This window comes from Brassica napus, chromosome A8 (assembly GCF_020379485.1).
Source record: "Brassica napus cultivar Da-Ae chromosome A8, Da-Ae, whole genome shotgun sequence".
NCBI classification, from domain to species: domain Eukaryota; kingdom Viridiplantae; phylum Streptophyta; class Magnoliopsida; order Brassicales; family Brassicaceae; genus Brassica; species Brassica napus.
The window spans coordinates 1548528-1617821 of NC_063441.1; the positions used below are offsets into that span (position 1 = coordinate 1548528).

The window sequence follows — 69294 nt, forward strand, 5'->3', positions numbered from 1 at the left end:
ATTTTCTAAAGCCCCATTTTTTTTAGCTGTAGAAAATTTTAAAACTACATCCCTTAAAATTAAATCAAAAAATCTTATAGACTAAATTCCAAAGTTAATTTTCTACAGTTGCAGCCTAACCAATCACCCCCAATATTTAACAAAATAAAAAAGAAAATAATTTATTTATTTAAAAATTATGTAAATATGTGGTATTATGATTTTTTGAATATATATAAATATAATAAATATTTCACTGTTGAATTTAATATCTAATTTTTGGTATTTTTTAAAATGTTATTATTTATCCATTTACATTAAAATACATTTATGTATTATAAAATGTAGATTACACTAAAACACACAAGAAAATAATACAAACACCAAATCTATAAAATTTGATTAATATAAAATTATAAAAGTAATACTCTTTAAAAAACCAAATTTAAAAATATAAAAATTTAAAAGTATTACTAAAATAATAAATTTAAATGGTATATAATAAGCTTAATATTATTAGTTTATTAAAAACTTAATCTATTAGATTATCCTTTCTTCCAAATTTATTGATTATACACATTAGATATGCACTAGGACAAATTTCTGACCTCATGGTTTTTGTACAATCTCAAGACGTCCATCAAAACCATTAGCCACGTGTAACCTTTAAAAATTATGGTTTGGCAAGACGTATCATCTACACAATACTAAAGGATAAATATGCAATTACAATATTTTAAAATCCAAAAGAGGTTACCAGTATATATGCTCGGACTTCTCTTCTTTTGGTAAACCACGCACACATTAAGAATCTTTAATCATAATTCGAGTGAACAAAATGTGCTACAAAAAGATTATCCCTCTTGTTATTCCACCGGAGAGCTTCCACGAAAACGTGCCGGCAGCAGGAGTGACGGTGGCAACAGAGGTGGTAGCCACCGTCGGTCGTCACCGTGACGGTGGTGGTGAAAAGAAGAAGTGTGTGTGTTCACCATCGACGCATCCAAGATCGTTCAAGTGTAGGTATCATCATCATGAATATCAATGGGTTCCTTCTTCTTCCCTCCACAAATAACACATCATCATGTAATCAACAACTATAGTCTTACTTTCATGGTTGTTTATTAATTTAATCAAAGTAGAATCGTGAATGTTCTGTTTCTTTATAAAGTATATCCTCCGTATATCATTATAAAACGATGTTTTCTATCACAAAGGTTTACAAGTCGACAGCAATCGATGTTAAAGAAATAAGTGGTTACCATGGTTCCGGTATAATTTGTTTTCTCTTAATTACAAAATAAATAAATAAATAATTGATGTTACGTGACGGATCAAACTATATCAAATCACATGAATTATCTGAATTTAATTTTAGTGTACGTCAGTTCAGTTTAAATTGAAATAATCTAATACACATGTTCGGTTATGAGACTTGAGGAGCTATAAACAATTTAGAATGATTTCTATAAAATTTTATTTTTGTTTTTTTCTAAAGTTTTGGGAGCTGTAAACTAATATTTCAATAATATATGCTCAAAACCGATGAAAATATTACGCGGAGATGAATTGGTAGAAAATTATCACATCTTGAGGCTTATTAGCTCCAAACACAGAGAAACATCAATTGCCACCTTTACTTTTTTTTGTTTTGTTGACAAAGGGCTTAATTGCCACATTTACTTGCAAGAATAGAAATACATAACTTGATATATGAAAAAAAAGCAGAACAATAACCAACATCTCCAATGGGACTCAGCAAATAAACTGAATAAAAAAATTCTAACTGACTCTGATCCGGTAAAAAAGAATTTGAACTGATTAGAATCTGACATAATTATACTGAATTTCAATACTGATGAATTTTGTTTTATGGATTATTGGTTTTACCCTAACCAAATTCGAACTCCAATGAATATCCAAAAAGATCCAAAAATTTATAACTCCAAACAAATTTTTTTAGAAATCCCAGTCTATAATATGGATCGAAAATAGATTAAAATATTATCTATTCTATTAAAATAAAACTCACAACTTCATTTCATGTGTGATGTTTATACTATTATTTAGAAAATTTATCGAATGTTCATAACTTTATTATAAAATCTTTTAATATTTTTATTTTTATTTAAATACAAATATTATATAAAAAAATTCTAACAAAATCTTTTAAAAATCATTTCAGTTCCAATTTAAATTTTATTTTCTGAAAAATCATTAATTTTAATTTTAGTTATCATAAACTATAATTAGAATTTAAATTTAATTTAGTTTTGATTTATAAATGAAAATTCAAAATTATATAAAATATTTTAATGATAATAACAACACAAAATTATTACGTTTAAAATAAATTTTCAAATATTTTAACTAATTTTGTAATTAGAAATGAACAATTAATATATATTCAGTTATCTTTTATAAAATGAAAAAATTCTATCTTATTTTTATCTATTTATAATCATAATTAATCATATTAAAATAAAATATTATATTGAACTAAAAGAGATAAAGTTATAATAAAGTGATCAATTTATAAATTTTACTTTTCATAAATATAAAATATTGATATTAAAAATATAATATGATGACATAACGACTTAACATTAACAAACTATATAATACATGTATAAAATTAAAAACAATTATATGTACAATAAAGTATAATCTAAAATGAATAAAAGTAAAAAATATTGCTAAAATGAAATCCAGCTTTCAAAGACGGGTTAGAATTTATGATAAATTAAATACAAAATAATTTTTAAATATGTTGTTTCATGAATATATTAATTTTTTAATATCTAAATGCAAATATAATAAGATAAATATATAATAAGAAGCAACAAATACATATGACAGATTAAAAAAATTAATTAACTATAACATATAAAATAATTAAATTATTGCATCTATAAATAGTTATATATACATTTAAATTTATGATTAAATTTTTAAAAATATATGCCATTAAGGATCTAAAATAAATATCTACCTATATAAAACTAAAAACAAACATCTGCGCGGTTGTACGGGTCGAGATCTAATTGAGTACTTAAACTAATTATCTATTTACATGAAAAATTACCTAAAATAATTAGTTTGATATATATTTTGGTATTTGGTCAGTTTCGATGTTTTATGTTTTGAAGAGTGCATTTGAAGTTTAATTCTAAATATAATTTCTCCTGAAGTTTAAATAATTTTGTTTTATTTTAGTGTTTCAATAATATTATTTACATTTATAGAGTTGCTATTTGTTAATTTTAATATGTTTACCTATTATTATATATGATTCTCGTTTGTACAATGCTTTGGTATGCCATGATATGTTTGATATTGTCACATAAATTAATTGAAAAGATAGAAAATATATTAAATTTAGTCAAATACAAATCAATATTTTTGGAATCAATAATCCTAGTAATATCCGAAAAGAAACTATTTTGGGTTCAACCAGATCTTGGACATGTTCTCAAATCCAACGTAACTAAACTTAAACTGAATCCGATCCGAATGTTTTAAAATATCTGGATGGAATCGAAATTTTGAACCGAAAAATAAAAATGAATAAACCTGAATCGAAACCGATTGGGATCAGATTGTTTAGTCCTCCTAATCCCCGAAGCAATTTTCTCAATGGACTTAAACTGAAGGCCCATTATCTGAACATGGTTGGTTCAGCCATTTTCGTCACATGAATTGGTTTATTCTGATATAAAAGGGGAAGTTTATTTTGTTGCGGATAAAACGGGAAAGTTGCTGGAAAGGAAAGCAACGCGTCCCCGAGTCAGAGAAGCACCAGAAGTAGAAGAAGAGTGGAATCATTGGAATTAACGAAGAACTAAAGGAAAGATAGCTATGAAGAGCTCGTAGCTTTGACTGGGCCTACGGATGGGCTTCCTTTAGATTCTTTGTTTGGTTTTACGTACTAGAGTTGGCACTGTAAAAGCTCTTTGCTTACATCTACAATAAAGAGAAAAAAAGAGTCCTGAAGCATTTGATTAGGGTTTCCTGCGAGTGAAAACCGGCCCGGATTGAGAAGAAGAGAGGAGATCTAGAGCAAACATGTCAACGCAAAACACTGCATCTTCTTCACTTCCTACTCAAAGGTCAGTTATTTTGTCATTCTCTGCTTTTAGTCTCTGAATAATATTCTTTATCATTTCTTTAGTGTGTTTTGGTCGGCTGAACTACAGATTTGAGATCTGTTCATAGTGGTTTTCTATGAATTCTGATGGTTTGATTTCTATGTTTGTCTCATGCTGAGTCTTGATATTTATTACATTCTCTCAACTTCAGATTTGTAATCTTCATAGACCATGTGTCTCATCTTACCTCCTTTGCACGTTACATTTTTAACTAATCTTGTGGTCCTCTCTCTTTCTCATACCATCCCAATATATATAAAACAAAAATAAGGTATTTCTGGAGTATAACCAGTCATATTATTTTGATATTTTTATTTATAATTATTTTGACTACAAGGCGATGCCATAACCAATTATATTATTTTAATATTTTTGCTTATTGTTATTGTGGATTGTGGCGTGAGATCAATTTATGTAATTATTATTACTTTTTCTTCCCCTGGTTTAAGTTTGTTGTAGCATCAAACCTTAAATACATTGCTTTCAACATCTTCTACATAGCTATGCTCGATTACTATGTTGTGATAATTTGTTTCAATCTCTTGCGTTTCTTGCATTTTGAATCAGGCTTTTGGGTAAAGTGGCTCTGATAAGTGGAGGGGCCACAGGGATAGGTGAGAGCATTGTTCATCTCTTCCACAAGCACGGCGCTAAAGTCTGCATCGTCGATCTACAAGATGAACTCGGAGATAAACTATGTAATCGTCTGGCCGTGGATTCGGCCTGTTTCATCCACGGTGATGTTACAGTAGAAGACGACATTAGCAAAGCCGTTAACTTTACAGTCAACCGTTTCGGGACAGTTGACATACTCATCAACAACGCGGGTCTAAGCGGAGCACCGTGTCCGGACATCCGTAACAACAGTTTAAGTGAGTTCAACACGGTCTTTGACGTGAACGTGAAAGGAGCTTTCCTAGGGATGAAACACGCAGCTCGTGTAATGGTCCCGGCCAAGAGCTTGGACAGCATGGGATACGTGTGAACTGCGTTTCGCCTTATGCGGTTGTGACCAAACTCGCGTTGGCTCATTTGCCTGAGGAAGAGAGAACGGATGATGCGTTGGTTGGTTTCAGGAACTTCGCGGCTGCAAACGCGAATCTAAAAGGGGTTGAGTTAACTGTTGATGATGTGGCAAACGTGGTTTTGTTTCTGGCGAGCGATGAGTCGCGGTATGTAAGTGGAGATAATCTGATGATTGATGGAGGGTTTACTTGTACTAGTCACTCCTTTAAAGTTTTCAGGTGATTAATTTTTTTTTAATGTGCTAATGAATGTTGTAATTGTTGTGGATTCTTTATCATTGTCATTTCTACCATTAGTAGAGAGATTTTTGGTAACTCATGGAAGCAACATATTTGATTAATGTGTTACATTTGCTTTTTGATATAAAATGCTCTTTAGTCATTACAAAACATTGATTTGGTGAAACAATTTTTTTTAGCGGATAAGATTACAGCAACAATTTTGAATTTTGGTGATTAAAATACTAGTATAATCTTATAAAAACATAAGAAAAAAATAAATTATTATAAAAAAACTTAGTGACCTTCTGGTGAAGAAACCTCATGTTCCAGTTCTTGCTCCTACCACCTTTAGGCACATGGTGCATCCATCAATCGAGCTGTCCACTGGCTATGAACTCTTTAACAACAAACCTGTGTTCATGATCATAGCAAAAGCCTTTGATAGCGACTACGTTCAGGTGATAAAGTTTAGCGGCTCTTCTAATCTCGAAGTGGTGCCGGAATAGATGGCAGTGAAGAGTCTGAAGATGATGATGAGATTGGAATCGGTAGATAATCTCCATCACAGCGTGCCTGTCTCGATGGTATCTCAACGAAAGATCATGATATGTTTCTATCCAGTTCTATCTATTTCTAAAAGAAGGAACAAACCAGCCTATCCTAATTATCCTTACAATAAATTTTTGACTCGAAAAACATTTGAAACAAGTCACATTCTAGCATTGTATAACAATGCTCTGATACCACCTTTGTGACACCCCCGATCGTAGATGACCAGAAATGACATGGTCAATGTCTCCTGATGGTTGACCCGAGGTTCTCCGAATACTTCCGATCACCTTAGACCAACAACCAAAGAAAACCGACGCTCCTACTGGATATCACTCTAGGATTCCAACCCGACAAGCAATACCTAATAGTAGCTCGTCCCGAACAAGGATTAATACCATATGAAATCTCGTGATTTTATAAACATTATTTATATATTATTTATTTATTTTAAACATCTTACAAAATATTATAGTTTTATTCTATCGCCTATCGCCCAACAACATTTTAAGTAAATAGACAACAAAAGTTACGTTGCAAAGACAACAAAATACTACCGCTGGTTAGCCGTTTCTTTCGTTCAAAAGTAGTGATTTCCCGACTAATGGTTACTTGCACACACAAAGAGTCCTGAACAACTAGTTTACTCAGTGAATCTAGAGTCACAACACAATTAATAACAAACCAAACAATCATCAAATACATGTACTATACTTAGCATAAGTTATCATTGTGAATTCTTATTTCAAACTTCACTTCCACATCACCCGCCAATCACCTTCCATATAATACAATATATATACTAGACCCAACCATGAAGGCTAACCAAGCTTAGTGAGTTAGCATCACCATCATCCTCGAACGTCATTACGAACATTCGGGACTGCATCGTCATGCAGTACACGGTATCCAGAGTGTTACCCTGACCTTGCTCCATTCGCAAGACCAAATCACGGTAATGCGGAGAGTTTAGGAATAATGAATAATAATATGACTTCACATGATTTTACTTCCATAATTATTTAATATTGAATCCTTAATTAATCCATGAGTAATCCATGATTAATCCTTAATTAATACTTAATTAATTCATAATTAAACCAAGATTAATCCTTAACCAAACCAAGATTAATCCTTAACTAAATCAAAATTAATCCTTAATTAAACCAATGTTAATTTTTGATTAAAACCATAATTATTTCATAATTAAGATTATTACTTGAGAACAAGTACTAAGATTAAGATTAACCTCACTTTAACATTTTTTATTTTATCTTCAAGTGTAAGTGTTTACAATAAGTAAACACAACACATTTTCTAAAAATTCAGAGACATTACTAACTAGCCGAAATCATTTACTTTAATTTAATCATGCACTTTTCATGATCTAACTCAACATCCATCTAGACTCACCCCTAGAGATTAGTCTTGAAACTGGTTGGATACTTAAAGCTTTACTCCACCCCTGACCTGAAACAGAAGTGTTTGATCATAAGATCAGTTCGGCTCAGGACAGACAAGCTCAGCTCTATTCAGACAGGTTGATTTAGGACAAGATCAGTTCAGACAAGATCAGACTAATCTCAGTTTGATTTAACTCCAATCAATATCCATAACAGCTTAGCTAGCGGTTGTATGAGTTAATTCAAACCGAAACTAAACAAAAACTAAAACATATAACATGCTAGAGAACTGATATGACCAAGACCAAAGCTAACATCAACCAGTTCTGATAAGATACTGACTAAGGCAAGGATATGAAGCTTACCCAAAATCTAAACCGACAGATGGCCTCAGATGGTTATCTTCTCCAAGGTAAGTTTGCGGCTGGACTGATTAGAAAGAAAGATCAAGGTTTGATCATGCTCTGAACTGAACTAGGTCTACAATTTTATTTAGAAATCTCACCTTCTGATCTTTCTCACAGCAACATAGTGATCAAGGTTTGAAGATCATATCACCAGCAATTTTTCTTGATTTATTTTTCTGAAATTTTTCAGTTTTCTCTTCTTTCTTTCTCTCTTAATTTTCTCTGAAAATTCTCTGGTTTTTCTGCTGTCTACAGAACGTGGGAAGCAGGTGAAAGAGAGACTTAAGTAATTTTGATGGTCTTAAGATGAGTGTCCAACTGAAGGACCAAAGAAGGGGCAGTGTGGACAGCTGGAGAGATGCTTCACCACTTTCCAGCAACCAAGAAGCTCACACTTTCCTTCCTTTGAAGAAAATTTCTCAGCCACTTGCTTTTTTTTTTATTTCACTAACCAAGCAGGCAGGATAGTAGGTGCATGTCACATGATTTAATAGTCAGGGAGCAAGTAGACTAAGCTGATGAAGGTATTAGACGGGTCAGAAACCAATTAAAAGGCTTGTCGATATTTTCAGATAGATTTCAACTAATTATTTCTCGTGCTTTGAATCTCATCCTACTTTGGACTAAACTCATCCAGCTTAATTAAAAATCAACCAATATAATTAATAATCGATCAGAACTATCAAGCAAAGGCCTGTCAACCACAAGACAGTCCTGTCGAGCCATTAATTCATTGGTTCGATTTTTATTTTAATTCTGGCCGAACCAACTCTAAATTGGTCAAGCGGAATTTTTCTCGACCAAAAATTTATTGGTTAGTAAGAGTTATTACAGTCTCTACAGTTTCAGAGAATGAGGGTCATTGATCTGGTTCTTGTCTCTAGCAGCTCTGAATAAGCTCCTTCAGCTTTTCTGGACATACTGCATTGTTCATGTATATACCCTCGCTTAATGTGTTTGGAATTGGACGCTCCCCCTAAAAGAAAGATATAATAATAATTCATGATAAGTCTTTAAGTATGCATGGATGAAGAAGAAAATGGAATGTTCTAAGAAGGTATACAAAATTGTTTGACAATCCAAAGAACAACACTAGTGGAGTACTAAGATCGTATAGGGTCTGAATACAATAAGAGTTAAACATCTTAAAATATGCAAACTTAAGTTTCAGGTAAGAAATAAACTACAAGTGCAAGCATCTTACTTTGCCAGAAATTAATTCCCATAGCGCACTACCATAACTGAAAACGTCAGATCTCTTAGAATCTACAATCAAGCGTCTTACTTCTCTTACTTTACCACAGAGAAGATTTTCAGTCTTTAGGTTCTCGTGAACAACACCATTTGCATGCAAATATTTATTTCCTTCTGCAGCATCAAGAGCAGCTCTAATGAAATATTTATATTTTATTAGCCACAAGAACTTGTAACTAGGAGTTTCAAAAGTCCTTCCAAAAACATGCTCTGAATTGAAAAGAAATAAACAAGTTAGAGAATTCTTCTCTACATGTGTTAACTAATTTTTTCTTTATTTCAGAATCTATTAGGCAGAGGAGTCTTCAAACTCTTAATCACAAATTCAAAGTCAATATGCATGTTTTCAGTAATTGTACAAATATGGCTCTGATTGTAAAAACTTGGTTTATAGCTCATTCTAATCATGACATATTTTCAGATATAGAATCTAATGTCTTTACTCTTGAGATTCAAATCTATACAATTAAAACTAAAATATGAATTTACCCTTAAATCAACATTTTAATTACAGTTTATTGCAATTGAAAAACTATCATATCCTAACCTAATTAGTATTTATTATCTTTTAATTAGAAGAGCCAAAATTAATATATATCATATCCTAACCTTTAAACTGTTAGAAGAGCCACAATTATTCAATTAGAAGAGCCACAATTAGTCGCATATGTACATATTTAAGAATACATATATACATTACACATAATGGAGAATGTATTCCAACGTAACCAAACTGTTAATACAATGAATAGTACAATCGCAATGAAATTTGTATTCTCAAAATAATCATGAATTGTAAATACCATAATACATGTATTAATTAATAGCAGAAGATGTTGTGTAAGGTACTTTAGAACCAATAAAAGAAGTAAAATTTCAAGATAAAAATTTGGTTAATTATATTTCAAAACTGTTGTTCTTTTATGTTAGTGTTGAAAAAAATACATGTCAAGCAAAACAGTAGTATTTCTTTTACCTAATGTCTAGAATGTTTAGTCGAGATTAGACTGATTTTAGATGGTGTAGACTAATTTTAAGAAAGTTATATATATGAATTCTGATTTTAGTAGAAGTTATATAGTCTTTAGCATCCAAATACATTCTAATTTCTTTTTAATCAAGTGTTATTGATAATTGATAAAGAGCTGGTCCTAAGATTTTGAAGGATAGAAGTTAGAACCAAGCAAAAAAAATAGGCCAGAGAAAATTAGACTTTCTCGATGAAATGATTAAGAACAATATTATTTTAGTCTGATAATCCATTTTGGTTTTCTGTGATCCATTTCTTTGAATCTGCTTTTATGTCTCGTTACATCATCAAAGAGACTTATGTTTGAAGAGATCTAACAAGAGTTTGAAGGTACATCTAAGAAAGTTTTGGCCAAAAAGCAAAAATATTTTAGCTGATTTATCTTTGAAAATCAGATAACTGACTAAAAATGTAGTTTTTTAATTGAACCCAACACCTCAAATACAGAACTTGACATCTTTACCAATAGAACTATATATAATTTATATTATTATTGGCCATATATATATATATCAGGTTTGGAGCTTGTATTGAGACACGGGACAAGACTAACCTGGTTCAGAGACACTGATAGTAACAAGACAAAAGTTCATGGATACAGGCGCATTGCAGAGTTATCAGTTGAGCAAGATATATGCTTCAAAAAATCCTATCGATCTGAAAGAACCGGTATCTACTAAGAGTGCTAAGGTCGATGTCTTGAAGAATAGAGGAAAGTTCAGCATCATGGCTCATGTGTTTCATTCCCTTTCCTTAGTGAGTTCAATTGTTTTCCTCTGTTTGTCTTTTATCTATTAGAGAAGAAACCAAGGTAATGAGAGACAGTTAAGGAGATCGAATCAGAATAGCAAAAGCTATGAAGGCATAGTAACCATTTAATAATAAAAAGAAAGAAATGGTTTGGAGATGATAAGGACTACTAGAATTTTTTTTTTTAAATGCTTTGGATATTATCTGTGATATTTTTGGGCTGTAGCCAATTTATAGATAAAATAAACTGTTATCCTTAGTGAATAAGTTATGCATATCGACGTGGTACACAAGTTATTAGTTTAAGCAGTAAGGCTACAACTTTTAGAAAGCTTCTTTTAACACGACATCGTTCTCCCCTTTGTTCACATACTCTAGGGCTTAAACTAACTTAACTGCTTACTATCTCTGATGGTGGAACCAATAGCTGAAGCTGGTGAACAACATGAGACATCCTAGGCCTCATAGATGGCACATTCTGAGTACAAGCATAAACCAAGTCCACAACTTTCTGAACCACACTCGCTTCCGGCAAACCAGACGTTATAACCGGATCAAGAAGCTCTAACCACCGGTTTGCCTGAACCAACGGTGTAGCCCATTCGAATATACTCTGCCACCCAACAGAAGAGTTAACCGCTTGTGTCGGTCTACGACCGCTCACAATCTCAAGCAACAGAACACCGAAGCTGTAAACGTCACTCTTCGTGGTGAGCTCGTTTCTGTAAACGTACTCAGGTGCGAGGTAACCATAAGTCCCACCAGCCATGACCGTTCTCTCTTGCATTACTTCCCATGGGACAAACTTCGAGAGACCAACACCCATTAGATGAGCTCCAAACTCCTCGTCAAGCAGCACGTTGCTCGCTCTTATGTCGCGGTGCACCACTTGTGGCTTCACCTTGTCGTGAAGGAACCTGTTCAAACCAAACCCGAACCAAAAGCTTTATCACAAGACTTATACTTATACTTACAATTATATTTCTATTTTTAAACGTTTTTAATTTTTATAATTTATAACTATTTATATATGTTAAACTATATTTTATACATAAAAATTATATTTTATTTTCAGTTATCAGAAACTATGTGTATATATATTAATATTAAGAGCACCTCCAATGGAGGTATCTAACATGTGGTTCTTGTGAATATAAAAAAAAACAATCAAAAAGGAAGTGAGATTGAAGAAAGTATCTAAATGTAGAACTTTTAAGAACCTTGTGAGAACTCCATGGTGACACTTGTCTCATTGTAAGTGGTGTAATTTTAATTTTATAAAACAAATTAGATATATAGCTAAATTGTATTAAGATATTAGTATTATTTTTGCTTGAGAACCCCTATAAGGTTCTACGGAATAAGGTTGCTCTAATATCTATACTTTATGTAAAAATATATGTTTGTATACGACTGACTTACGCAATTCCTTGAGCAAGAGTTGTGGCAATGTTCAACCTCATGTTCCAGTCCAAGCTCCTACCACCTCTAGGCACATGATGCAGCCACCTATCAAGCGGGCCATTGGCTATAAACTCATAAACAATGAACCTCTCTCCATGATCATAGCAACAACCTTTAATAGCAACCACATTCGTGTGATGAAGCTTAGCAGCTCTTTTAATCTCAGAGTAGAACTCTTTCTTCCTCTGAAAACTCGACCTCTTCAGTCTCTTAACCGCCACTTTGGTCCCGTCTGCTAAGCCTCCGGTATAGGTTCCTCCGGTTTTCGCATCCCCGGCGAGACGGTTTGCTTCGCTGAAGTTCTTGGTCATTGATCTGAGCTCCTCGCTTGTGAATATCTTCCATGACGGAGGAGGAACTAAAGCTGGACTTGATACTTTTCGAGATTTTCGACGTTTCTTGCTGCGTTTGTAGATGAGGAACCATAGTATGATGGCGAATGTGGTGAATAGAATCAATCCGCTTACGACTAAGAGGATGATTTGATATTCACCGTGACATTTGATGTCTGAAAAAAAGACAGAAACATAAACTTTAGCGTTTGCTGTCTGAATTTACTAGTTATATTGAGAGAAGGGAGTGTATTACCAGAATCAACCGCGCAAATGAAAGCATGAGACGTGTTACATCTTTCACCAAAGACTTGTAATGAACCGTTTGTCAAAACCATACAGATGTCGGCACGACAAGATGAGTTCACGCATCGTGTGCGAACTGGCACTTTAGGAAACATGGTTTGGTTCCATTGAGGAGTCTTGGGGTCGGACCAGGTCCAGTTACAGCCCGAGTTAGAAGAGTTCAGGGTTCTTCCGCCGATCCAGCAACTAGTAGCGTTTGCATTGCATAGTTTTTGAAGAAAGAAGAGTTCTTTGTTCGATGAAGGCGATGCTAAGTGACCGCCAGAGGCTATGCAGAACGTCTCTGCCTTCTCCCATGAAGTGGAGTTTCTGAAGGAGGCGTAGCATTTGGTTTGGTTCGGTCCAAGGACCCAATTGGTCGGGCAAGAAACTGTATAGATTAGACAATAACTCGTCTCAGATATGTTCAGACAAGAATAATTAAAGTTTGTAAACTTTATACCTTTGTGAGATCTGTTCTTGAAAGCAGTTGCATTCTGAGCTGGCGATTCGCTAGTTATCTAAAAGCAAATTCAAGATTTGGTATTTAAAGATTTAAGAATCGATTGAAGAACATAAATTACAGAATGCTTTCACTTACAGTATCAAAGGAGGCGAGATAGAACAGAGACAGACAAGAAATCAAAACCAGAGCTTGTTTCCGACAGAAACCCCAAGTCAGCTCCATAGCTGCAGCAGCAGCTTCACAGAAAACCCTAGAGAGAATCAACGAAGTTCAGACTCGATTTCACAAATCATAAACCCGTGGACACGCGAAGGAGAAGATTCATCGGAGAATTAGAGAATACAGCTAAGTCATAGCATCAGAAAGGAAAACGAAGACTTTGTGTTGAATGAAGGGTCTGGGAAATTGGGGTTTCGTGTAATCGCAGAGACTAGAGAGAGAGAGAGAGATTGAGAAAAAGCTTTAATGGCGAATTTAATGGAGCAGACAGTAGACGGACTTCGGACAAGTCAGTGGGTAGTTCGGACATAAAAAATCTAATTTTCTTGTTTCCACCCTTAATTTATATGAAAATACATTTGGCCCCTAATTTACTCAATTTTTTTTTTAACTTCTCACCCTACAATCTACATTATCAATTTATCACACACTTTCAACTTTATCATAATGTGCTGCTACAATTTTTTTTATTTAGTTATTTGAATGCAAATTCGTGACAAGTGAAACATATAGTAGTGACAAAAAAGGGAGTAAAAGATACAGTTTATCTTGTAAAAGAATCTTTGGTGATTTTGGGCATAGATCAAAGAAATATTTATCTATAGTCCAAAATTTGAAAAGTTAATATACATAAGTTGTATGCTTTCAAACTACACAAAGTTAATATACATAAGTTGTATGCTTTCAAATTACATTTAAAAAAATTAAAATGTTTCTAATTTCATATATTTTCAAAACCTTTCTTCTGATGACCAACAATATACATGGATAATGTTTGTATGAAAATGAGAAAACCCAAACTAAATATTCTTAATGAATTTCAACCATTAATCATAATGTTGCAAACACAATTCATTTGATTCTCTTAATTATCGAATGCATAGATTAACAGTTTTACAGAAAGCTAAATGAAAATGGACTTACCATATATTTGATATTGATGATGATGATGATGTTGATGATGATGATGATGATGATGATGATTTATCCACAAGCATGTGGTTTCTTTTTTTTCTTTCTATATTATATATGTTAGTTTTCCATCTATAATATTCCTATTAAATAAAATAAGTCTTCTCTGCATAAATAGATGATCCTGTATGATATAGGCTAACATAGTTGTACAATTTGGTGAGATTGGCTTGACTTCTTTTTTCTTCGTTTGTAATAATACATTATTATTGATTAAAAAAATGAAAATGGACTTACCATATATTTGATATTGTATTAAAAAACTAACATAACATATACAATCTAGAAAAAAATACGATAAACCGAATAAGATAGTCATTGCCACTAATTGGTTATTCTCAACTGATTAATCTTTCTAACCAAAGCTTTTAAGAAAAAATATATATTTGTTCTGTTTTTAGTTGTCAGTCAATTTTTTTACTACTGATTTGATCAAAAATAAATAAATTTTCGTTGAAACAAAATGTCTTTTCTTTTAAAAAAATAAAAGATGCTATTGTATTAATTGATTGGAAAACAGTATTTTCTAAAACTAGTGAGAGATCTAGTAACTATTAATTAAATATTTTCTAGATTATATAATTACATATAACAAAATTTAAAAACTTGAGAATAAACTAATCTTTCATTATGTTATTACGATTGTACATACATTTTGATTCGTATAAGATTAATTGTTTTGAAATCGCTAAAAATTTGATATGAAACAATAGTTTTTCTTTAAAACAAAACTACCAATGAACAAAAACTGAACATGAAACAAAAAATTTAGCAAAAAAAAAACTATAAATATTGAATTATACCAATCGTAAGATTCGAAGACTATCAACATCTTATTTGCAATTGACCTGAGATGTTTAATAATCAACAACAAAAGCCTCGGCCGTATTTGATAGTTAGTTTGATACTTGAAAGAAAAACTATATTTATTGAATTAGAATGTTCTCAAAGTATTCAATCAATATTTCATTCTTAAAATTTGAGATTCAAACCAAAGGTTTATTCACTGGTTAATGGATCTGATACTGCAATTACCAAATGGGTATTTGAACCAAATGCAGTATATTTTTCCAAACCGGAGTAAAGGAAGTTCAATTCGACCATTGTTTTCGATACCACGTCTAAAATATATATATATATAATATGCTTTTACAATTTCGAGAGAAAAAACTAACTAGTCTTTCTAAATCAACTAGGTGTCTTGCCCGCATATGCGGGTTTAATCGTTTACAAATATTTATTAGTTTATGTTTTATTAATTCAAAAACTAGCATAATAACTTATTATTTATGTTTTCAAAAAAATTAAATCAAATATATATATATATATGTGACAAAAATCTAATTAAATATGTATGTTTAATTAAAATTTATTAAAGATAACATTAACTTTAACCATTGAATTTATTATAATTGTTTTATATTTTATTTTTAAATTTTATAATTGAAAAAATGTTTTAAGATAACAACACAATATATAAGAATTATCTTATTTTTAAAAAAAATAATATTATTAATAAAAATTCGTTTTTGATTATATAATTAATTATATATAAAATTTATTAAGGGTATAAACGATATTAATTGCTCTAACTTTTAACGTGAGAACTTGATTCCAAAAATTTATTTTGCAAATAATAGTATAGATAGATAGATTGGTTTTGAATTTTTTTAATCCGAAAATTTTGTTTGAAAAAAAAAAGATTCGTTTCCGGAAAAAGCCCAGCAAAAAAACATATGAGCCTTTAAGATCCGACAAAACCTTAATGGGCCTGCACGAAACAAATCATGTGTGTTTTTGTGATCCGAGTAAAACCTTAATGGGCTTCTAAATCTATTTTCAAAACCCTAAGATGGAAAACCCTAGGTTTATATACAGTTTTTGGTGACCTAGTTCCGTCACTTCTCAAGTGATTTTGTAACTCGCATCCGCTGCAATGGTGATCTTCGACTCTCTCTCTCTCTCTCTGTATCGTTGATATCAATGGCTGATTTTGGTTTGTGTTTGAGGATTGCAGACGAAGGGAACGGGGAGTTTCGGAAAGAGGAGGAACAAGAGTCACACTCTCTGCGTGAGATGTGGCCGTCGCAGTTTCCACATCCAGAAGAGCCGTTGCTCCGCCTGTGCTTACCCCGCCGCTCGCAAGAGGACCTGTATGCTTCTCTCTCAGCTATTCTTTATCCATTTCGATTGTGAAATGGATCATTCTTCATTTCATTGTTTAGTATTGCAAATCCATTGAAATGGTTTCTTGAATTAGGTTTTTGTTAGGCACGCGAGCCTGTCTTGAGGTGTTGTGTTTTGCAAGTTTCATATATTCGACGATTAGGCTTTTATTCATTAGTGCTAATTAGATATAAGTTCAAGAACTTGATGAGAGTTATATATATTGAGAAATGGATCATTCTTTATTGAGAAATGGATCATTCTTTCTATTCTGTTTAGTATATGAGTCTGTCTTCATTTCTGTTCGTGTAAGTATTGCAGAACCTTTGATTTCAAGTGTAATCTGTTGAGTCTTGAGTGTGTGTTGTGTGTTGCAAGTTTTATCTATTCTTCGTTTAGGGTTTCGTTCCTTTGTACCAGTTAGGTATAAATACAAGAGCTTTATGCTTTATTCTACATTATGTTGACATCATTTCTTCGTTACATGTTATGTATTATTGCTGCAAAGAGATGACGTTTTGAATTTTGATTAATCTGATTGGTGTGTATTTCATTTTGTTAGATAACTGGAGTGTGAAGGCAATCCGTAGGAAGACCACCGGAACTGGAAGGATGAGGTATCTTCGCAATGTGCCTCGCAGGTTCAAGACTGGCTTCAGAGAAGGTAACGTATCCTCTCTTGACACTCCACTGAGTATTTTTATAGATTGAATCTGTAAGAAATGATGTTTGTTATTGAATCTTTTCATGTTTTGTCTTGCTTAGGTACCGAAGCCAAGCCAAGGAACAAGGCAGCAGCTTCATCATCTTAAACACTAGATTTATGGCGTCTGAGTTTGTTGGCATGAATACTCTGTTTTATTATTCAGCATCTGATTACTATTTATCTTTTTGGTGTGTTTTGTACTCTTTTTATAAAGTTTTGGACTTGAATGAGATTTCTGTTAACTTTGCAATTTGGAATTTGCAAGTCCTGTATTCTGTTATTTATTTCGCGTTTAGTCTATACGCATCTAGGTCCTTTGCTAAGTGTGTTTATGTTTTTCATTCCCTCGTTTTGTTTTGCTTAGTGTGTTTATGTTTTTCATTCACTCGTTTAGTTTTGCTTAGCATTTAGGTTTCTAAACTTTATTCAGCTTTTTGTTTAAATTTTTTGAGGACTAAAAAAATTGTTTTCTTGAATGCTGATTTTTTTTTTATTTTTAATCAGAGATTTCATTCTATTAAATAATCGTGTAAAACAATTTTAAGGATGATGAACAAGTAGTATGCATTGATGTTATCAGTACTACTTTTAGAAGAATTTTTTGCTCTGAAAAATCTTTAATAATTAAATTCAAAAGTGAACAATTGGTCAGTTTACCCTAGTATTAAGTTATAAATTTGGTTCGATTTAACCTAAGAAGAAAAATGGCAGTGGTGAATATCGATTTAAACACTTCGTTATATAAGAGAATAATTCTGTGTAAAGCTGTGAAAAGTATAAGAAGATATGGTCTTAGTCCCACGCGGACTGCTTTTGCTTGTTTAATTTCAGTATCCTTCCTTTTTATGATGATGAAAGGTATTTATTTTCCTTTTTTTTGTCAATAGGTATTTATTTTCCTTGAATTTAAAATACTACTACTACAAGATAATAGCTTACCTTGACTATTGCATTCTCCATTCTCCACCACATAATATGATTCAATTATAAATCACAAGTAAAAATTTCGAATCATCATTGTTAGTTAATAAGATACACTTAACAACTGTGTTAGCGCGTAGAAATGTTTACCAAACTTAGAGTGAGCAAATCGGTGAGATAATAATTGTTCTCTTCAAGACTAAAGTGGTTGATTCAGAACAACAACACTTTCTAAGATTGTTTTCTATGAAGATTTTTCTAACTTGTGTCCATGCTGATTAAAAATATACATAAAAACTATAACATCTTCAGTTACCTCTATTTTATTGTTTATTTTGAAAAGCCCTCTATTTTATTGTTTGATAGATTTTTTTAAAAAATATTCAAAAATAATTCTTTTTTTACAATCCAAAAATTTCTCCATGCCCATTGAGTAGTTAAATACTTAATAATATAGCTTTTAATTAAGTTCACTGCCTTGTTAATAAGTTCGTTGCATTGCATTTCGCATTATAGTAGATATAAATAATATTGTATTCGTACTTCAAAAACAATTCTAAATAAGTTTTTTTTCATGTACATATAATAGATTAATATTATACTTTTGCGTTTATAAAAATGATATATTTTCCTTCTATTTATATTTTCTGTAAATATATAAATAAAACAAATATATCATTAATTTGTATTTAGAAAATAACATTACTCTGTTATAGATGACACATAAAAGAAAAAACTCACCAGTATTTGTTATTTTAGAAAATTATAATAGTTTAGCTTTAACAATTTAAAAGATTTTATAACTTATATACATTTTTGTGCAACTTATAACTTATATACATTTAAAGTTTTAATTTTAGGGATTAAAAGGTAATATATATATATATATATATATATTTGAAAAGATCTACACATTTTGCTAGGGAGAAAAAAAACAACAGAAAGAATTAGAGACACTGCCAGAAGAATTAACTCTCAAGTGGGGGACCTACCACATGACTCTTCTTTCTTCTTCCTCCTCCTCATTTCTCACTTCCGCCAATGTAACAAAACCAATCATCATAATCTGATCTAATGTCGTCGAACAACACTATCCCCTCCGCCGCTAATCCACCGGACCCTGTGTTTCCCTTCACCCAACCAGCAAACACTACAACTTCATCTCCCTCTCCGCCTTCCCCCATCGAACCCTCTTCAACCCCTCCCTTTCCCGCGGCGCGTGCAAGTGACAGAGGCTTAGCGCCAGGAGTATTAGCTGGACTGATCACCGGAGCAGTTCTCGGAGCAACGTTTGTTCTGATCGGAGTTTGCGTCTTCGTCTGTTTCTACAAAAGGAAAAAGAGGAAGTTGCAGAGAAGAAGAGATGCTGAAGCTGCCATTGATGGAGACTCTCCATTACCTTCCTTGTCTGATCAAAAACTAGGTAACTCTTTCTACATAACTCCCGGAAATCTAGGGTTTCTCTCTTTATTTTGAAATAAAATTTAATAATTAGTAGTATTTAATATTCAACTCCTTTGTATTTATTTGCTATGACTGATTCTGAAAATCAGACAGTAACTAGTTGTGTTCTGTTTTCTTGATTCTTGATTCTGGAATGTTGATTCTTGTTTCTTGATTCTTGAATGTTGATTCTTGTTTCTTGAATGTTGATTCTTGATTCTTGAATGTTGATTCTTGTTTCTTGATTCTTGATTCTTGTTTCTTGATTCTTGATTCTTGATTCTTGATTCTTGATTCTTGATTCTTGATTCTTGATTCTTGATTCTTGATTCTTGATTCTTGATTCTTGATTGGTTTATGTGAAATTTGATTACTTCAAACATTTTTTTGTAGATAATAGTAACAATCTTCAGCAATGGAATCAAAGTACCACTAGCTCAGACAACGTGTTCACGTATCAAGATTTGGCTAAGGCAACAGATAACTTCTCCAGCACCACCCTCATTGGACAAGGCGGGTTTGGTTATGTTCATAAAGGAGTTCTTACGGACGGAAAAGAGGTTGCCATCAAGCAGCTTAAAGCTGGAAGTGGACAAGGAGAGCGCGAGTTTCAAGCGGAGATACAGACCATTAGTAGAGTTCATCACAGGCATCTTGTTTCACTTCTTGGTTATTGCATAACGGGATCTCAAAGGTTGCTTGTTTATGAGTTTGTTCCTAACAAAACTCTCGAGTTCCATTTACACGGTGAGTAAGACTTCCTTGGGTTTGATAAATGGTTTGTGTGGTCGTTTAAATGTGGTTCGTGGTTAGAGCCGTCATAAGATTTTAGAGACTAGACAATTTAGTAAAACTATTGATAAAAATTTGTATTGGAAGTTTTATGTTTATATATATATATATTAACTCTTAAAATTATGGAGGCTTTAGGCTAATGTTTCATTTGGCTATGTCGATGATAGGCTCTGATTGTGGTAAAAGTATTTGCAGAGAAAGGGAGACCAGTAATGGAATGGGGGAAGAGGATGAAGATTGCTTTGGGTGCAGCTAAAGGATTGTCATACTTACATGAAGATTGTAAGTTATGTTCTTGTGTTTGTGTTTGTGTAAGAAACATTTGTTTTCATAGATCGTTTTTGGTCTTGTTTGATTTAGGTAATCCTAAAACAATACACCGAGATGTCAAGGCTGCTAATATTCTTATTGACGATAGCTATGAGGCAAAGGTATTTGTATAACTTGTAAAAGACTACAAACATTTTATTTCTGCTTCACTACTAATGATGTTGTGATATGATTGATTCATCAGTTAGCAGATTTTGGACTAGCCAGGTCTTCCTTAGACACTGATACTCATGTGTCAACTCGGATTATGGGAACATTTGGGTATGTAACGTTCTAACCATATATGCAACCACTCCGACCATAAACAGCTAACAATCTACTGTCTTGTGATATTGTCTGGATGCAGTTACTTGGCTCCTGAGTATGCTTCTTCTGGTAAACTCACTGATAAATCAGATGTGTTCTCATTCGGAGTGGTGCTTCTTGAACTCATAACCGGACGCAGACCTGTTGATAAGTCACAGCCCTTTGTTGATGATGATAGCATCGTTGATTGGGTTAGTTATCTCTTGTGTCCCTAAGCATCAACTTTTGAATAAGCTTTCTAAACTCAACTAATGTTGTAGGCCAAACCTCTGATGATACAAGCTCTAAACGATAGCAATTTCGACGGTCTTGTTGACCCGCGGCTAGAGGGTAACTTTGATATCAGTGAAATGACGAGAGTGGTTGCTTGCGCTGCTGCTAGTGTCCGTCATTCAGCAAAACGCCGCCCAAAGATGAGCCAGGTACTATTAAGTTGAAATCTCTTTGTAACACTAGTCCTCTGAAACTTGGGATCATTGCAGATAGTTAGAGCATTTGAAGGAAACATATCTCTAGATGACTTGACGGAAGGAGTCACCCCAGGTCACAGCACTATTTACAGCTTAGATGGGAGCTCGGATTATAGCTCAACGCAATATAAAGAAGACTTGAAGAAATTCAAGAAAATGGCACTTGAAAGCCAGACATTTGGTAGCAGTGAATGTAGCGGTTTGACCACTAGTGACAACGGTCAGAACCCATCAGGCTCCTCTAGCATCACTGAAGGTTTACGTACAACGCAAGAGATCGAACCAGAGAAGAAAACGGATGAGACTACAAGTTAAAAACAGAGGATTCTTGATTCTTGGGTAGCTAAAGTCCAGCATTTTGGGGTAGGTTAGGTGTAAACACATTTTTCATTTCTTCGTATTAACGTGTGGCTTCTATGAAAACTCGCATGAGCCTGATTTGGACGTGAGTATTTGTTGGAGACTAGCCAACAATTATTTTATTTCTTTTTAAGTTTGGTGTGAAGTTTATTTTGAAGAGGTGCAAAGCTAGATGCTTTATGATTCTTTATATATTTTTTTGGCTTTAAGGAAAAGTAATAGGTTTTGTAAGTTTGTAGTGAAGTGAAGGTATTTGTTGGAGACGAGTCAGAATTATCATAGCCTCATATGTTTTTCGTTTACTACTTAAAAAAAAAAATGTTATTATTTTAAAAAAAAAATATATTTTTATGATATCATGTTTCTTGTCTAATTTATATAACATGTTATTTTCCAGTACTTAATGGAGTTTCTACATAATCTACACTAGGTAAAACAAGTCATGAAAAAATATTCTTAACTATAGTTTTGACATCAGTATTTTGTTTTGGTTTGTAAATATTTACACATTGACTATTACAGAGTGGAGCTATTCGTTACAAATCAGGCTTTTAAAAATAATTAGGATTAGGATTTTTATTTGTATTTTTTGTTGTTCACCTATTAGGATTTGTATAGATTTAACAAAAACAATGAGATCTCGTTTAAAACAACAGTCTCATTAAGATTGTTTTTTGTTTTTAATATCTACATTTTGTTGTGGTTGAAAGTATGGTTTGAAAGAACAGGAGTGAATGGTAGTTAAAGGTATTAAACATCTAAAAACTAAAAAGTAATCGGAGCCATTAGACCGTTTGATGGTTTATCTCTTTTGTATAGTTACTTTAATTAAGTTTTTTTTTTTGTTTATTAAAGTAATAGAGATGACTAATCGAGATAGGGGTATTTTCGGAAATTGAGAGATTTTAAAATAGTGGACCCCTTTCTTTCCTTGCTGTTATTTAGCGAAGATACTTTCTTATTTTTAGCTTCGCACTTGTCTGAATCACACCAGAGACACTTTCTTCCGTCAAATGTCTTCTCGCCGGAGAGTTCTTCTGAAGGTTATCATCCTCGGTGATAGCGGGTGATCTCCTATCCTCTTCCGATTCGATGTGATTTTGATTTTTGTACATTGATGAAATAGATTATGATGTTTTTCTTTTGTTTCAGGGTTGGCAAAACATCGTTGATGAATCAGTACGTTTCTAAAAACCAAGCACAGATCTATAATTGTAGTTTTATCCTTTTGTTTTTAATATGAAATTCGATTTTTTGGTGTCTGTTTAGGTTTGTGAATCGCAAGTTTAGTAATCAGTATAAAGCTACCATTGGAGCTGATTTCTTGACCAAAGAGGTTCAAATCGATGACAGGATCTTCACTTTACAGGTAATTCAACACCATTATTGCTTATTGCTTATTAGTATATACTATTTTTTTTTTCGAACTTTAGTATATACTATTATACATTTATAATTCTTATTGGAATATTCTTATTGGATCTTGCTTTTTGTATAAAGTAGAATAAGATGTTTAAATCTTGCTTTTTGAGTAACGATTTGAGTTCTCCTATTGTATTGTTTCTTAGGAAACTACAATGTTTTCTTGTCTATAATGATATTACTAGTACTACACACATGACCGGTTCTAAGATTTTAGAGATTACAAACAATTTAGTAAGAATTTGAATATTTATTTTAAAGAAAATTTGTTTTTGTAACTATTTAGTGAAAGTTTAATAGCGTTTCACTCTTAAAAATTTGGAGATCTTGGCTAGTTCTGAGTACAAATAGGAATGTTCTTTTAAATCCCTCGAGTCCATACTACAGATTTGGGATACTGCTGGGCAAGAAAGGTTCCAAAGTCTGGGAGTAGCTTTCTACAGAGGAGCTGATTGTTGTGTTCTTGTTAACGATGTCAATGTTATGAAGTCTTTCGAGAATCTTAATAACTGGAGGGAAGAGTTCTTGATTCAGGTATAACACAACTCCATTTGGATACCATTTTATTGCTATTATTTATAAATCGAAATGTTACATTGTCTTCATTGTTTAGGCTAGTCCATCAGATCCTGAGAACTTCCCGTTTGTCGTGTTGGGGAACAAGACCGATGTTGACGGTGGCAAGAGCCGAGTGGTGAGTCCGTTTACTTCTTCTTTATTATCCCTTGTCAAGTATCTATATGCTAAAGTCATCCTACATCTATTAGGTTTCTGAGAAGAAAGCAAAGGCATGGTGTGCATCTAAAGGAAACATTCCTTACTTTGAGACATCCGCCAAAGAAGGATTCAATGTAGACGCGGCTTTCGAATGCATCACCAAGAATGCCTTCAAGAATGAACCTGAGGAAGAACCGTAAGTAACACAGCTCTGTCAAAGTCACATAACTTTTCATGCTGTTTTTGTAGTCTTTATCTCCATCTCGTCCTGTGAATGACTGCGCAGGTACATGCCTGACACCATTGATGTTGCTAGAGGCCAGCAACAAAGATCAACAGGGTGCGAATGCTAAATCAAGTTTGTTGATATACTCTTCTATAAAGTTAATCTCAGTTCATTGATTCACAGATTTTAAAGGATTTGGTTTCCTTTCTTATCCAATTCCATACAATATTAAAATCATGTAATGTCACAAAACTCTCTTCTATAAGCTTTCTATCTCTCTTTTTGTGTCTACATTTCCTCCAACTTTATTACAATTCATCTCTAGCAGAACCCTCCTTTGGTTTCAACTCTTCGTTGATGAAAACAGCCATGTCCTTGGCACTAAGTTTAGTTGATAGCTTTAACTGTTAAGATAAAAACTTGGTAAGAAAACTACATAGAAGGCTTATAACTCTGCTCTATCAAAAAGGTTATTACCGGTTTCTCCTTTTCACCAGATTTGTAGAGCAAGATGGTCGGAAAATCATCAACCTGTCACCAACACATCAATAAGATTAGCAATTTGTCAGTCTTGGGTTGCAGGTAATAAGATTTGATTCACCTGAAGCTTGCCATGCTCATTCACCGATGCATCGATTCTTGCAAAAACAAGATTCTCATAGCCTTTGAAATGCTTAGCCAACTTCAAGACTTGTTTGCTCATCGCCTCGCAGTTCACACACCATGGTGTATGTACCTCAAGAAGAACGTTCTCGGGGCTGTGTAATACCAACTCATTAAAAGTCTTTCCTACCACAGTCACTATGCTTGCGTTTTCCTGCAGGTCTCAACAGGTTATTTCGATCTTGGCTCGTACATGGTTTCTCAGCTAATATCAAAGAGGATAATATATCTTTCAACACTCACATTATCCGGAACTGGCTCTGACCTATAGTAACGCGAAACGGTTCCATCAGCAAGTCCTGAACAAAAATCCTAATTTGCAAATCCAAGACAGATCACTTGAATCAGTTACTATATATGAATACTTGAAAGGGCATGAAAAAAAGAAGAACATACTTCTATGCTGCTTGGTGATGGATCTGATTCGAGCAAATACTTGGAGTTCAGGTTGTTATCAAAAGCAGCAACCTGTTGAACAAAACTATAGATTAATCCACATTGGCATGTAGCCTTATTATCATTATACCACAAAGTGTCAATCAGAAACTTACAACAGTTTTATTTGCATGATCTATTCCGAATAAGGTGAGGAATGGCATCGCAAGGTTCTCATTTGTTATATCAACATATATAAACATAAGCTGCAAGAAAAAAAAGGGTATAGGTTAAGAGAGAATCTAAAGAACTAAATCAAATTGGCCTTTAAGATTTAACCATACCTTGGATTTAAACTTTCTTGCCAAATCTTCAAGAGACTGAGCCAGGTTCTGGAAGACATCAGCTTTGGAGAAAAGCATAACCTAATCAACGAAGAAACAGAAACAAAGTTAGATTAAAAAAATGGTAAAATAAATAACAAACTGAAATGACAAAAAAAACTTTCTAACCTGAAGCTTAACAGGACTGGAGTAAACCCAAACGGTATTGCTTTCAGTCAATCTTGTAATCAATGGAAACTTGTTGTTTCCTAGGAACTCCAGTAACTTCTCCATCTTGTAAGGTCCATCTGTGTCCGAACCACATAAGACTCATTATCAACATTCCAATGAACCTTCACAAAGAGATATTCACACAATGAGAAATCTTACCATATGCAGTGTACTTTTCAGCCTCAGGTTTAACCAAGCCAATAAACACAGTATTGGTTTTGAGGTGAGGAAACAGAAGCTTCGCAACATCGTTATCACTTGTTTCTACAAACTGGATTTCGTTGTCTGATTTTGCAGCTTTGACGAACTCGTTATATTCAGACCCCTGAGGCAAACAACCAAACAAACAACAAGATATCAACAACTACATTCCAAAACAAGTCTATATACTTTTTACAGTGTTTCGATATCAAGTTACCTCAAACTTATGGAACAGACCAACAACAAAAGTGTGATACTTGTTCAGAAATATCTGAGCTTCATCGAGTGTATTGACTGTGATGATGGCTGAACCAGTCTTTTTCTGCACCCAGATGACTATATCCTCTCTGAACACAAGAACACATTGACCCACAAATCTCTCAGAGATACCATAAACTAGCCGTGGACATTTAAAACCGAGAAAGCAAAGTGCAAAGCCAAACCAAAATATCCAGACGATCATTGTTTCTCTATATAAAAAAAACAAAACCAAACGAAACCGAAAACAAACTAAAATACGGTCAATATCTTTAAAAAATTAAATTATTTAGTTTTGTAATAATCAAATGTATTAATTTAGTTTTGTATTAATTAAATATCTTAAAATATTATTTATAAACTAATTCAAATATCTTGTATCCAAAATATTTTAAATTATCTGAAATAGCTCCATATTTTAGTCGGACCAACCTTAATTACCTATATCTAATCGAAATACTAATTATTCAACATTTTTATCCAAATTTTCTAAAAAACTGGAATCAAATTGGACTTTATATTAGTCAGTTTTAATTTTGTTACCCGAATCAAAAACCTAAATAACCGATTCAGACAGAACCAAACACTGAGGACTACCATAAACGAACAGATCAGAAGCCTTATTTGAACTTCAGACATTGAAACTGAGAAACTTACGCTGAGAATCCACCGCTATAAGGCTGAGAAGTCCCGTTAACAAAGAGTAGAAGCGTAGGGAAACCCTTGATCTCAAGCTCCGACGCGACCTTACCATACCTGTCGCCGTCGATCTTCGCCATCAGAACCGAACTCCCAATCTCTTTCAAACCCGTCGCAGCCTCCGAGAACCTCGGCATCAGATCCGCGCTTCTCGCGCACCAAGGCGCGTAGCCTAGAACCAACACGAACTCGTTCCCGTCGACCACTCGCTTCGCGTTGTCGCCGGTTAGCTCCAGCACGATCCTCTGCGCCTTGCTCACTGTTTCGGCTTCCGACTGTTGATGCTGGGGACGGTCTTCTTGTGATTGCTCGTCTACTGCTAGGAGCTGTTCAAGATCGTCGTCGGATTCTTCGTCGGAGGATGATGAATGAGAGGGGATGAGTAGGAAGGTGAGGAGTAAGAGGAGGATGAAGGTGGAGACTGAGAGTTTTGGATTCATCGACATTGTGATTTTAGTTTTTTTTCGGTCGGAGGAGTGATTGGTCGGAGAAGCGATCGTCGTTAAATGAGGAAGAAGGCTAAAATGTTACCAGGATTTACGGCGGGAGTTGAGAGTCGATGGACATGTCACAAGTCACATGTGTGATGTGTAAAAGAAAAGCGAAAATAAAATTATTGTGTTATTGTAACCAGCACTGCCCCCTCATGGGAAATCGGCTAATTCCTACATCAACAAGGATCAACGGTTCCGATCAGTACATAAACATGTTACCTGTGCGAAAACATACATCAACTAGTACAAAATTTAATTTTCATACATGAACTTTCAAAATTTGGTTTTATCATACATTGACCTAATTTCCGTTAGTCAAACGTTGAGTTGTCGTTAACCGGTAATAGAAAACCGGCTAATTCCTACAACAACAGGGACCAATGATACATATCAATACATAAACACTTTACTTGTGCAAAAACATACATCAATTAATACAAAATTCAAATTCAATACATGAACTTTTGAAATCTAGTTTTAACATACGCTAAAGCTTGATATTTACCTAACTTCAACTAGTCAAATAATATCGAAGATAAATTGTCTGTCACGTATTGATTAAGTAAGGTTTTTTATGTATTATGTGGTAATTAAACTGTATTACGCGGTAATTGAATGAGAAAAATAAATCATGTATGTCAAACGATTTTTTTTGTGTGTAATTTATTAGTTAGTTTTTCTCTTTAATTTTTTCTTCAACTTTTACGACAACAGAAAACACTAACACCAAAAAAATGAAAGAAGACAAAATTGAACAAAGAGAAAAGAGAATTTCTTCGATAAGCTAAACATTTTCATTTCTCTCTGTCAATTACTACGTACTATGGTTTAATTATCACATAATACAATAAAAAACTTTACTTAATCAATACATGACATACCATTTATTTTCGGTATTATTTGACTAGTGGAAATTAGGTAAATCTATTTTATTAAATTTAATTACAAAATAAAACTAGCATTATTTTCAACAGATTTATTACATCTTTTCTTTCCTTATTTTCACTCAACTTAACTACTTTATTAATTGCATTTTTTTCAAATAATTTGACAGCATGTCTTATAAAAATATAAAACAGAACATACCTATTTTTAAGTGTTTTATTATATCTTTTACATTTTTTTATACTTCTTAACTACTTCATTAAGATATGGATATCAAGTATACGGTTCGGTATGGATTGGTTCTTTCGGATATCGAATTTTTTTAGGTTTTGAAATTATGCTTTGTTCGGGTATTATAAAATTTTGGGTGAGATTCGAATAGGGTCTTTCAGATCCGGATGGCTTTGGTTTTTATGTATAGGAACATAATAATTAACAAAAATTTATATATTTAGGAATGTCACTAAACAATTTATAAAAAAATTAACAACAAATATCCGCACGGACGCGCATGTCAAGCTTTAGTGTATGTTAAAAACAGATTTTGAAAGTTCATGTATTGAATTTGAATTTTGTATTAGTTGATGTATGTTTTTGTACAGGTGAAGTGTTTATGTATTGATCTGGACCATTGATCACTGTTGATGTAGGAATTAGCCGATTTTCTGTTACTGGTTAACGACATCTCAACGTTTGACTAACGGAAATTAAGTCAATGTATGATAAAACTAAATTTTGAAAGTTTGCGTATGAAAATTAAACTTTCTAGTAGTTGATGTATGTTTTCGCACAGGTAACATGTTTATGTACTGATCGGGACCGTTGGTCCTTGTTGATGTAGGAATTGGCCGATTTCCCGCCCCCGGATACTTTGACTTAAAAATACCATGATTAGGAAGATTCTAAACATTTCTCATTTTAACCTTCTACATTGAGAATTAACGAAACCTGAAATTTAAATTCAACTCCCTGATCCTTGTCTGGTATTTTTTCTAGAAAAATAAAAGAATGGAATTTTTAAAATTAAATATAATAGGATTAAGTAATAGTTCATCCAAAATAAAATGTAAGCTAGTATTAGAAAAAAAAAAGTTTAACTCAACCATTATTTTTAATTTAATTCAAGTAATTTTAATATTTTTAAAAAGTTTATGTAGTATTTATCAAAATTATATAACTTAGATTAATATGTTTTGAATATAAAAATAATTATTGTCTCCTCTCTCTCTCTAATATTTTTGTGAGAAAGATTTGTTTTTCTTGAAAGATTTGTTTTTCTTGTCGTTGGACTGTTGGAGTTTTCTTTTCGATTTCTCCCGTCTTCCTCTGACTAATCTAATCTATTTTCTGGTTTCTAATATCTCGAATATTTGATTTTGGATTGTGATTGTATTTTTTTGTCATGAATTTATACAAACTCATACTGACTCTGTGAACCAAATCAGAAAATCTTGATCCATGTAAATGATGATAGACGATTGCTTTCTGACACTGTGTTCTAGGCCATCCGCTTTTGTATTCTGAACACATAGATAATCTATGAATGGAGGAAACTTCTTTTCAGGGCTTAATATTTTCTAAATAATTTGCAAAAACTGGTCATTCTTATGGTTCCAAAACCATCTTCACCAATTGAGAGCAATCGGACATAAATTTCTCATACATTCTATTGTCCAGAGTAGTGCGTCCATCTCCACATGAAAAAAAGAGAAAGACTAGTCCGAACATTCCTCCCCTAACAACCAGAGTAGTGATTGTATTTCTCAATGATGTATTTGTGGGTTTCAGTTCTCTTAACATATTACATTTTTATAATTTAGTGAAGAAATTAATTAAAAATATCTTGATTTTTCTGAATTTTTGGTAATGGATATAAAGACCTGAAAAATACTTTTAGAAACTAATTAAGCACAAGATAAATATATCATTTTATATATTTTAAATAAAAAAATTATCTAAAATTTTGTTACATAAAAAAATGGAAAACAATAAACCTTATTTAAAAAAAGAATTTTAGTTTGAAAAAAATGAAGAAAAATAATAAACAAAGTATTTAACTAGTTACAGAAAATAAGAATCTAAGACGTCACTCTCTCTTCTCTCTAAAATATTTTTGAAAAAAATGAATCAGTTTCATGAAAAGCTGTGTAAATAATTATAATTTAAATTGATTTTATAATTAGATAAACTGCTCCAAATGTATATTTCTAATAATATTTTTAGAAAAAATTATTTTTTAATCTTTGATTTTAATTAAGACATTTAAATTTTCTAATCCTTATCAGAGTAATGGGCCATGAACTTCTTTGATGGGCCTATTAATACCAACGGCCGCACCGACAATTTTTACGAAATTTGTGGAAGCTTAGGTAATCACAGATTTTTTTCACATTTACTTATGTTATCTACGTAATTAATTATGCACCGCTCCATCGTTATCCATTAATGGTCAAAGACAAAAGCCATAGAGGAAACTCGTAAGAGAGAGACAGATATTTACCCAAAATGAGTCATTACACCTTCATAATAAAGTATTTCTTACCGTCTTTTCTTTCTTTTATCTCGAAATCGTCAGCTTCGTTGCCTTCTAGCTTCGTCATACCAACTTTTTGACTAAATTAGGAAAAAAGATCTGAGTTCGCCATTAAAGTACATCAGAGACAAAGACAAAAGGTTAGGCACATTTTATCTTTTGTATGGGATTTTCTTGAAAAATATTAGATATTTGAAGGGAATCTTTTTTAATGTGTGTCTTTTGGTGTCTATAAAGATCTAAACGCTTCCTTGTCTGTTTTATCTGCAGATTATCTGAAAACGTTTTTTTTTAGTTTCTGAGAGAGAAAGACAGACAGATTGAGAAGATGTTGGAAGGAAAAGCAATGGTTGAAGATTCAGATATGCCAGTGAAGATGCTGAAAGTTACACAGAGACTGACGAAGAAGATAGCTTTTATTTTATTAATGCTTTTCAACTTAGGAAAACAAATACAGAACTGATGTTCTTTTATACACAAAATCCGATCTTATCCTCAAGGTGTCATCAGCCAATGATTGCGCATGACTCCAAACACCCAAATCTGTTGGAGGTAAAGATTCCCTTAGCTGTCATCTTCGTACTCTCTTGGTGGCAAGGTAGTTTGTTGCTCCTTTGACTGTGAGTAGCGACAAGAGCCTTAACGGCTAGAACTGGCACATCATCATCCAAACCTTCTGAAAGAGCATGAGTCTTTGTCTTGCCAAAACCTTCCGAGAGAGTCGGAGTCTTTGCCTTTCCAAGACCCTCTGCTTGAGTCACAACGTTTGGTACACTTGAGTTAATACCCTCCCTCAAACTTGGGGTCGGAGGCAAGGAGACACCGAGTTTGTTGCGCAACCTGAAGAATGGTTCTTGAGCTAGTGACTTCGTAAACACATCAGCTAGCTGAAGACGTGCAGGAACATGTTTAACTTCCAAAGCCTTCAACGCCACTCTTTCTCTCACATAATGATAGTCTATGTCAAAATGCTTCGTTCTTTTGTGAAACATAGGATTTGCTGTAAGACAAACAGCTGAAAGGTTATCACACAGCATCAATGGAGTCACAGATTGTTGCAAGCCCATTGTCTTCAACATGTTCTGCAACCAGACTACCTCAGACGCTGCTTGGGACATGGTTCTGTACTCTGCTTCAGTGGAAGACTTGGAAACAGTTTCATGTCGCTTTGCACACCTCGATATCAAATTAGAACCAAGAAAAGTGCAGAATCCTCCGGTCGATCTTCTTGTTTCATTGCAACCAGCCCAATCACTGTCACTATAACAAATCAGAGTTGAACTTGTACCAGTAGTGATGCCTATTCCCATCTCATATGTCCCTTTAACATACCGTAGAATTCTCTTGAGAAGACTGAAATCAGAAACACTTGGAACATGCATCTTTTGACAGATATAATTAACCGCAAACTGTATATCTGGTCTTGTAAGAGTCAGATACTGAAGCTTTCCAACCAAGCTTCTGAAGTAACTTGGATCCTCAAAAACAATATCTTGATCCTTGAGATTGTGTAGTTGAAGCGGCAGAGGAGTAGGCATAGGAGCACAGTCTCTCATTCCAGCACTGATAAGTAGATCCTGAGCGTACTTTTCTTGACTCAAAAACAATCCACCATCATGATGTCTTATCTGTATTCCCAAGAAGGTAATGAACTTCACCCATATCCTTCATACGGAAGTCAGAACTGAGTTCACGCAACAACCTTTTCAAAAGTTCTTCATTGTTGCCTGTGATTAGCATGTCATCTACGTAGAGGAGAAGATAGATGACATCTGATCCAACATGATACACGAACAGAGACGGATCAGGGAAACTACACTGAAACCCAAAGCTGAGCAGGAACTGACTGAATTTGTCGAACCACGCTCTAGGAGCTTGCTTCAAACCGTAAATAGCCTTATTAAGCTTGCAGACATACTCTGATTTCTCTGGATCTTCAAATCCTGGTGGTTGTTTCATATACACAGTCTCTTGGAGATCACCATGCAGGAAAGCATTCTGAACATCAAGCTGTTTTATCTTCCATCTCTTTGTAACAGCAACATGTAAGATAGTTCTGATAGTTGCCGTGCGAACCACTGGACTATATGTCTCCAAGTAATCGATACCCTCTTCTTGTTCATTACCTCTTGCAACTATACGAGACCTCAACTTCAGTACAGACCCATCAGCATTCAGCTTGGTCTTGAAAATCCAACCGCAACTTACAGGATTTTGATCATCCGCAGGTGGCACCAGAGACCAAGTATTTGTCTCATACATGTTTCCTATTTCTTCTTTACATGACTTAGTCCATCCCGGGTGCTTCAAAGCTTGCTTTATTGTCTTTGGTTCAGCAAACTCATCTTTCACAGTGATCATAGCATAGCGAGGGTTTGGCTTCACAATACCAGACCGTGCTCTAGTTGTCATAGTGTGCTGAGGTTGTTGAACAGGTGCTACCTCTTGATGCTGAACAACTTCAGGAGATCCATTTGACTGATTACTTTCATTATCTGAAGAGCTAGATGACTCATCAGCATTGTTGATCTCGTTCAGGTTCTGTGGCAAAAGCTGATTCACCTGATCAACCTGTGTGACACTTCTGCTGGGAAACTCTTCAGGCACTGAGCTTCTTAAGTCACTTGACTTCGTTTCAGACACTTGTTGCACATTAGATAAACGCCATGCATTGAGAAGAGGAGAGTCTGTTTCTTTATGATACTGACTGTACGTATCAGCAAACGGGAAGCTTGATTCTTCAAATAGGACATGCCGACTTATAAACACACGACCAGTAGGTGGATGTAGACACCTATACCCCTTATACTTCTCATTGTAACCAAGAAACACACACATCAACGACTTGGGATCCATCTTGTTCTTCATATAAGGTCTCAAATATGGAAAACATCGACATCCAAACACACGGAGAGCTGTGTAGATTGGTGTTGTTCCATGTAGAACTTCAAAAGCGCTCTTCTGGTCTGGAAGAACAGAAGAAGGCAGCAAGTTTCCTAAAAATGCGGTAGTGAAGAATGCCTCAACCCACATCTGAAGTGGAACTTTGCTGTTGTACAGCATGGTCAAGCCTAGCTCAGTTATATGACGATGCTTTCTTTCCGAAATCCCATTCTGTTGAGGTGTGTGCGGACAGGAAACTAGCTGTTTGATACCACACTGAGACAGATGATTTAGAAAGGCTCTGCTGATAAATTCTCCACCACCATCACACTGAAACTGCAAGATCTTCTGTTGACACTGGTTCTCAACCATAGTTTGAAAGCGAAGAAACACCGAGAAGAAATCAGACTTTTGCTTTAAAGGATAGAACCATGTAAACCTTGATTTATTGTCAACGAAGATTACATGATACTTAAACCCTTGTGAAGAAACAACAGGACTGGGACCCCATAGATCACAGTGTATCCTCTCCAATGGTCTAGATGAAACAGTTTCAGAAACTAAAAACGGAAGTTTACTACTCTTTCCTACTTGACAAGCATCGCAGAAAGTCTTTGAGCTCGCCTTATTGATGATAATAGCCTTCATTCTGGACAGTTGTTGAAGGATTTCCTTGTGAGGATGACCCAACCTTTGATGCCACACCTCATCACTTGTAGCTTGCTGCCGGTTAGAGTAATAAGCTTGAAACCTCGCATCCTTGAACATATACAGATCCTTAAGTCTGCTGCCTTGTGTTATCACTGCCTTTGTTACCTTGTCCTTTACAAACACATGATCAGAATCAAAGGTGAACTCACAAGGATAGTCTTTTGTTAACTTAGAAACAGACAGAAGATTCCTTGTGATTTCAGGACAAACCAAAACATCATCTAAAGGAAGCATTGTACCTTGAGTAGTATGAAGAGCAACAGAGCCTTTGTGTGTGATAGGGAGGAAATCACCATTACCCACTATCACCTGATCATTACCGATGTATGGCTCTGAGGAGTGAAGCTGAGAGGCGTTGTTGGTGATGTGTGCTGATGCCGCTGAATCTGGATACCATTCCTGACCAGATAACTGATGCTGATCCGAGATCTTCATAGTTGTTAAAGCATTGTGGACAGTATCGGAGACTTGATAGTCTTGGTCAAACCGGTTGTAACATTTTGCTGCAGAGTGACCATACCGCCCACAAATCTGACATGTAGGTCTTGTGTTGGAGCCAGTTGCACCCGAAAACTGCTGCTGAAATCCCCTTCCACGAGTTGAGTACGAACCGGAACTCCTTCCTCTGTAACCACCTCTGTTACCACGGCCACGTGAAGAGTAGCCACGACCAGTGTGGAAAGCAAGGTGAGGGCTCACTTCAGGAGGTTGATTCTGGATCTTCAGTTTATCATCAAATGTAGTAAGCTTGAAAACCGCATCTTCGAAGCTCAGCTGTGTGACTGAGTCCATTGAGTGCTCAATAACAGTGCATATGGACTCATACTCTTTTCCCAAGCCACTGAGAGCCCCATATATCATTTCTTGCTCTGAAATAGGACAGCCGATAGAGTGAAGCTGGTCACACACCGCCTTGACTTCCCCGAGATACTCAGTCATACTCTTTTGCTGCTTTGACATCGCTTGGAGCTTACGTTGTAGATCCAGCTTTCTTGTCGCAGACACACGATTATACTTCTGAGCAAGGGAGATCCAAACTTCTTGAGCAGAGTGGAGACCGTAAACAGACCTCAGGGCATCTTCAGTGAGAGAACCAAACAGCCATGACATGACCAGCTGATCACGACGCATCCATTTGGCAAACTCAGGATTTGCTGCTTCAGTGACGAGTTCACCGTCTTGAGTTGTCACAGTGGGTAGGGGACGAGGGGTTGAGCCGTCGATGTATCCAAGCAAAGACTGGCTAGAAAGAAACGACTCGAACTGTGTCTTCCACAAAAGGTAGTTTGTGGAGGACAGCTTCAGAGTAACGCATTGAGAAATGCTTAGAGACGGAACGGAGAGCGTGTTTGTGGTTTCTTCCATGGCTCTGATACCATGAAAGTTACACAGAGACTGACGAAGAAGATAGCTTTTATTTTATTAATGCTTTTCAACTTAGGAAAACAAATACAGAGCTGATGTTCTTTTATACACAAAATCCGATCTTATCCTCAAGCTGTCATCAGCCAATGATTGCGCATGACTCCAAACACCCAAATCTGTTGGAGGTAAAGATTCCCTTAGCTGTCATCTTCGTACTCTCTTGGTGGCAAGGTAGTTTGTTGCTCCTTTGACTGTGAGTAGCGACAAGAGCCTTAACGGCTAGAACTGGCACATCATCATCCAAACCTTCTGAAAGAGCATGAGTCTTTGTCTTGCCAAAACCTTCCGAGTGAGTCGGAGTCTTTGCCTTTCCAAGACCCTCTGCTTGAGTCACAGCGTTTGGTACACTTGAGTTAATAGATGCAGGTTCAAGCCATGTCTTTGGCTTCTCAAGCTCTTGATATTTTTGATGTCGTTGACTGTAAATCCATTGCTGGCCACATCAAGAAGGTTAAATACATTGTTACCACAAGCCTCATGGTTAAAATCTTCATACTCAAATGACTTCAATCCTAGTTTGACAATTTGTAGCCGTCTCATTGTTAATATCTTGATGGACATGTAGAAATATTTTATAGGACCCAAATGAATATTTTGGTTGTATTAGCTTCACATCATCCATCATCTATAGTTAATTAGACGGTTTTATGTTTTGTAATGAATTCAGGAGTTTGATGAAAGATATGGGAGTGGATGGCAATGTGTGGTGGGATCAAACTTTGGGTGTTTCTTCACACATTCTAAAGGGACATTCATCTATTTTCAGTTGGAGACACTTAAGTTCCTAATCTTCAAAGGCGCTTCTGCTCCTTAATTAAAAAAAACCTTATCCAATGTTTTATCCTTCTATGAAAATATGTCTGTGAAAGAGCAAGCTTGAAGAGCCTATCCTGATTTTTCTTCTTCTCTTTTTGCTCTTTATAGCTTTGTTTGAATCTAGGTCTGTATATAGACTCAAGATGGGACACTGATTTCAATGAAGACGTGCTGACTTTTCTGTGATCAATAAAAGTGTAATGTACAAGATCTTTATATATCTCTTTTACTGAATTGCGGACAAAATCCCCCACCAGCAGTAGAGTCATTAATAAACTAATCACCATTAGACGATTTTGACGATGATGATAATGACATGATGATGTTCAGAAGTCAACCACCATGCACTTAAGAAACTCGATTGAATGCTCCTTGTAAGAACAAGAACAAATTGCTAAAATATAATCTCTCATTTTATGTCCATTTTCTTGATATTTGACAATTTTTGTTGTGCTTGTTTGCAGGATTGTCTTGATCAATTCAAGGATCAGAACGAGTTTTATTAAGTCAAAAAGGATTCTCCTGATTCTTGCGAGACAAGAAACGATAAGAAATGGTGGTTACCGGCGGTTTAAGTCCCACCTAATGGTTTCTCCTACGTATCACGAAGGTTGCTACAGAGCCGAAAGGAATGTGTTAATAAAATTAGATTTGCTTGTTGCATTTTCTTGTAGCAGACCTTGAAAGACAATCTTCATTGATTCATCATAACTGATTCTCATAATTAACTGTCTTACAAAGCAATTAACACAGCACAATATACATAGAGCACTAAAAAGGGTTCACAGAATTGGGTAGAAATTTTTGTGACATTTTGAATGGATTTTAGAAAGCTAATTTAAAGTTTTCCCCGAGGACCGAGCTTAGGCTTCTCTTGAGGACCTCGTTTAATAGGAAGAACATCGCCCGTCGAGGAAGCACTGACATAAGTAAGCAAAGAGCCACCTCCAAGAATCAAGAACTTGAGAAGCAAACCTCTCTTTGTGAAAGGAGCAGCAAATGTCTCAAAGAACTTGCTCTGCAAGAAATGTTTAACAGTCACAATCATTGCTCAGAATTTGAAGAAGCATATAAGAAAATTAGGGTTTTCTAGAAAAACCTGAAGTGGGTTGTAAGGAGAAGGAGCATCAGATCCATACAAATCCCATTGCCCTGTTGTGTTACCCAAATCTTCTAAATCAAAGTATACACTTTTGTCTCCATATTTAGCCACCACGGCACCAGCTCTAGTACAAACCCCCCAAAAGGAACATTCGCATCAATATCAATCCAAGATTCTAAATGTTAGGGTTTTAGTTTACCTTGTGGATTTGGGTTTGCAGCTTTGGCGAGAAGGCTTAATGAAAAGCTTAGATCCGGCGAGAGAGCTTCCTCCGAGTCCTTTGATGGTGGCAGAGGGTTGAACGGCGGCGATGGTTGCTAAAGACGCCATGTTTCTCAGACGAACAAACAATAAAGACTTCTCTCCTTCAGTCCTTGATGTTGCCAAAGTAAGTGAGTGGAGTGTTTGTAATATGCATAGGTAGAGAATCTACTTCACTCATGGATGAATCTTGTTCTGACACGTGGCGAATGGTTTTCATGTCTGAGATTTCGTATGCCAATTATGAGATGCCACGTGGATTAGGTGAAGATAAGGCTATCCAATTCTTTGAACAAAATGGCGTCAATCACTGCAACTTTTCCTCCACCGTTGCTGCTCACTATAATCTTTGAACAAGTATCCCACCAATTATTTATTCTCCTCGTAGACATGTCAAATTGTTTTTTTTTTTTGACATATCTACAAACACTTTTGAAGATATATATGTCTACAGACAAAGAAAATAATTTTATTAACAAAAAAAAAAGTGTACATTTTCATTCAAGAAAAGAAAAAGTGTATATTTTCAAATGCCATAAAAGACCTGACCTTTAGAAGGAGCACTATTTCGCAGCGAGATCACTAGCTATCTACTGTAGCTAATTATAGTAATAGATTCAAATATGTTAACACTAAGTATATGCCCTAAGTCTAACGTTTACTAGTCGGTCCTAGATATGGGAAACGTTAGACTTAGGATTTCTATTCAGACAATCATGATTATAGAGATATAGACTAAGTATATATGAATATTTTAGAACTCAAACAATAAGAATAGTCGATCAATTTCCATATCGTCGGATCAAGGACCTCACTGTCGCTTGTTGGTCATGAGAAAGTGTCGATCAATTCCAACAACAGAGTGTCGATCGATACACCTTTCAACCCGTCGATCGATGCAACTAGTGAGTTGTCGAACGACGTTCCTTCCAGGGAGCATTATGAATGGGTTTGAACGTATTCACTATGTTAATTAAATCAGCTTCCGCTTGTTTCTAGTAATCCTATCACAACCTAAACTATTTCAGACAAAGAACCAAACTTCCGAATGTGCCATAATATCTATAGGCAAGGTCCTAGTTAGCTACTTTAGAACACATGCAGTAAGAACAATTTAGTTGATTAATATCCTGACACTTAGCAATTCTATATTTTGGGCTAATCCCTCATGAATATATGAACCTTAAATCTAACAAGATAAACTACTCAAACATGGCTAAGCAATTCATAACAACAAGATAACTAAATTGCATAAATATAATATAGTAAAGAAACTGGAGTTCCAATCACAAATCTCTGAAGGAGTTCTTGGATCTTCTCTCCAAACCTAAGACTCTAAGTATTTTGTTGTATGAAAAGTAGAAAGTATGAAAGCGTGTCTTGCCTAGAACAATGGCAGAGCACATAAATATTAGGTTCAAACTCGTCATGAGTAATCTGGTAATTCTTGTGGGACTTGGGCTTTAAGTCGGTTGGAAACCAATTTGGCTTTCGCGCGCTTCGCCATCGATCGACACCACAAGGTGTGTGTCAATCGATTGTTGCCTTCGTCCATCGATCGATAGTCATGGTCGATGGTCAACTTTGGGCATTTGTCATTTTCTCTTCAAAATGCACATAAATCACCACTTTCCTCCAAATCACTCATAAACCTTAAAACATACTAAAAAGACTCCAAAACAAATATAATGTATTTAAAACACATATATACCATGTCTAATAATAGGTAAAATTCATGTTATATCAGCTTCACGCGCCATCGCCGAAAAGGATAAACCCTAGATCTGAAAAGGGAAAATTAGATCTGATATACCCTTCAATCCTAAAAGCCGACCATCCTTTTCTCAGCCTAGCCCTAGACTCGCCGCCACTCCAAACGAAGAGCATTGTATCCGACCACAACACGAGCTCCAGAGGAAACGACCACGTCAAAATAGCATGCATATCGTCTCGGTTTTGAACTGGGGAAAGGAAATCAAAGAACAAATGAGGAAGGGGAAGGAGAATCGCCTCCAGCACAGCCAAACCGGCCGGCCGGAGCTAGGGATTGAAATCGCTCCAATCTCTCTCTCTCTCTCTCTCTCTCTCTCTCTCTCTCTCTCTCTCTCTCTCTCTCTCTCTCTCTCTCTCTCTCTCTCTCTCTCTCTGCTCTCTCTCAACTTGTTTTGTTTTTGAATCCGCTAGCTCCTCGTCTTAAACATAGCTGAAACCAAATTGTAAAGGGTATATATACTATGCTCATAAATTAAAATTTTTAATAGCTTGAACTCTTCAACTGCTGCAACAAGGCGCATAGTGGTAAGGATCAACGGCTACCTTGCCCCTGGATCTCATGAATCAATCTTCCAAGGACATGTTATAAAACATGGAATGAAAATAATATTGTTTAATACAGAAACTAAGTAAAAGATCACAAAACCGTAGGAAAGTTGAGATATTTACGAGTATTACCTGGTTCTACCCGGCTCCAATCCGACCTAATTCGAACCACGACACAAACCAAATCAAAACCCTAAATCATTCTTAAACCGAAGGAAACCCAGAGGAACAACATCTTGTCTGCCCCTTCTCATTAAAGAATCTCATATGCCCCTCTGAAATCGCATATGCTCCTCTCCTTTTAATGAAATGCGCAATGACAAAACTGGCCTTCTGAAAAAAAAAATTAGAAAAAACAGAAATTCAGGTGGAATTGATTTCAATTGGGTTTAGGAATCGGAATTGCGGTATGGTTAAATCCACATCGGTTTGGTTGGGTATCGAATATTAAAAAAAAAATTAAAAGGAGAAGAAAAGGAAATTCCAATTCCAAAACCCGCAGCTCCTCCTCCATCAATCCATCCCGCAGCTCAGCGTGGAATGATCTCTCCTGAAGCTTCTCGTCGGTGTAGAACAATCGTTTCCCGATGTCTAGCATTCCGTCGGGGCCGGTGGAGTAATTGGTAAGTTTTGATCTCTGGTTGGAATCAAGCTCTTTCTCCAGTATGTTGTAGTGGATTATAAATGAATTTGAATTAGGACTAATGTTCAACTTCATTGATTCATTTCTGGGTCAATTGGTATAAAATGTATCCACAGCTGAAACCTAATTCAATTTGTTAGACAATTATAGTAAAATTGTATTACTCGGAACAACTGGTAAAGCTTTGGATATCTGAGAATAATGGGAACAACTGGTAGAACGTTGGATAACTATAGTCCATTTGTTGAGTGTGTTCCAATTTTTTGGCAGGATACAATGAGCAATCACGTCAGCATTCATTTTCAATTCAAATAACGCATGTTTAGTATTACTGTGAAGAATTCAATGGAGGATATGACTTTATCAATAATAGAAGAGAGAATGTATAAGAAGCTTCGGTTGGATGAACGTACGGAAAAACTGAAACTGAGCTACATTTTTTTGGTGGTAGGATGTGAGCGACCATTAAATATTGATGATGATGAGGATCTTTTTGTTTACCTAATGTCGACAAATAAAGAGAACCGAAGATGTCTTTTGGTTGTGGAGAGTAGTGTAAGATTAGAACTGGTTGATAAATTGTCAATAGTTGGTAAAAGTTCTGTTGGTATGAACTACAAACCTTTGGAGCCATTGGAGAATTAAATTGGACCTAATGCCATAACTTTGTACGTAGAAGAGAAAGAGGGAAATAACGAGGGGAAGAATGATGATGATAAAAGAGGAGATGATTATATGGAGACGGGTAGTGGTATGGCGACTGATACCAGTATGGAAACTGATACTGGTATGGAGACTGATACTAGTTTGGAGACTGATTCTTGTATGGAGACGGGTATCAGTTTCCGCTACGTTCATCCAACCCACGCTTCTTATACATCCTCTCTTCTATCATTGATAAAGTCATATCCTCCACTAGAGTCTTCACAGTAATACTAAACATGCGTTCTTTTAATTGAAAATGAATGCTGACATAATTGCTCATTGTATCCTGCCAAAAAATGGAACACACTCAACAAATAGACTATAGTTATTCAACGTTCTACCAATTGTTCCCAGTATTCTCAGATATCCAAAGCTTTACCAGTTGTTCCGAGTAATACAGTTTTACTACAATTGTCTACAGCAAATTGAATTAGGTTTCTGCTGCGGATCGATCTACCTCTCATTCTACTGCCAATACAACCCTATTCACCCACTGAAATGCATTTTATACCAATTGACCTAGAAACAAATTAATGACATTGAACATTACTCCTAATTCGAATCCATTTATAATCCACTACAACGTACTGGAGAAAGAGCTCGATTCCAACCAGAGATCAAAACTTACCAATTACTCCTCCGTCCTCGACGGAATGCTAGACGTTGAGAAACGATTGTTCTACGCCAATGATAAGCTTCGGGAGAGATCAGTCCACGCTGAGCTGTTGGATGGATTGATGGAGGATGAGCTTCGGGTTTTGGAATCGGAATTTCTTTTTCTTCCCCTTTTAATTTTTTTTATATTCGATACCCAACCCAACCGATGTGGATTTAACTATACCGCAATTCCAATTCCTAAACCAAATGAAATCAATTCCACCTAAATTTTTTTTTTTTCAGAAGGCCAGTTTCGTCATTGCGCATTTCATTAAAGGGAGATGGGCATAGGCGATTTCAGAGGAGCATAGGAGATTCTTTAATAAGAAGAGGAGGGGCAGACAAAATTATGTTCATAGTGGTAACTGGTAACTGAATAGTAGCTAAAAATATAAACAAAATGTTCAAAACCATTTTATTCCATAAGAAAATAATAAATTTTTTGAAACAAGTTAACTTATAACCTGCTAAAATGTTCACATCTTTAAGTGCTATTTTAGTTTTAATGTTAGTTAATTATAATTGTTGACTAAAGAAAATGATCTGGTTAACAACAGAAAAAAACAACCAAGTCGTTTTGGCCATGCCATATTGGTGGATTAGTTGCGTATCCAGATGGAAAGCTTTGTGGGATTAGTTTTTGGGCGTAGAAAGTCTTTGGAATTACCACGTTTATCAAAAAATAAAATTGAAAAACTAAAATGATTGATCAACAAAAATTTAACATTTTATTGGTTCATGAAATGTCGGTGCTTTAATTCTACTGAATTTGAAAGTTCATAATTTATTTAACATTTCTCATTTTTAATTTATTTATATATTCTAAATTTTAATTTATTCTTAATATAGTAAAAAACAAGAAATACTAGGAAGATCTATAATTATCTAAGAAGTCAGTTTTCTACGTGTCTCCTTCACGTTAATTCTTAGAATGATTAATTAGAATGATATCGTTAATGAATAATAAAAATTACCATTAATTTCATTATTGCCATTCATTTTCTTTTTTTACTAATCTTTGTTACTTTAATTTTTTATTTTGGTTTCATATTCTTTATATTACATATATAAAAGAAAATATTTATATAATATAAAAACGGTTATACATATATATATTTGATTTCATATTATATCTTTAAACAAGTTCAAGTGACTAAGATCTAATCTAGCGTAGGTAAATAAAATCGAGCGAAGGTTTTGGTTTTGTGAAATAATTTGCCAGAACCTTTAAGAATGTCTTTTAAATTAATTTTAAATAAAAATGGAAAGATATATGGTATTCTATGGTTATAATTGACTCATCAATCACAATCTTCAGTTATGAAATGAACTGGTATGCCAGAACTTGTCTCTTTCATGATGTCCACATATTTTCAATGTGGAAATATCTAGAGGTTTGGCAATAAGTAATCATTGACACCAGACTGTACATATCACAAATTTCGAAGATAAAAACAATATTGCAATCAAAGCTTCATATCTATTGAGTAACAAGAATTGAAGCTATGGTACATCCAGCCCTTCCCAAAGTGACAGCGTATTTGGAAGAGCTGAGCAACGCAAGCCTTGACTATTTTCCTGGTTCAATCCTACAAGGCATCCAAGCCATTCATGTTGGAAAAGGAATCATAGAGTGTAAACTGATCATAGAGGACCGTGTTTTGGTAAATTCTTTCACTCATCGTTGTATTTTTTTATCATCTGAAGATTATATTAAACCATGTGAAATGCAATCCTATACATATAAACCGGTAGAACTTTATTTCCAGAGCTAGAAGCCGGCAAAGATCGAAATCTCATTGTATATTACTTGTTTTATTCCTTTTGATAGTCATTTCCTTATTAGTAATGCCATTGTATTACACGAACTTGCTCAGGGGGAAGATGGGACCATTCACACTGGAGCAATTGCAGCGATAATGGAAAATATAGGAGCCACAGCCATATTCTCGGCTGGAGGATCTGATCATGCCTCAGTAGATTTCAACTATTCGCTATATTCGACAGCCAAGAAGCAAGTAATTAGACTTTTCTTAATTTTATTGTGTGTTTCTTATAATTTATTAACGTTAACAAATAAATTAAAAATTTCTCTAAAAGCATTTGAAAAATATATAAAACCACAATATCGTTCCATTCGTGTTTGGTTAGTTCGAATTTGCTTTCCAACAAATTATATGTTTAATTAGAAGTATTATAAAAGAAATTAAGCTTTAATTAATCAATTTTCTTTTTTCATTCATTTGATTTTAGTTACTGTGTATTTGTTAATTTAAAGAATGCAACCAAACAATATTTTTTTCTTCAGCTTGTAGGGATGAAACTAGATTAGACAACTTTAACATGATGAAATCTAATTTAATGTATTTGTGTCACTGACGTGTTATAATTCATATTCATCTGCCAATATACTTATGTGAGTTGTAGACGACGAAAAGTAAGATTATACGCATTCAACTTAATAAGAACATGAATCCAATAAAATAGAAGTTTATATGTTTATCTCCTTTTCAAATTAGATAAATAATGTAGGACGAAGTAAAGATCGAAGCAAGAGTGATAGGCAGGAAAGACGATCTAACGTCCGCAGTGATTGAGATTCGAAGAGAATGTGATGAAGAACTCATAGCCACAGGGAGGCTGTGGATGGTACAACGACGTAGCCTCAATGTCAAACATAATGGTGTTGATCTACCTAGCAAGCTCTAATGGCTCTAGTGTGTTTGATAAGAATAATTCCAATCCATGGACTGTTCTCTTGATTACTATTGTATGTAATGTCGTAGAAATATTTGTTTCCATCTTGTAATTTTATTTCTTCAGATATATAATTGCTGTCACGAGAGTAAACGTCGATTCTTCACGTCCGGGGTCAAGGTTACGTATGTTGTTTTTCATGGAAAAAAAAAGCGCTAACCCACCGACCTTGAGGTTAACAGCCACACGCTCGAACCAGCTGAGCTACTGAAGCTTGTTGTTAGTACTTAATAGTAAATATATATATGTATATAACTTTTAAATAAAACTCTTTTGACTTGACTCCTTAAACCCTATTGACGAAAGACAGAAGATATTTCTGAATGTTTCTTCAGAGATGATATATCAAACCTACACTTTCTCGTCTAAAAAGTCATCTCCTCTCCTTTGTTGGGAATATCTTGAAATCTATTGTACTTACTCTCTGATTAAAGTTGTAAAGTTCATATTCGGCCGTTATATAATATTAGGTGGTTATAATATTCGATCATCACACACCTAAACAAATTGGATCAAATTATTATTAAGTTTAATTTGGATTAAACTATTATTAGAGTTTTGATGATCTTCTATTTATAAGATAAATAGAAATAATAAATGTGTATTGTGTATTCTACCTAAATCTAAATTGGATTTGGATCTTACTAAGCTAATTACGTTGACGTAATGACCACGTGATGTAATTAGGTTAACTCGACACATATATATACATGTTTATTATTATGTTAAAGATCATCTATTGGCCGCTTAAATCAAAACCCTAAAAACTAAGAGATAAAAAGGTTTGTGTGAGATTTGATCTCGTCGGCACTAGCATCCCGTTCTGATCCAGTTTGTGTGCGTGTGGATATTAGTAGAGACACGGAGTTTGGAGTGTTTTTAGTTTATTCATCTTTCCGTTGCGAATAACCAGGTATATTCAAAATCATAAATTCTAGATTTATTTTAATATTGACATGAGATTCTAGGCATATGAATTTATAGGTTGATTTATAAATCGTTATAAACCGGTATGAAATCCAACAGTGGTATCAGAACTTGCTTGCATAATACAGAAAATAAATTGAGATAGCTTCAATGTGTTTATAGAGATATACACGTTCGTTGTTCTTTTGTTTATGAAGAAAAGAAATTATGTTTGTTCTGATATCTAGCTAATTCAATTAATCAGTTGCAAGTGATTTAAGAATATCTAGATATACGCGTTCTCATGTACGTTTACACATTGTTTATGCATACATATAATTTAAAGAAAGCACTCCTGTAATACTTGTTAACTTGATTTTAGATAAAGTAATATGTATCATGGAATCATGTGATTGTGTGATCGTCACCGAGAATTGGTTTCTGAAACCGATTATTCAAACAACATGCACACGTCAAAGAAATTGTTTCTGTATAATTAATTTCAAAAGTCAACGTGTGTTATTGTAACCTAGTTGTTCAGATTCTGTGTAACCTTTTAAACCGGTTAAACCAGTTCTCTGGTTTATTTGGTTAGCTTGATCGATTTGATTCGATCGTTTTTGTCTCTATGTTTTAGAATTCTAATTTGATTAGATTCTAAAATTAATATAATTACTAGATCTCGATCCGCGTAACCGCGCGAGATTTTATTTTTATTTATTTTTATACAAATATTTTATTTTCAATTCTAAATTGGTATATATTATAATATATATGTGTTTATCATTTTTTAAAACATAATAATTTTACTTTATATTTTTTCCATTGAATATATTGTTTCAAACTTTCACATGTATTTGTATCTTCTTCTTTTATATATATATTTTTGGATTATTATTTCATTATTAAAATCATAACTATACATATAAAGATTAGTAAAAATATTGTTTTACTTTCATATTCAAAAATATTGTAACATTTCACAAATTTAGAAAGTTTTTTAAAAATTAAACTTTTCGCTTCATATATTTATATTATCGAGAAAATAATTAAACATTTAATTTTTGTTTAATATTTAAAATAAACTATATAGTTTAAATTTTTCTTTTCATTGGTTTAAGGTAGTAAAGATTAATCATTGTTAGATAATATGATTTTTGTGGTGTTATAAAAAAAAGATAATATGATTTTTGTTATTTAAAATAAAATCTTTATAATTTTAAAAGTTAACATCGACAAAATATTTAAATATTTAGCATATAGAGGTATAGTATTACAATATTAAATTATATCTATTTAATTTATATTATCTATAAATCCAATGGAACATCTATTGTTTAAATCAAATTATTGATAGCCCAATAAAAATTTTTGGTAGGCCCAAAATTTAAATGATAAGATTAAATATTAAATGTAACATGACTTTTTATGAATAAGTTTATTAGGTCCATTTTTTTAAAAAATCACACATAAATCAAGGTTGTGACTTCTGTTTTTATATATAAGATTCATAATCCAATTAAAGTACATATAAGATATGTATTAGTTATATTTATATTTTATATTAGATATAAATTTTAAATATAAAAGTAAATTGGAATAAAATTTATTCCTCAATTAATTTTAAGTATTTTTGATGTCTACCCATTCTTATCAACTATCAAGGCTCGTTTCGTTGTAAGATGGGCTTGCCAAAGCAAGGTGTCTGCCATTACATGAGTGAGGTAGATGATAACGGTTACCATATGAATATAAGATTGGTTTATTTGACTAAGCTATCAAAACGGTTTTGGCCTTAGAGACATAGGTTGGATAAGACATAAGATGTCATCTGACAACCAAGAATTATATTGGATATAGTTAGCAAAGTGTTGCTTACCTAAATAGCTAAACATTCGGGCGATGAGCCAAATCTCACTCGAATTTTAGTAAAATATGGATCTTGAATTATTACATTCATTTGAGAAAATTATTTAAATATTCTTAATTGTTGAGATTTCTCCAATTCATGAACATCATATTAATATTTGATATTCTTCTATTTCAACAATGTTAACTCCTCACAACCCATTTTCATTGCAATATGCCCTTGAGAAGGACAAATTGAATGGATCAAATTTCCTCCAATGGTGTCGAAACCCGAGAATTATTCTCAAACAAGAGTTTATACCCTACTTGGAAGATCTAAAAAAGAAAAAGACTTTTGAAATATCGTCTAGTGGTATTTATATTATGGAAGTAAATGTTACTACTTCTAGTTCTACTTCTTGGGTATTTGATACCGGCTATGGTGCTCATTGTTGGGGTCAAAATCGGTCACGACGGAATCAATGTCTAAAAGTCCGTAAAAATCAGCATTAACATTTTTACGAAAAAGTAATCTTCGTAAAAATATCTTTACAAAGAGCCTTGCGGTAAAATCTTGTTCAAATCTCAATCGAACCACTAAATACCGATTGTCCGAAGGAAACAGACATGTATCCAATTCGGCCACGGACAAGCTCGAGTACGACAATCGGACCACGGACAAGCCAAGCTCGATCGATACGCGGCGACCAAGCATGCACACAGCCCGGTCGCTATGTAGCGAGCGTCCGTCCCGCATCGCTCGGTCGCTACGTAGCGACCGAGCGATCGTCCCGCTCGGTCGCTACGTAGCGACCGAGCTCGAACCAAAGCTCGGTCGCTACGTAGCGACCGAGCGATCGTCCCGCTCGGTCGCTACGTAGCGACCGAGCTCGGCCAAGCTCGGTCGCTACGTAGCGACCGAGCGCTCGTCCCGCTCGGTCGCTACGTAGCGACCGAGCTCGAGCCAAAGCTCGGTCGCTACGTAGCGACCGAGCGATCGTCCCGCTCGGTTGCTACGTAGCGACCAAGCTCGGCCAAGCTCGGTCGCTGAGCGCTCGTCCCGCTCGGTCGCTTTGTAGCGACCGGGCTTGAGCCAAAATTCGGTCGCTGTGTAGCGATTGAACCTTTCCGAACATCGATACGACACCAGTTCTTGCATTCTCGTCAAACATTCGAACGCTATCTCCCGAAGACCGTAGCAAGCTCAGTCCATGTTTCCCGCCATTCTAATTCATCGATCAAACTTAGCGGATTAGAAACCGCGGAAAACTCGTAGTAAACGTATCGAGTCGGAAGACGGCCCAAAGGGACCTAAAACATGACTCGAGGCCCATCCTATGATTTTCCTAACCAAAAGCCCGTAAACCACAGCATGGTTTACGCTTGGCCCACAAGGAAGGATAAATGTCAAGTTTCCGCGGATAAATACGGAAGTTTTGAAGATAATTGTGAAGATCGGAAAAATGTAATATCTCCATTTTTATGCTATGACGGCTTAAGGGCAGAAGAGTAAAAGCGTAAACCGACCTTGGAGCTAGTATATAAGGAGTCCTAGGCGAGGAACAAGAGGGGAGAGAGAGCTTTTTAGACTCGGAATTCTCGGCACTTAGAAACTTTAGGCTTTATTCTCGACAAGTTCGGTTTCTATGACTGGCACTCAACTACTAGACGAACTCGCCCAGGCAGTTCGATCTCTTGTCCAGCTCTATTAATTGAACTACGTTCGGCTTGATCCTCGAAAGGGGTACGTAGGCAGCCTTTAACAAAGTTCAGTCCGAAATCAATCAAAAACCTTTTATTTATCTTTTTCGTCTTTTGTTATCGAGCTGCGACTCAAATAGGTTTGAGCTTTTAGGCTGCTAGAACTAAGTAACTCGCTGACAGCCTTTGCGGCCAAAGCTTTTATGATCCCTTGTAATGATCGCAACGCTCTTACGCGGACTCGAAATAAGATCTACTGTTTTCTCTAAACTCGTTTGTTATCTTTTCATGATTTCCGCATATATTCGATCACTTGTCGTTGGCTCTCACAGAGATCCGGGACCTCTGGGAAATTAGGGTTTTCCTAGTTTCCTTATTTAAACGGAAATCGACAGTGCGAATTTCGGTTCCCACAGTTTGGCGCTAGAAGGAGGGGGGGTTACGGATTACTCTTACACATGGCCACAAAACGCTTGATCGAAACGATGTTTGGATATATGAAAGACAAACTCGCAGCACTGACTGCTCCTATGGCCAACGCTTACGCAAACGCCGTAGTTTTCAACAAAATCGAAAACTTAGTCACGACCTTCTGCCACAGGAAGAGCACTAAAACAAGCTCGCGATTTCTCCCTGTAAACAAAAAGGGAAACGATAAATCTTATCAAAACCCCGTAAAGAAATCTCAATGCGTAAGGGTTTTACCAAAACACGTTTTCCGAAAACATTTCTCCCAAAAAAACCGCTGAAAAACCCCTACGATAATCGCGGAAAAAGGAAACACAACAAAACGATTACATAGCTCGGTCGCTACATAGCGACCGAGCACACACGCTGCTCGGTCGCTACGTAGCGACCGAGCACGCACACGGCTCGGTTGCTACGTAGCGACCGAGCACGCACGCTGCTCGGTCGCTACGTAGCGACCGAGCACATACGCTGCTCGGTCGCTACGTAGCGACCGAGCACACACGCTGCTCGGTCGCTACGTAGCAACCGAGCACACACGCTGCTCGGTCGCTACGTAGCGACCGAGCACACACACTGCTCGGTCGCTACGTAGCGACCAAGCACGCACACGCTGCTCGGTCGCTACGTAGCGACCGAGCACACACACTGCTCGGTCGCTACGTAGTGACCGAGCTCAAGCCAACTCTACACTCGCTACGTAGCGACCTGTAAGGCCTCAGAAAGGTCTTCCTTTGGGTTCTCTTTTGAATCCTCGTCGAAACACTTTTCGTTTCGTCTCAATCGGAGTTTCCGTTGAGATTTTGCGACGAAAACAAGTAGGACTCTTCCCGGCTTGCTTCCACTCGCTACGTAGCGACCTGTCAGACTGTCAGTCGCTACGTAGCGACCTGTAAGTCCTCAAAGGGTTCCTCCTTTGCGTTCTCCTTTGCATCCTCTTCGAAACGCTTTTCGTTTCGTCTCAATCGGAGTTTCCGTTGAGATTTTACGACGAAAACAAGTGGGACTCGTCTCGGCTCCCTTCCACTCGCTATAGCGACCGAGATGACATCCTCACTCGCTATAGCGACCTGTCAGGCCTCAAAGGGGTCCTCCTTTGCGTTCTCCTTTGAATTCTCATCGAAACGCTTTTCGTTTCGTCTCAATCGGAGTTTCCGTTGAGATTTTACGATAAAAACAAGTAAACCTCATCTTAAACTCCTTGGCTTGTTTCTGCTCACCCTACCTCCATCTTTGCGTTCACTTTCGAATCTTGATCAAAACGTCTCTTGTTTCTCCTCGATTGAAGTTACCAATGAGACTTTACGATATAAAAAAAAATCGCAAAGACCTATTTTCTCGCATGGATTCAGATTAATCGTATAAAACGGCAATGATTAACTTAACACCTTAGCCGCCTTAACTATACGATTACGTTGAACTTTTTTACAAAAATCGACGTCTTATCTAAGGAGAAGATAACAGTCAAGTTCGGAAGATAAATGTCAAGTTTCAAAGGATAAACACCAATATCGGAAATGGCGAACATACACGAGAATAGGAAACGGAAATAAGCACGCAAAACTGAGAAGGGACAAAACTGCATCTTCGAGAGAACTAAGGTATTTTCGACTTGAAATTTTTGAAATCAGACTTGGAATTTTCGTAGGAAATTACTTTGAGGCTGCCATAGAACTTTAAGGAACGTAAAACCTAGGCGGATAGTCTAGCGAACTAAGTTTTAAGCGATTTTTCCTGTCTCGATATATTGTTCCATAATTGTTCATCCAGATCTTGCAAACCGATCTAAACTCTCCGAAAGTCGAGAAACGATCGCCACGCATATCAAGCTCGCTTCCTAAAGAGAGAAAAAGTTAGAGACATGAACGTCGTCTTAAAACCGATTCGTTTCTGGCAATTTTCTCGGAACCGACATATCCCAAGTCGTCAACGTGGAAACAACCAAATCACAGTCCAAGCGTCGTCTATAAATCGTCCCGAATTATCGATCATTCCAAACATCAGGAGAGGAAACGTACACAACCCTTCAAAGTATCGGTTCAACCGTTTCTCTTTCGTAAAAAAAAAAGGGGAGTAGGTACGTATACTATACTCATATACTCCCAAACTTCAAAAAACTTCTGCAAATCGTCAAGAATAGGCAAACGATAATCTTAATATTCGTCTAAACGCTAGCAACATATCCAGACGATCATGAACATAATCTCAAAAACTATACATCATTTCTTGTCGCAATCATGCGTACAGAAAACTTGTACCAATATCAAACTGAAACTCGACGATTAGCCAAAGTATTGAAGCCTTTTCCGGCTTCAGAAAGCCAGTTTCGTTTTAAAAATTTCTATGAGAAATCTTCAATCACCAAAGCGTTTTTTTTCAGTTTCCGTTGTACCAAGTAAGTCACGGAAAAGCATCGAAAACATTTGCGACGAAGAAAACTCGAGAATATATGTAGCATCGTGCACATTAAAAGGAGCATTTTCCTCCCGATGGTTAGCTAGAACCACTTCTGGTTGACCAATTCGTTCAAGAAATGAATGTGTCATGAGAATCCTCTCGAAAAACCTATGAAAAGCGTGCCACGACTAGATCGTATTGAAATAAACTTCGGTAATACTCCATGGGTAACTCCAAGCAGCTTTCATCTAAGATCAAAATCACAGCGGGAACGTTTCTCGTAGAACCCGCAGAAACAATGCTACTTTGACATATGTTTACATATCACTGATTTACAACCTTCGTAAAATCGGTTATATGATATGATAAATTATCGTGTAGCCCACAGTCGGAAATCATATGATAAATTCTTCGTAACGAAACTAAGTCCTAACAACCAAACGGTTAACGGAAAATCTAAACTTTTCGAAAATTGACCAAGTTCAATACGCTCCACAATTCACTTTAAGCCCGCAACGTTTTAACCATAATACGCGGCATGTAAGGAAAAATTCGAAACAAAGCTTCTGGAGCTATACGAAACATCCTAAAAAATGCACGAAATACATCTCGGAAGGCCAACACTTCACAAAGCACTATGAAGGAAAACGCTTGTTCCCATGGACAAATTTTCATGACACCTCAGTCATAATTCCTCGATCGCAAATAAAGCTATTAGCATCCGAGCAGGAACAACAATTTTTGGCTGCAAACATTCATAGTCAAACCAGAACGTTTCTCAAACACAGGGCTAATACTAAACCCTCGCAACATCGCGAAATATCTTCAAAGCCCGCAAACATTTCAAGCACGAAACGTGGCATACGAAAGAATAACAAATCTTCAGCATCGCGAGACGTCGCAGACGCCTGAAGATTAGTTTTTCGACTAAATTTCCTTCCTCGATAAAAACACCTTCATGGAAGACCAGACAGTCATACGCACTAACATCTTCTCAAAACATATTCTTCGCGAAGACTCAAAATAGTAATTTTTACCATTAAGTTTGTTGCTGATCACAACAAACTCTTAAACGTCCTAAACAGACTTAGCCATCTCGTAGATGATGACTCTCTTAAATCCGACACAAGGATAATAGCGCTATAAAAGAAATCCGAAATTTTGGTCTAGCACTTCCGGTTTTTGGAGAGATGCTCGATTCGTATCAAACAAGTCGTATAAGCCGAGAACCTATCGCGGACTTTAAATCGATACGAATCAGAAAGAAATCGCAACAGGAAAAATGATAGCCGGCCAGTCACCGCACAATCCTTAAACCGAAAGTAAACCTAGGTCTTGCCCTAAACTCAGCGCACTGGTCTCTAATATCTCTAGGCATAGTATCAAACACCCTGATACGAGATCCCAAAATTTGTCTCTTTGCCAATATTCGAACGTCTTCAGAAAAATTCCGCAAGTTTACACACTGCGGAAAACTCTCGAAACAGATTATGGATATGGCAATACACACAGAGTTAGATTACGAGACGACAACTCGTAGTCTTCCCTCTACACCCATACAAAATGCCATCGGCAGCAACACGCCTTATAACCGCTACATAAAGACTAGACCATAAAGGTCCTACTGGAAAACTAGTCATAAGAACCTTAAACTCCAAGACGAACTACGAAAGGCTTGATCCCTTCAACAAGGGTACGTAGGCAGCCGTCATAAGGCGCAGCCCCAATCTTATCGCGTTCTATTTTTAGAAGAGCGAGAAGACCATTTACCACTGACCTTTTCAACCATTAATTCCGCCTAACTCACTTGCCTAACTTGCCAGGCCACTCGCTAGAACCTCACGCTGTAAACTCATGGTTCTAACGAGCTGGGGGGCTAACTGTTGGGGTCAAAATCGGTCATGACGGAATCAATGTCTAAAAGTCCGTAAAAATCAGCATTAACATTTTTACGAAAAAGTAATCTTCGTAAAGATATCTTTACAAAGAGCCTTGCGGTAAAATCTTGTTCAAATCTCAATCGAACCACTAAATACCGATTGTCCAAAGGAAACAGACATGTATCCAATTCGGCCACGGACAAGCTCGAGTACGACAATCGGACCACGGACAAGCCAAGCTCGATCGATACGCGGCGACCAAGCATGCACACAGCCCGGTCGCTACGTAGCGAGCGAGCGTCCGTCCCGCTCGGTCGCTACGTAGCGAACGAGCTCGAGCCAAGCTCGGTCGCTACGTAGCGACCGAGCTCGAACCAAATCTCGGTCGCTACGTAGCGACCGAGCGATCGTCCCGCTCGGTCGCTACGTAGCGACCGAGCTCGGCCAAGCTCGGTCGCTACGTAGCGACCGAGCGCTCGTCCCGCTCGGTCGCTACGTACCGACCGAGCTCGAGCCAAAGTTCGGTCGCTACGTAGCGACCGAGCGATCGTCCCGTAGCGACCGAGCTTGTCCCGCTCGGTCGCTACGAAGCGACCGGGCTCGAGCCAAAATTCGGTCGCTGTGTAGCGATTGAACCTTTCCGAACATCGATTCGACACCAGTTCTTGCATTCTCGTCAAACCTTCGAACGCTATCTCCCGAAGACCGTAGCAAGCTCAGTCCATGTTTCCCGCCATTCTAATTCATCGATCAAACTTAGCGGATTAGAAACCGTGGAAAACTCGTAGTGAACGTGTCGAGTCGGAAGACGGCCCAAAGGGACCTAAAACATGACTCGAGGCCCATCCTATGATTTTCCTAACCAAAAGCCCATAAACCACAGCATGGTTTACGCTTGGCCCACAAGGAAGGATAAATGTCAAGTTTCCGCGGATAAATACGGAAGTTTTGAAGATAATTGTGAAGATCGGAAAAAATGGAATATCTCCATTTTTATGCTATGACGGCTTAAGGGCAGAAGAGTAAAAGCGTAAACCGACCTTGGAGCTAGTATATAAGGAGTCCTAGGCGAGGAGCAAGAGGGGAGAGAGAGCTTTTTAGACTCGGAATTCTCGGCACTTAGAAACTTTAGGCTTTATTCTCGACAAGTTTGGTTTCTATGACTGGCACTCAACTACTAGACGAACTCGCCCAGGCAGTTCGATCTCTTGTCCAGCTCTATTAACTGAACTACGTTCGGCTTGATCCTCGAAAGGGGTACGTAGGCAGCCTTTAACAAGGTTCAGTCCGAAATCAATCAAAAACCTTTTATTTATCTTTTTCGTCTTTTGTTATCGAGCTGCGACTCAAATAGGTTTGAGCTTTTAGGCTGCTAGAACTAAGTAACTCGCTGACAGCCTTTGCAGCCAAAGCTTTTATGATCCCTTGTAATGATCGCAACGCTCTTACGCGGACTCGAAATAAGATCTACTGTTTTCTCTAAACTCGTTTGTTATCTTTTCATGATTTCCGCATATATTTGATCACTTGTCGTTGGCTCTCGCAGAGATCCGGGACCTCTGGAAAATTAGGGTTTTCCTAGTTTCCTTATTTAAACGGAAATCGACAGTGCGAATTTCGGTTCCCACACTCATGTTTGTACGAATATAAATGGCCTAAGCAACAGTAGAATTTTGAGAAAGGACAAGTGTACCTATGCGTGGAAATTGAAGCAAGAGTTGCTGCATTAGTCGTGGAAACATTTCACTTGTCTTTACCTTCATACTTGGTTTTAGAACTTAAGAACTGCTACTATGTACATGCTATAAGTAGGAATATTATTTCTATTCCTTGTTTAGATTTGAAAGGATTTCAGTTTTCGATCAAAAACAAGTGTTGTTCTTTTGATCGTAATAATATTTTTTATGGTAGCAGTCCATTAGAGAATGGACTTTATATTTTAGACCAAAGTGTGTCTGTCAATAATATTAGTACCAAAAGATTCAAGTCTAACAACACGAATCATACTTTTCTTTGGCATTGTCGTTTGGACCACATAAATGAGAAACACATTCAAAAGCTTCATAGTGATTGACTTTTGAGCTCATTTGATTATGAATCATATGAAAAATGTGAATCTTGTTTGTTGTGTAAAATGACTCAGGCTCATTTTACTGGACACAGTGAAAGAGCCAAAGACTTATTGGAACTTGTACATACTGATGTATGCGGCCCAATGAATATAAATGCTAGAGGAAACTATCAGTACTTCATTACATTTACTGACGACTTCAGTAGATATGGTTATGTTTATCTAATGAAACATAAGTCTGAATCTTTTAAAAATTTCAAAGAATTTCATAATGAAGTACAAAATCAGCTTTACAAGAAAATAAAAACTCTTCGATCTGATCGAGGTGGAGAATATTTGAGTCAAGCATTTAATGATCATCCGAGAGAATGTGGAATTGTTTCACAACTCACTCCTCCAGGAACACCACAGTGGAATGGTGTGTCCGAAAGGAGAAATCTGAACTTTATTGGATATGGTTCGGTCTATGATGAGTCATACAGATCTTCCACCATCTTTTTGGAGATACGCTCTAGAAACGTCTGCGGTTACGCTAAATAGATGTCCATCAAAATCAGTTGAGAAGACACCATATGAAATGTGGACTAGAAAGGTTCTAAATTTGTCTTTTCTGAAAATTTGAGGTTCTTATGCTTATGTTAAACGTATGTTAACTGATAAGCTTGGACCTAAATCTGATGAATGCTACTTCATTGGTTGTCCTAAAGAAACCAAAGGTTATTACTTTTACTACCCCACCGAGAACAAAGTGTTTGTTGCTCATAGGGGTGTTTTTCGTGAGAGAGAATTTCTTTCTAAGAAGAACAATGCGTGTAAAGTACAAATCGAAGAAGTTTGAGAAACACAGAAGATGGTTTCATCATCTTAGGAAGATGATCAATTAGATTTATGAAGAGTTGTAGAATCTACCTGTGGAACCTGAAGTGCGTAGGTCCGAAAGGACACGTCACGAACCTGATAGATATGAGGTTTGAGTGACGGATCATCATGATCTATTGATAATAGAGAGTGATGAACCTGCGTCCTTTGAGGAAGCTATGATGGGCCCTGACTCCAATATATTTCTTGAAGCAATCATCTCAAAGTTGGAATCTTTGTTTTAATGAGGCAATCAAAGAGTTTGATTTCATTAAAAATAAAGAAGAACCTTGCGTTTACAAGAAGACTAGTGGGAGCGCAGTTTTCCTTGGTGTTGTATGTAGATGACATACTTTGAGGTTGTTTCTTAATGAAAGACATGCAAAAAGGTACATATATCCTTGGAATAAGAATTTATAGAGATAGATTAAATAAGACTATTGGATTATGTCAAGATACTTATATCGATACGGTCTTACATAGATTCAAGATGCATGATTCCAAGAAAGGATTTTGCCAATGTCTCACGGCATAACTCTTAGCAAGACTCAGTGTCCTTCGACACAGGATGAGCGAGAGTGCTAGAGTAAAATCCCATATGCTTCTGCTAAAGGATCTATCATGTATGCCATGATCTGTACTCGTCCAGATGTTGCATGTGCTTTGAGCATGACGAGTCGATACCAATCTGATCCAGGTGAAAGTCACTGGACAACAGTCAAGAATATCCTCAAGTATTTGAGAAATACTAAGGATAAATTCTTGGTCTATGGAGGAATTTGTGAGCTTGTTGTAAGTGGTTACATCAAGGCCAGTTTTTCAAACTGACAAAGATGATTTTCGATCACAAGTTGGTTTCATCTTTTGTCGTAATAGGAGATTGGTGGGTTGGAAGATTTCCAAGCAAAACACCATAGTATAGTTTTAATGGATGCAAATGTTGTTGATCCATTGACTAAGCCTCTTCCATGGCCTATGTATGAGAGTCTTACTGCAGCCATGGGTATTAAATATCTTAAGATATGATCTTGATTTTAGTGGGAGGCTTTATATTTATGATATGATGTTCATATTGACATACATTTGATTATGTATTCAAACTAATGAAATTGTTTCAGATTTATTTGATTATTGGATAATTAAATAAAAGTCCCAAACTAATTTATATCATTCTTATAGGTCATCAAGTACGTGACTTGATCATGAAACCCTATTAGTGAAAATGGCATAAATTATTGAGGTCCCTAGTCAACGTTGTTAACTTGGGACATTAATAAGCTTTAATGGCTTGTATGTGAGGTGATTGATGACTAAGTTTCATGGAGTCATTCAATATGTGGTATTGAAGTCAATCACATGGATATGTGTTAGAGAAGACATGATCAGACTGACCCGCTATAAGAAATCTACAAGATTGTTATATGAGTGTCATGAGAGTTTCTCATTACGACTATAGAGGCAAAGAGATTATGGGAATAGATGATTCCAGTACAAGTGGGAGATTGTTGGGAATATCCTGAAATCTATTGTACTTATTCTGGTTAAAGTTGTAACGTCGAGATTCGACCGTCATATAATATTAGGTGGGTATAATATTTTGGTAAAAACCGCTTATAATCTATGAATTAGAATTCATTACTAATATTATATGATCTTACAAGGTCACACACCTAAACAAATTGGATCAAATTATCATTAAGTTTAATTTGGAGTAAACTATTATTAGAGTTTTGATGATCTTCTATTTATAAGATAATTAGAAATAATAAATATGTATTGTGTATTCGACCTAAATCTAAATTGGATTTGGATCACTAAGCCAAAACTAAGAGATAAAAAGGTTTGTCTCAGATTTGTTCTTGAGGGCACTAGCATCTCGTTCTGATCCAGTTTGTGTGCGTGTAGATACTAGTAGAGACACGACGTTTGAAGTGCTTTTAGTTTATTCATCTTTCCGCTGCGAATAACTACCGGGTATATTCAAAACTATAAATTCTAGATTTATTTCAGTATTGGCATGAAATTCTAGGCATATGAATTCATAAGTTGATTTATAAATTATTATAAACCGGTATGAATCCCAACAGCTCTCAATGACCCTTTTCTCAACGATCCTTCTCTTCGTCTTCTCCATTGTCATCTCCAATGGAGAAGAACGAAACCAATAACGTTTCAAAGTCTTCTCATTTCGATTTTAATAAGAAAAGAGCTCAAGGGTTTGACAAAATCCATAAGACTAAGAAGAATTTCGAGTTTAATAAGAGCGCAAGTGTATCTTTGTGTATAAAACTGATGAATCATTTTCATTGTTTTTGTTATAAAGGTGATGCAATAGAGTCTTTTATATATTCCACGTGCGGCTATGGTTCATACACGGATTTTTGGTCCCACGAGCAGACCTGATCCTACTGTTTTTGTGAATGATGAAATTGTGAAAAATACCTGCAAGCGTCAGTGCGACTTACATTGACCTGTTCTCTAAAGGTAGTCTTCTCCTAGATTGTGGGGACGGTGCAGATGAAGCGGTTAGGAAACAGAGATGTATATGGATCTCTCACATCCACGCTGATCACCATGCAGGTCTTGCAAGAATCCTATAGCTCTTAGAAGCAAGATTTTGAGAGGTGTGACTCACGAGCCAGCGATTGTGGTTGAACCTAGGCCGCTTAAAGGCTTTCTTGATGCAAGACTCAAGACTTGAGGATTTAAATATGCAGTTTCTTGATTGTAGAAGCACCACAAAGACTTCTTGGGCTTCTTTAGAAAGCAGTGGCTGCAGTGCAGGGGGTACTTTGTTTAGTAAAGGAAATCCTATGAACAACTACAGAAGCAATATATATGGGAACTTCTGCATGTGTGTATAGGATTGTTCTCACATTTTAGCCAGAGATATCCAAAGATTCCAGTGATTGACGAGTCACATATATGCATAATACTTGCATTGCCTTTGCTTTGATGAGCATAAACATGGCAGATTTGCAAGTGCTTCCTAGGGTTCTAACATATTTCAAGACTTTGTTTAGAGATGAGATGGTTGAGGAGGATGTAGATGATGCCACGTGGATGAGTTGAAGGAAGAAGAAGCTTTTTTGATGGATGATTCATTAAACACTGCAATAGGTTATGAACTTTTACTTCTTAGTTTGTTTGTTCAATGTTTTAGGTTTTAGAGGATTATGATAGTATTGTCGTCTTCTGCTTGGAAGAAAAGCAAGATGTACATGAAACTTGAAAATAAATGTTTTTGAAATTTGCGCACTATAGTTTTGACTTCAATTGCAATAGTTTTACAAGTAACTTCACTTCAACTTTTAGTTTACCACTTTATCACCAGTGGAACATTTGAAGACCGATGGAAAAAAGAGTAATGGAACAAAACTAACAGGGTACTATATCCGATCTCCATATGTAGAAAAAAGCATCATAAGTTTAACTGACAATTAAAATAAAAACGCAGAGAGTACTATTTTAGGATTAAGAGCAACACGACATAGGACCATGCACTCTTCTTCTTCGTCTAGTTCCTTACTAATTATTCTTCTTAATTAGTCTCTTTCGAGAGAGGCTCTTCTGAAGTTCTGTTCCTGGTGGCGTCTTCCTTTTCTTGACCTGTGCTGAGTGGATCGACAAGGGAAGCCTCTGTCTCATGAGAGACACCAGCGGCGGCGGCGGCCTGCTCAGCCAACACATAAAAAAAAAGATAAGATGGGGGGGTCAAATTTTGATACCAAGATGTTATCTTACAATGAAAAAAATGTAATGATACAAGTTGTGACTAGGAGGGAGGCAAGGGTGCTTACTTTGTGTTCATCACTTTCCAAGTGGAGCTTCCTATTAGCATCGTTGTAATATGGATACTCGCAAAGTGTATTGTCAGGATAATTGTTAATGTAGTAGAAAGGAACCACACTGAGAAGCAACTGCTAACCAAACCGAGATTATTATCATACTATTGGTTAGCAAATGTAAATGATACAAAGCTGAGAGTAGGAGGAGGCATACCTCCTTTTTGTGTTGTCTACTCTTAAGATGGCTGATGAAAACATCAAAGCTCGAGAAATGAGACGTGCATACTGAGCAAAAAAGGGCATTTCATACTCAAGTATCATGCTCCGTATCATGCTTTTATACTCGGACGCACACGACTAGGGTCATAATCTTTGGGAATCGGACACGTGTTGATGTCCCACCACACCCCCGTCGTCGGCTTCGGCTCATAACCTAGAACGGAAATCAAACATTTCGGATAAGAAATTGACACGGTCAAATCCAAACTACCAACCTCCTGAAGTTATCTTCCTGTTGGAGCCATCCTTTTCTTGACTTGTGTTGAGTGGAAACGACAACGGAAGCCTTCTCATGAGAGACACTTGCTGCGGCCTCCTTCTCAGCCAACACATATGATAACACATGGGGGTCAAATTTTGATAACAAGATGTTAAAAATGTAATGATACAAGTTTTGACTAGGAGGGAGGCAAGGGTGCTTACTTTGTGTTCATCACTTTCCAAGTGGAGCTTCCTATTAGCATCGTTGTAATATGGATACTAACAAAGTGTGCAAGTATTGTCAGGATAATTGTTAATGTCAAAATGTTTAGATTGAACCATGATTAAATATCCAAGAGAAGAAGAACAAAGAAGAGTAGCTTCGAAGAAGCTATAATGGAAGAATAAGAAGAAGCTAAGTGCAATAAACAAAGAAAGAAGTAGAAGAAGCGTGAAGAGCAAGAAAGAAAGAAGAACAAGAAGTCAATGAAGAAGACTTGGTTGTGTAACTAGAAGTTACACAACAAGAAGAATAAAAGTAGCTAGTTGGTTTGTAAGCAACTAAGTTAAGTTGAAGTGGAGCTTCCTATTAGCATCGTTGTAATATGGATACTGGCAAAGTGTGCAAGTATTGTCAGTATAATTGTTAATGTCAAAAGGAATCACACTGAGAAGCAACTGCTTACCAAACTGAGATTATTATCATACTACTGGTTAGACAAGTAACAAATGTAAATGATACAAAGCTGAGAGTAGGAGTTGGCATACCACCTTATTGTGTTGTCTACTCTTGAAATGGCTGATGAAAACATCAAAGCTCGAGAAATAAAACATGCACACTCGGCAATAAAAGGGCTTTTCATACTCAAGTATCCTGCTCCTTATCTTCAGAGGAGGCTCTTCACAAGTCTCTGTGGACCCATTAAAAAAAACTGACTAGTTCAGAAATAGCTTATATGGTTATTTCGATCAAAAAAAGTTACCTTCAAGTAAGTCTTTCCAGAGCCACTTTTCGGAAGGACAGTCAACTTTAGTTGATAGTGGCTCAGGACCTGGCCGGATATGCACGAAGCCAACTGAATCCCGACCAGGCTAATCTGTGAGTATACCACGATTCATCACCGGATATGAGAAATACTGTAGACGGATGTCCAGGCTCTTGACACCAAGTTCTCAAAAGGCGGATGAATTCAACCCCACCTGGAAAATACGGATGAGCCTATATATGCATTATTTAATGGTAGAAAGAAAGAGAGATTAACCAACCGAAGGGGGTGTGTTTAAAACGGATTCCAGAGGAAGAGATCTCTTCCAAGAGAGTACGAGAGATATATTCTAGGTTGCCTACGCAATAGATGACCACTGGATGAGGACCCATCAATTTGAACAACGCCGCTTCTATACTCGGACGCACACGACGAGGGTCGTAACCTCCGGGAACCAGACACGTGTTGATGTCCCACCACACCCCCGTCGTCGGCTTCGACTCATATTCTGTCATATCAATTCAGAAGACTGGGTAGAGCGAGAGAGAGATCTACAGACGCAAGAACTCGATCGGTTTAGGGTTTCCTTTAAAACTTTTATAAATACAGAAAACTTGGGGGCAAAGACAGCTTTGAGAATATCTACACTAAACTTATGGGCCTATCTTTTTTCTCTCGAAGTGTCCCCAGCCGCCAAGACCTTCATTCTTAGATCCATAGCTTCCCCGGTGGTTTGGCTTCCTCACCGCCGGGAGGCTCTTCCTCCTTTTTATATTTTCTCTCATGTGGTTTATTTTCTCCATTCCAATTTCGTCATCTTCTCATATTTTTTGTCCGGCTGTGTTGTTTGACGGTCTCAAATACAACTTTTTGGTGTTCTTGGTTGAGGCTAGAGAAAGGAAGGTGTTTTAGTTCTCTTCACCGGTCCAGTCTCAAGTTGGTGGTTTCATATCCATAGCTCTCGTTCTCACGGAGGTTTTGATAAATGGTTCGTCGGTGGTGGCGTTTGTCCGGCCATATATGTGGCTGGTGTTTCCAGATACGTTTTTGCTATCCCAGTTAGGGATTAGTCCTTGTTACCTGATAGAAGCAATGTAGCGGCTGAAGAGATTGCCAAAAGTGTTACTCGTGACAATAGGCGTACGGGGTCCATCTTGGTTATCTGACCTCATCCTTGCTGAGGTGATTTCAACTATCAACCAGCATCCTACATGAAGCTTGGGTCAAGACAGTCTCCCGGGAGGTCTTCCCTAATCAAGCTTCCTTGGTTAGCTTCATCTGCAGAAGTTTCTGTTTTGTTTACTTTTAAAAAGCACCTACTGGTGTTTGTCTTTTTCATTTTGTTTGCAGTTTGTATTCGTGGCACTTTTTCCGTTAGGTTGAATCAATGACAAAAAAAAACTTATGGGCCTATCTCATGGGTTTGCTAGTCGTTGTTATTTTTTTTTTGTTGCTATTCTATAATTACGAGTGAGAAGATGCATAATAATATACTTGCATTGCTTTTGATTTGATGAGTATAAACACGGAGGATTTGCAAGTGCTTCCTCAAGGTTTACCATATTTTCAAGATTTTGTTTAGAGATGAGATGGTTGAGGAGGATGTAGATGATGTCCCCGTTAATGAGCTAAAGGAAGCAGCTTTGTGATGCATGATTCATTAAACAGTGCAATAGGTTGTTAACTTTTTACTTGTTACTTTGTTCATTGTTTTAAGTATTATAGGATGACGACAGCATTGTTGCCTTGTGCGTGGAAGAGCAGTTTTGAAAAATGTTTATGCAATTTGCATTAGTTTAACAAGTAACTTCAATTACATATATGGGCAGTACTGCCACAGTTTCTGCCATAGCTACAATCTTCATAGCTCATTGGAATCTTCTAAAAACCAAGAAAATAACATAAGCTCTTACTGAGCAGCTTATGTACTTCCATCTACAATGAAACCGAGTGTGCTACACGCAATACCCCTCATGTTTGCAACTACCCCTGCGTGATATTGATTATTTAAATGTGCTGGGCTAAATTTAGGCTTGATTTGAAGATTGAAGTTAAAGGTCCAAAGGTTTTGTCTGAAATACAATCAATTCCACGTTTGTATCAGTCCATACCACGCAGCAAAATGGGAAACTTGGAAAAAACAAAGTAGACAATTGCATCATGATTCAACGATGAAATGGTATGCCTACTAACCTTTTGTACACAATACATAAATGTATAACCTTTCGCAGAAACAATAGTCTCTCTATTTTCCAAATAACCTTTTGTACACAATACATAAATGTATAATTTTTATTAAAAAAAAACTAATTTCCAATAATCTATACTATTAAAAGGGAAGCATTCTTAAAAAATCTACTTATGCAAGGTTGTTTGGACCTATTAGTTAAACTAACACCATATAATTCAGCCTATTTTTAAGCCAAAGTAATATTCCATACATCAACTCATAATTTCCTTAATGTATAAAAAGAAGTATTGTAACTAACAACGATATTTTACCTAAAGATTTTATTATTATTTTCTTAATACAGAAAATAACTTAAGGAAATAGTCATAACAAACGGATTAATATTAATGTACATATTTTTAAATATTAATGTCCCATTTTAAAACTAATTTATTTATATATGTAGTAGAAAAAAATATTAAATTTTGATGAAATCTTATTAAAATTTGCAATTTTTTTTATTTTTAACTTGGATTTGCGAAAACTGGGTTTTAATATTGAACTAGATCTGATTTAACTCAAATTCAGTTTTTAGCATAATTCAGAACCAGTTAGAAGAGCGAGCCAGGATCCGACTGGTTCGATCGTAAGGTCCGATCAGATTTTCAAAACATTGGTTAATACAGTTCAATAATTAAAATATATATTTTTAATAATGAATATCTTTACTACTAAAAACATACATATCATCTTTAAATCTATTTCAAATAAATCTCACACTATAAAAAATAATGGATAATAAAAACCTTAAAAGTCAATAGTTATAATGTGAAAAAAAAAAATTATACTAGATTTAAAATTTATTAAAAATTAAAAACTTCAAATCCGCGCTTCTTAAGCGCGGATCAAAATCTAGTTGTGAATTAATAGTTATTCAAAAAAATCAAAATATTGCTGATAAATATATTCTGTATCTAAAATTTGGTGTTATTAACTAAATGTAAAATATTTAATTTAAAAAATCAGCGAAAAGTGATAGAAAGATTATAAATCTGGAAGACTAGCTTAAAATATCTGGATAAATTTAATAAATTTGGGTAACTTTCATAATTAAGAAAAGGGAGGGAGTATTTGAAATGGAATTGACAAACAAAATGAAAATTCGAAATGGAAATAAAAGAGAGAAATGTAAGTAGCTTCAGCTTTAAGACGGAGAGGCATGCAAAGAAAGGTCATGATGTTGTCTCTGTTTCCCTACGCAGACCTCTCTCCCACGCCCTTTGGTATTATTATACGAGCTTCTATAAGTTCTGACCATTCCCCCATCGCGGCTTTGTTATTAACCTCCGTTCAGTACTTTTATTACACTTACGCCACTCTCCTACTTTCCTCGTAACAACTAGTGATTGGTCGTGTAATGAATTTGACAACAAATACATTTGTCTATAGACTATAGTTTACTGTATGTGTTTTAGCCAGTTCTTGTAAACCATTTGGTTGTGTTGGGCTATGAGATGTACCTTAGATATGAACACGTCCGAAACCGAAAAATCAAACTATACGGAACCGAAGAATCAAACCGTACCATATCAAAATAACCGAATTTCATAAATAATCGCATATGTTTTATCTGGAAACCTAAATAACCAAAACAAGCCAAACCGAATATTGTAAATAACCGAACGGTTAGTAAATATCTAGAATAGAAAAAATCAAAAACCAATATACCTGAAACGAATCGAAAACCAAAACATTAAAGTCTAAGGGTATCTCCAACCCTACTCCAAAACCCACTCCAAACTCTATTTTGCAGTAAAATCATCTCCAACCTCACTCCAAAACCCATTCCAAAATGGGGTAAGGGCATCTCCAACCCTACTCCAAACTCTATTTTGCAGTAAAATCATCTCCAACCCCACTCCAAAACCCACTCCAAAATGGAGTAAGAGAATCTCCAACCCTACTCTAAATTCTATTTTGCAGTAAAATCATCTCCAATCCCACTCCAAAACCCATTCCAAAATGGAGTAATAGATATGATTACTCCAAATATGGAGTAATGAGAACCAACTCATTACTCCAAAATGGAGTTGAACTTTTTTATTTATAAAATGGTCCTCTATATCTAAATATTTTCGTTTTTAATAAAATATTATTATAAATAAATATATAAATATTATTTTACTATATATATTATAAAAATTAATGTTAATATTTCTTAATTATATAAATATCCATCTAATGAACTATTTTATGGAACAAAATATTAATAATATAATACATAAAAGACCATACATATAAAAAATAAAAGATAAGCACCATACAAAAGATATAAAATATAAAACATAAAAGATCATACGTATGAAAATGGACTATTTTGCAAATAGTATAAATGAAAGATGATATTACTAATTTTTTAATAAACATAAAACATAATATATATTTAAAATATTCTATTTTGGAGTAGGAAATAAAAGATAAGCACCATACAAAAGATATATAACATAAAACATAAAAGATCATACATATGAAAATAGACTATTTTGCAAATAGTATAAATTAAAGATGATATTATTAATTTTTTAATAAACATAAAACATAATATATATTTAAAATATTCTATTTTGGAGTAGGAAATGAAGTAATACATTGGAACAAAACTCAATTCCATTTTAGAGTTACTCTATTTTGGAGTAGAAAATAAAGTAGGCATGGGCATTTTACCCGGACCCGAAGACCCAACCCGAGACCAACCCGAAAACCCCGGTTCGGGTAGGAACCAACCCGATCAAATTACCCTATCGAGTCTTGTTGCAGAGGATCCGCGGGTCTTGGACCTGACCCGACCCAAATCCAAAACCCGACAGATATCCGAATTAATAATGTAAATTAAATAAAATGCATCAAGAGGATTGGAAGACGGGTTATTCATCTAGAGAACATGGGGTCAACCAATAGAAGACAACAAATTGTTGTTGTATCTCGCATAGTTTAATATATATACACATTTTAATATAATAAAAACACAAATTTTGAATAAAATTTCGAATATTTTTGGATATATTTTTTTTTTTGCTAAACAATATTTTTGGATATATAAATATTTTGAGATATTTTTGTAGTTTTAAGTCTTTTTTAAATTGAACCCAAACCGAACCCGATCCGAATCTGAACCGATAAATTCTAGTTACCCGAATGGATCAAACTATTTAAGACCCGATCCGACCCGGACCCGATACAATCCGAACTAACCTGAAACCAAGAATTTGAAATTATCCTATCGGGTCCTAAACTCTTAGATCCGAAAGATCCAGAACCGAAAGGACCCGAAAGGACCCGATCAAAATCCGATCCGACGACCCGACTGTCCATGCTTAAAATAGAATAATACATTGAAGATGCTCTAACAATCGGAAAAAAAAAAAAAAAGGATGCCAACGAAAAAGTTATTTCACAAAACGCAACACACCGCTATCAAATCATTATTTACATAAAAATAAAAAAAAACAATTAAATATCGAAAAAGCTAAAAAAAAATTCAAAGTTGTCATGAATAAGCAGAGGAAAAAAATAAAACAGAGCAAACAGTAGTCGGTGGTAGCTCCATGATTCCTTCTCTACATACTTTCTACGTCTCTCCCTTTCTTTCCTCCTTTGATTAATTTTTTTTTTTCCGATGAGAGCACCTCGGAGATGGAGAATATGGGTTTGAAAACTGATTTTCGAGTTTCTAACGGCTGAGTCAACTCGGTGAATGATTCCTCTGCTTTCTTGTTTTCAGAGGTGTCTCTTTGTGTCCCAGTGAATGGTCGAATCTTTCTTCGGTGTTTGCAAAAGTGGAAAGATCTTCTTTTTATTCTTCTTCGGTGTTTGGTCTTTAAAACTAGTAGTCTTGTCTTGTACCCTTTAGAGATCACATGAGATGGATGAGCATTAAGTGAGTATCTTTAGGTTTTTAGATTTGGTAGTGGAACTTCTTCTTCAAGCTTGTGTTTGATGGCGATGTCTTACAAGGATGGTGGTAAGATGGGATGCATGGACAATGGGAAGTATGTGAGGTACACACCTGAGCAAGTTGAAGCACTTGAGAGGCTTTACCATGACTGTCCTAAACCGAGTTCTATTCGCCGTCAGCAGTTGATCAGAGAGTGTCCTATTCTCTCCAACATTGAGCCTAAACAGATCAAAGTATGGTTTCAGAACCGAAGGTAATGAAGATGCTAACACTCCTTATAATGCAGTTTTAGGGATTCTTTGATTAAAATCTTTTTTTTATATAAATTCAGATGCAGAGAGAAACAAAGGAAAGAGGCTTCACGGCTTCAAGCTGTGAATAGGAAGCTGACGGCGATGAACAAGCTGTTGATGGAGGAGAATGATAGGTTGCAGAAGCAAGTGTCACAGCTGGTTCATGAAAACAGCTACTTCCGTCA

The 69294-nt window shown here is 35.6% G+C and overlaps 9 protein-coding genes, 2 long non-coding RNA genes and 1 pseudogene across 14 annotated transcripts in view; 8 read left to right on the forward strand and 4 right to left on the reverse strand.

Moving 5' to 3' along the window:
* Positions 1 to 817: 817 nt before the first annotated feature.
* On the forward strand, positions 818 to 1191 carry BNAC03G69280D. Its single transcript, XM_013869337.3, has one exon. The coding sequence runs from the start codon at positions 818 to 820 to the stop codon at positions 1052 to 1054; it is 237 nt and encodes a 78-aa protein (XP_013724791.2). The 3' UTR covers positions 1055 to 1191.
* Positions 1192 to 1283: 92 nt separating this feature from the next.
* On the forward strand, positions 1284 to 5467 carry LOC106359477 (annotated as a pseudogene).
* A 5534-nt stretch (positions 5468 to 11001) lies between these two features.
* On the reverse strand, positions 11002 to 13843 carry LOC106360464 (C-type lectin receptor-like tyrosine-protein kinase At1g52310). Its single transcript, XM_013800065.3, has 5 exons — positions 13450 to 13843; positions 13312 to 13369; positions 12820 to 13239; positions 12190 to 12739; positions 11002 to 11684 (listed from the first exon to the last, which is right to left on the reverse strand). The coding sequence occupies exons 1-5, from the start codon at positions 13534 to 13536 to the stop codon at positions 11159 to 11161; spliced, it is 1641 nt and encodes a 546-aa protein (XP_013655519.2). The 5' UTR covers positions 13537 to 13843; the 3' UTR covers positions 11002 to 11158.
* Positions 13844 to 16330: 2487 nt separating this feature from the next.
* Positions 16331 to 17627, forward strand: LOC106360465 (60S ribosomal protein L37-2-like). Its single transcript, XM_013800066.3, has 4 exons — positions 16331 to 16444; positions 16523 to 16658; positions 17234 to 17335; positions 17437 to 17627. The coding sequence occupies exons 1-4, from the start codon at positions 16442 to 16444 to the stop codon at positions 17481 to 17483; spliced, it is 288 nt and encodes a 95-aa protein (XP_013655520.1). The 5' UTR covers positions 16331 to 16441; the 3' UTR covers positions 17484 to 17627.
* A 1581-nt stretch (positions 17628 to 19208) lies between these two features.
* On the forward strand, positions 19209 to 22187 carry LOC106360467 (proline-rich receptor-like protein kinase PERK15). Of its 2 annotated transcripts, none has more exons than XM_048738464.1 (8): positions 19209 to 19721; positions 20135 to 20488; positions 20723 to 20818; positions 20897 to 20967; positions 21051 to 21127; positions 21213 to 21363; positions 21433 to 21594; positions 21655 to 22187. In XM_048738464.1, exons 1-8 carry the CDS (start codon positions 19373 to 19375, stop codon positions 21955 to 21957), a joined length of 1563 nt encoding a protein of 520 aa, XP_048594421.1. In that variant the 5' UTR covers positions 19209 to 19372; the 3' UTR covers positions 21958 to 22187. The 2 variants fall into 2 exon arrangements, with proteins under 2 accessions (XP_048594421.1, XP_048594422.1); XM_048738465.1 differs by having other exon boundaries at positions 19215 to 19721; positions 20732 to 20818.
* A 734-nt stretch (positions 22188 to 22921) lies between these two features.
* On the forward strand, positions 22922 to 24646 carry LOC106358689 (ras-related protein RABG3d-like). Its single transcript, XM_048738466.1, has 7 exons — positions 22922 to 23068; positions 23155 to 23181; positions 23272 to 23371; positions 23812 to 23958; positions 24038 to 24118; positions 24192 to 24337; positions 24428 to 24646. The coding sequence occupies exons 1-7, from the start codon at positions 23016 to 23018 to the stop codon at positions 24492 to 24494; spliced, it is 621 nt and encodes a 206-aa protein (XP_048594423.1). The 5' UTR covers positions 22922 to 23015; the 3' UTR covers positions 24495 to 24646.
* Positions 24489 to 31367, reverse strand: LOC106360468 (protein disulfide isomerase-like 1-5). Of its 2 annotated transcripts, XM_013800069.3 has the most exons (12): positions 31039 to 31367; positions 27076 to 27782; positions 26378 to 26507; positions 26119 to 26284; positions 25918 to 26036; positions 25750 to 25830; positions 25582 to 25671; positions 25427 to 25498; positions 25274 to 25342; positions 24969 to 25184; positions 24845 to 24898; positions 24489 to 24771 (listed from the first exon to the last, which is right to left on the reverse strand). In XM_013800069.3, the coding sequence occupies exons 2-12, from the start codon at positions 27561 to 27563 to the stop codon at positions 24676 to 24678; spliced, it is 1581 nt and encodes a 526-aa protein (XP_013655523.2). In that variant the 5' UTR covers positions 27564 to 27782; positions 31039 to 31367; the 3' UTR covers positions 24489 to 24675. The 2 variants fall into 2 exon arrangements, with proteins under 2 accessions (XP_013655523.2, XP_048594420.1); XM_048738463.1 differs by lacking the exons at positions 24969 to 25184; positions 31039 to 31367 and having other exon boundaries at positions 27076 to 29024.
* Positions 31038 to 31523, forward strand: LOC125577245. Its single transcript, XR_007315604.1, has 2 exons — positions 31038 to 31169; positions 31300 to 31523. It is a non-coding gene; the product is annotated as an uncharacterized LOC125577245 (long non-coding RNA).
* Positions 31524 to 37544: 6021 nt separating this feature from the next.
* On the reverse strand, positions 37545 to 38672 carry LOC106360470 (photosystem I reaction center subunit VI, chloroplastic-like). Its single transcript, XM_013800070.3, has 3 exons — positions 38166 to 38672; positions 37964 to 38090; positions 37545 to 37882 (listed from the first exon to the last, which is right to left on the reverse strand). The coding sequence occupies exons 1-3, from the start codon at positions 38294 to 38296 to the stop codon at positions 37703 to 37705; spliced, it is 438 nt and encodes a 145-aa protein (XP_013655524.1). The 5' UTR covers positions 38297 to 38672; the 3' UTR covers positions 37545 to 37702.
* A 5211-nt stretch (positions 38673 to 43883) lies between these two features.
* On the forward strand, positions 43884 to 45401 carry LOC106360471. The gene is made up of 3 exons (XM_013800071.3): positions 43884 to 44215; positions 44429 to 44569; positions 45084 to 45401. The coding sequence occupies exons 1-3, from the start codon at positions 44057 to 44059 to the stop codon at positions 45258 to 45260; spliced, it is 477 nt and encodes a 158-aa protein (XP_013655525.1). The 5' UTR covers positions 43884 to 44056; the 3' UTR covers positions 45261 to 45401.
* A 15406-nt stretch (positions 45402 to 60807) lies between these two features.
* Positions 60808 to 67609, reverse strand: LOC111199667. Its single transcript, XR_002653454.2, has 6 exons — positions 62972 to 67609; positions 62689 to 62905; positions 61928 to 62616; positions 61440 to 61820; positions 61238 to 61357; positions 60808 to 61110 (listed from the first exon to the last, which is right to left on the reverse strand). It is a non-coding gene; the product is annotated as an uncharacterized LOC111199667 (long non-coding RNA).
* Positions 67610 to 68421: 812 nt separating this feature from the next.
* The window catches only part of LOC106360472 (homeobox-leucine zipper protein ATHB-15-like), a 4269-nt gene continuing 3396 nt past the window's right edge, over positions 68422 to 69294 (forward strand). Inside the window, exons 1-2 of one of the 2 annotated variants that reach the window (XM_048738467.1) lie at positions 68422 to 69069; positions 69148 to 69294. The exon at positions 69148 to 69294 is cut by the window's right edge and continues 13 nt beyond it. In XM_048738467.1, coding sequence (XP_048594424.1) covers positions 68858 to 69069; positions 69148 to 69294 — 359 coding nt within the window. In that variant the 5' untranslated portion in view covers positions 68422 to 68857. The remainder of the gene's footprint in view (positions 69070 to 69147) is intronic. The other variant, XM_048738468.1, reaches the window with a different exon arrangement.

Bases quoted from the DNA above. Each gene is read 5' to 3' on its own strand.
- LOC106360468 (XM_013800069.3), bottom strand. From the start codon at position 27,563: ATGTCGATGAATCCAAAACTCTCAGTCTCCACCTTCATCCTCCTCTTA. The intron at 25,343-25,426 runs GTATGTTCTTCT...TTTGCAAATTAG, and splicing joins CATCACCAAGCAGCATAGAA to GATTTTTGTTCAGGACTTGC. The intron at 24,772-24,844 runs GTAATAACCTTT...TTATCTTAACAG, and splicing joins CTGGTGAAAAGGAGAAACCG to TTAAAGCTATCAACTAAACT.
- LOC106360467 (XM_048738464.1), top strand. From the start codon at position 19,373: ATGTCGTCGAACAACACTATCCCCTCCGCCGCTAATCCACCGGACCCT. The intron at 20,819-20,896 runs GTAAGTTATGTT...TGTTTGATTTAG, and splicing joins GTCATACTTACATGAAGATT to GTAATCCTAAAACAATACAC. The intron at 20,968-21,050 runs GTATTTGTATAA...TTGATTCATCAG, and splicing joins ACGATAGCTATGAGGCAAAG to TTAGCAGATTTTGGACTAGC.
- BNAC03G69280D (XM_013869337.3), top strand. From the start codon at position 818: ATGTGCTACAAAAAGATTATCCCTCTTGTTATTCCACCGGAGAGCTTC.
- LOC106360471 (XM_013800071.3), top strand. From the start codon at position 44,057: ATGGTACATCCAGCCCTTCCCAAAGTGACAGCGTATTTGGAAGAGCTG. The intron at 44,216-44,428 runs GTAAATTCTTTC...GAACTTGCTCAG, and splicing joins TCATAGAGGACCGTGTTTTG to GGGGAAGATGGGACCATTCA. The intron at 44,570-45,083 runs GTAATTAGACTT...TAAATAATGTAG, and splicing joins ATTCGACAGCCAAGAAGCAA to GACGAAGTAAAGATCGAAGC.
- LOC106360464 (XM_013800065.3), bottom strand. From the start codon at position 13,536: ATGGAGCTGACTTGGGGTTTCTGTCGGAAACAAGCTCTGGTTTTGATT. The intron at 13,370-13,449 runs GTAAGTGAAAGC...ATTTGCTTTTAG, and splicing joins ATCTCGCCTCCTTTGATACT to ATAACTAGCGAATCGCCAGC. The intron at 13,240-13,311 runs GTATAAAGTTTA...TAATCTATACAG, and splicing joins CAAGAACAGATCTCACAAAG to TTTCTTGCCCGACCAATTGG.
- LOC106360470 (XM_013800070.3), bottom strand. From the start codon at position 38,296: ATGGCGTCTTTAGCAACCATCGCCGCCGTTCAACCCTCTGCCACCATC. The intron at 38,091-38,165 runs GTAAACTAAAAC...GGTTTGTACTAG, and splicing joins TGCAAACCCAAATCCACAAG to AGCTGGTGCCGTGGTGGCTA. The intron at 37,883-37,963 runs GTTTTTCTAGAA...CATTTCTTGCAG, and splicing joins CTCCTTACAACCCACTTCAG to AGCAAGTTCTTTGAGACATT.
- LOC106358689 (XM_048738466.1), top strand. From the start codon at position 23,016: ATGTCTTCTCGCCGGAGAGTTCTTCTGAAGGTTATCATCCTCGGTGAT. The intron at 23,182-23,271 runs GTACGTTTCTAA...GTGTCTGTTTAG, and splicing joins AAAACATCGTTGATGAATCA to GTTTGTGAATCGCAAGTTTA. The intron at 24,338-24,427 runs GTAAGTAACACA...ATGACTGCGCAG, and splicing joins AATGAACCTGAGGAAGAACC to GTACATGCCTGACACCATTG.
- LOC106360465 (XM_013800066.3), top strand. The intron at 16,659-17,233 runs GTATGCTTCTCT...TCATTTTGTTAG, and splicing joins CGCCGCTCGCAAGAGGACCT to ATAACTGGAGTGTGAAGGCA. The intron at 17,336-17,436 runs GTAACGTATCCT...TGTCTTGCTTAG, and splicing joins CAAGACTGGCTTCAGAGAAG to GTACCGAAGCCAAGCCAAGG.